The 72089-nt window shown below is 33.3% G+C and overlaps 5 protein-coding genes across 7 annotated transcripts in view; 4 read left to right on the forward strand and 1 right to left on the reverse strand.

Moving 5' to 3' along the window:
• LOC134237600 (G kinase-anchoring protein 1-like) overlaps nt 1-2316 on the forward strand; it is a 5943-nt gene extending 3627 nt beyond the window's left edge. The window contains exons 8-10 of the mRNA XM_062719728.1: nt 577-647; nt 789-866; nt 2084-2316. Of these exons, the coding sequence (XP_062575712.1) occupies nt 577-647; nt 789-866; nt 2084-2107 (173 nt within the window). The 3' untranslated portion in view covers nt 2108-2316. The remainder of the gene's footprint in view (nt 1-576; nt 648-788; nt 867-2083) is intronic.
• Nucleotides 2317-4310: 1994 nt separating this feature from the next.
• On the forward strand, nt 4311-17982 carry LOC134237576 (sodium/glucose cotransporter 4-like). Of its 2 annotated transcripts, none has more exons than XM_062719675.1 (15): nt 4311-4601; nt 5683-5754; nt 6009-6113; nt 8484-8543; nt 9110-9214; nt 9372-9477; nt 9757-9837; nt 10110-10315; nt 11109-11244; nt 11475-11582; nt 13837-13987; nt 15485-15653; nt 15787-16002; nt 17241-17364; nt 17663-17982. In XM_062719675.1, the coding sequence occupies exons 1-15, from the start codon at nt 4494-4496 to the stop codon at nt 17866-17868; spliced, it is 1953 nt and encodes a 650-aa protein (XP_062575659.1). In that variant the 5' UTR covers nt 4311-4493; the 3' UTR covers nt 17869-17982. The 2 variants fall into 2 exon arrangements, with proteins under 2 accessions (XP_062575659.1, XP_062575660.1); XM_062719676.1 differs by having other exon boundaries at nt 4546-4601; nt 6013-6113.
• A 656-nt stretch (nt 17983-18638) lies between these two features.
• LOC134237578 (ras-like protein family member 12) lies at nt 18639-38258 on the forward strand. Its single transcript, XM_062719678.1, has 6 exons — nt 18639-18859; nt 20009-20270; nt 34140-34196; nt 34412-34485; nt 37012-37199; nt 37587-38258. Exons 2-6 carry the CDS (start codon nt 20189-20191, stop codon nt 37903-37905), a joined length of 720 nt encoding a protein of 239 aa, XP_062575662.1. The 5' UTR covers nt 18639-18859; nt 20009-20188; the 3' UTR covers nt 37906-38258.
• A 125-nt stretch (nt 38259-38383) lies between these two features.
• LOC134237577 (uncharacterized) lies at nt 38384-41494 on the reverse strand. The gene is made up of 2 exons (XM_062719677.1): nt 41468-41494; nt 38384-39822 (listed from the first exon to the last, which is right to left on the reverse strand). Exon 2 carries the CDS (start codon nt 39793-39795, stop codon nt 38905-38907), a length of 891 nt encoding a protein of 296 aa, XP_062575661.1. The 5' UTR covers nt 39796-39822; nt 41468-41494; the 3' UTR covers nt 38384-38904.
• A 23615-nt stretch (nt 41495-65109) lies between these two features.
• Nucleotides 65110-72089, forward strand: part of LOC134237601 (zinc transporter ZIP2-like) — an 8472-nt gene continuing 1492 nt past the window's right edge. Inside the window, exons 1-3 of one of the 2 annotated variants that reach the window (XM_062719729.1) lie at nt 65110-65215; nt 70315-70382; nt 72024-72089. The exon at nt 72024-72089 is cut by the window's right edge and continues 1492 nt beyond it. The gene's annotated coding sequence lies outside the window, so the exon portion shown is untranslated. Of the gene's footprint in view, nt 65216-70314; nt 70383-71706; nt 71884-72023 lie in introns of those variants that run through there. The other variant, XM_062719730.1, reaches the window with a different exon arrangement.

A 72089-nucleotide genomic window follows, 5' to 3' on the forward strand; every position in this document is an offset into this window, starting at 1 on the left:
GTCAAATAAGGTGTATCGGGGCATAATTTGTAGGTAAATAATATGAAAAACTGTATTTTAAACTGTCATTTTCAATAAAAAATTAAGAAAACCAGACATGAATATGGGAGTTTTTTTCGTGTTCGGCAAAGGAAATGTATGCAGATTGCCTACAGTCTCTTAGAAAACGGTAATTAGTATGTTCATGGCCTCTTCTTTAAATCAATATCAAATTTAATATAGGTATCCGGTTTACTTTTCATATGATTTCAAATTGAATGACATGAAAATACCCTATTTTCTACATAATTCTGCTAAAGCCGTAAAGTACGGGAAAAAGAAAGTTGAAATTGATTATGACGTCATAATGGATCTAGCACCAAAAAAATAGTCTCAAGTTATTTACTAGATCTTGACCTTAAGGGATTAACTTGGAGGACTCAGCCCTTTTCCTAGTAAGAGCAGTCAAAGAAAAGGAAACTGATTTAAAGTTATTGATAATTTGTTGTGATTTTATGGGGAATAATGGCCTTGAAATCTTCGTGATCTTTGTATTAACCTTAGTAGAATGTAAGATGTATTATTTGCTGCTTGCAGTGAAAGACAAAGCTGAGGTTCTGATGCAGGTCGACCAACTTACTCAGGTCAAGGACGAACTTACAGACCAGGTATTTATAGAATCACAATTAATTAAAACCCATTAAGGAGTTGTATGTATTTCTTGTGAGCAAATACACCCCAAAAAATGTAAATAAAATATTTATAGATGTATATGTTCTTTGAAGACTTTTATTTTGCTCATTTATTAGGTAGCAGAACTAACAGCAGAACTAGAAAAAGAAAGGTCAAAAGTTCACAGTCTAAAGTCAGAACTGGATAAGATCAAGGTATTTCTTTTTTAATTCAATGCAATTATTATATCACCCCTGACAGTTGAATCTTGTTAACATTCCATTTAGTATTTTTGAATGTTGCTGAAACAATTATTAGGGCCCCGCAAGGATTTGCGGGTGCCCTATAGTAATCAATTCTTCCGTCCACAAATTTTCTGTTTTTTCCTAATAACTTTTTTTATTGTAGTCCAATTAAGTTCAAATTTGGTATGGTAGTTCAGTAGGCAAAAAGACACATTTTGATGCTAAGTTTGTTTTTCTATGTCCTCTGGTTTGGAGCTGGGTGGTGGGGTAGATTCCTTAACTTTATATAAGAATGAATTGGCAAAGAGAGATAAATGTTTTTACTTTATTTTTGTTGAAATACCCTACTTTATTTATTTATTTATTTATTTTTTTATTATTATTTTTTTTTTTTTGGCTTCATGAAAATTCAAGAATATTTTTAATTTTTAAGGCAGTAGGATAAAAACCTCATTCTATCATTATTGAAAAAGTTTTTATTATAAATTAAGAATAAAATGATGAGAGAGAAGTACAATTAATCCCTTGGGATTTAGTCTGCTGCAGAAAATTAGAAGGCTTATCTTTATCTGTCACTTCAAGATTAATGAAAACCTTTGTCTGCAACTGCTGTTTGTTTTGAAGTTAAGGTCATGCCTTCATGATATATATTTGCATTCATTGTATATAACACAAGCTCCATTATTGTTTAGATATACATTCAGTGTTGAGTTGTTCTTTACTGCCTTATGTAAAATAAATACAAGGATATTATTTACAGGGTTTTGGATATTCAGGAATTATCTTGAAATTTTAAGATTACAGTTGCTGTTTCTTATTCGTCATATATTTTTTAATCATTCCATAAGCTGCACCCTTATAATTCTACCCCATGGCGGGGCCCTTGCTGACTGGTCAGTTTTCTAGTTTAAATAAATTTCTTAGTTATGATAATAAGCAAGCGTAGTTGTGCATACAACTTTCAAAATGGACACTGCTGCCATGGAAATGGAGGAGGATCAGTTCTGGGTGATTTACACACTGGTTTATATGATCATGTGTCCAAATGAAACATTAAACTTGGGATTTTTACTGATGAAAAGAATCCAAGTACAGTGTAATACTTGAATGATGTAAACCAAAAATGACCAGTAAGATGTTAAACAAAATATTAATAAATACATGTAATTTAAATTTTATCTTTGTAGGGAGGAAAACATGCCACAAAATAAGTGATACAGGCTTCATGTATCATTTGACTTAATGTCTCAGTGACTTAAAGGACATGTGGCATGGTGAAGGGTCATTTTAAATCATTTTGTGTCAAAGGATATCAGACAAAGTCTTCGTAATGGAAAAAATGTGTTGTGAGATGTATCATGAACAATGTTATGTTACTTTTATATTTTTCATTAAAATCAATTTTTCTTATTTAATATTTTGAGTTTTGTTTTGTTTTTTCCCTCGGTGTCTTAATTTGGTAAATTGGACGCAGTCGGACAGCTTGTAAGGTCATTTGTAACATTTCACCAAGTAATCTAATATAATAGTGATTACATGTGTGGGTCCATGTGTATACATTAATTAAACTTTGAGGGAAATAAATTCTTTGCAATGACTCAGTTTGGGCTATGATGATTTGGCTGTCAATCATGAAATGAAATCTACAGCACCTGGGGCCACCAAAGGCACAGATTTCCCTGTGAAATGTATTCTAAGCATGCATATCCAGTCAGAGTTGCTTTCTTTTTATTCCAAATTCTGAGGTCAGTTTGATTTTAAATTGCTTTTATACATTTTAAAATGCATAACATGATCTTGCTCTCCATGTGAGTGGTATCTTTCTCTTCATGCTTGTAATTGTGTAAATTGATTTCTTCATAGGTGAATGTTTAATGTGAACAAACTCACCATATCATTTAGATACTATGTGTGTGATCATATAATTTTTCACACCTTTTCTAAATGTATGTTGAATTTTCTCTTTTGTGTAATTTCATTCAATGTGTATTGTGATGTCGCTCTGTTTATTTTTTGATACAATTTTATGTAATGACAGTCATTTCTAGTTAATATATTTTCTAGGTTGCTATCCTTGCTGTAAGGAAGTTATTTCGGTTAAAGAGAAAAGGGGGGGGGGCAAAATTTTTCATAAGAAAAATATAAAAACGCACCAGACGGAAACAACTATAAATAATAAAAAAAAAATAAATCAGTTTATAATGTAACTGTCTTTTGCTGTCGTCAAGCATTCTGCACCAGGTTTACTCCTAGAAGAATTTAATATAGGATCAGTTTAAACTATAAATCGAAACAGGTGCGCTTTTATCTTTACTCAATGCAAAAGGTGATATTCCTGGTGTTTTACGAGGAAGAAAAAGCCCTTTTCCCATTTGAATCGATCTTTAGAGAATGCCATAGCCTTACCTTAAAATCATTTATTTTTATACGATTTAAGTCGTAAATTAAGGGTATCTTTGTGCGTCCTTTAATTTCCTAAGATTTTTTTTTAAAAAAGACGTGTATTTATGTATTGCAGAGATAACCGTTGTGCACTTGTAAAATGTTTCTTACCTTTTGGGAATTAAAAGAATTATTTAAACTCTAACGATTATAACAGTCTTTAATTTCACGTAACTTAACGTTATTCCCCTGTTCTCCCTTATCGCCCTAAAAAGTTTCATATTTTCGACTTTATCAGCTCAGCCAAAACTATGCAAATTAAATAAATGATATCCAATTCAATTATTTTATAGTGCAGAATAAAATCGGGGAGATATTTAAAGGATTTCAATAAGAAAAGGATTTTTTTAAACAAAATCTTAAAATCGCAAATACTTTCATTAGAGTTTACTAAATGGCATGACTTATGTGGTTCACAATCGGAAAAAAAATAAAATATTTACTTTTGTTGATTTATAAACTATAGTACTTATTTCATAAATTCATAAAATAAGATTCGAATAAAGTACATTTGTAATATACTCATCATCTGAAGTGACGACTGGGCATGTTTTCGTCCCATTTCTTTTATAAACAGCTAAATAAATTAGAGGTCAACTTTTTTCAATGCCAACTGTGTGTTGGGGGGGGGGGGACAACCGGCCTTTCAATGCACATTTCCAATAGTAAAAGTAATGTTGGGAAAAAAAAGTGGGGGCCAGTTCCCCCTGGCCCCCTGCCCCCCTCCCCTGTTGCTACGTGCCTGCCCAGTGCAAATCTTTCATCGGTTTAATTTTCGAGAGGAAAAAAGCCCTGAAAAACTTTTCATTATGAAAGTCTCCATCCAAAGTTGACTTAGTTCGAGGGGTGCACCTTTCATCAGTTTAATTTTCGAGAAAAAAAACCCCAGAAAACCTTTTCGTTTATGAAAGTCCCCATCACAAATTGACCTAGTTCGAGGGTTTAATTTTAATTATGGCTAGACACGTTTAAAACTGGCAGAATAAATAATGCTGATATATATTCCTGCGAGTTTCTCAGGTAAATGTACGTGCCCTCAGATGTATCAACGGTAATTCTTTATTATGTATTATCAGTTTACAAGACGGGGGTACATAGTGACCTGATTGGAACTGTTGTCTTCCATTTATTGGACATTTTTTGTATGTACCGTGAATGATGGCGGTGAATGGGACCTCGGCTTTCAAACACACGGGGGTGGGGGCGGTGGACATTACGGTGATCGTGATTTACCTGGGCTTCTGTCTGGCAACAGGGATCTGGGTAAGTCTCTCTCTCTTAAGGTATCAATTATTCACATAATGCATCGTGTACATATCTATCATTTTAAATTTTTAGCTCACCTGAACGAAGTTGGGGGAGGGGGGTATGGACGGTAATTCCGTCGGCGTCGGCGTCCCAGGTTAAAGCTTTTAGAGCAGTTTTCTTCTAAGTACTTCTATGCCCTTTATTCATCAGAGATGCATGGAAGTTGCTGCGAATTCAACATAAGAATAGTCAGTTTAATGTTTCTGGGGCTGGTTTAAGTTTTTGAAGCAGGTTTATTTTTGGACAAGATTAAATATCTTCGACAATGTTAATTTTTGGGGGTAGGTTCATTTGAATTAACTATACATGTGCAGTGTAAGCCCTATGATGCCAAACTTACATGTAGGGTACATCTAAGAATGTACACTACCAGTCTTGCTTTGGATGCTGGAATTACGCTACATTTTCTGGATGAATGACAAGGTTCAAGTTTTTGGAGCAGGTTTTTAAAAGTAACTGTTTGCACTACATGGACCAAACTTGCTTGGATGATGCATCAAGGGATGCACACTACCAGAGTTGCTAGCTTCAGATGCTGGGTTTGTCCTATGTTATCAGCTGAGTGATCAGGTTAACAAAGATTTTGGGCATAGATCCATATTAATTTCTACGAAATTGTAGGATCCATCTGAACAAAAGTTGCCTGGATGATGCATCTAGAGATGAACACTCGCGAACTTGCTTCAGATGTTGGATTTGACTTAAAATATTTCTAGATGAGCAATAATTTAAAGTTTTTAGCTGAGTCCATTACCAATCAACTGCAAGCCCTATCAGGCCAAAATTGCATGCCTTGGATGTTCCATTTGGAGATGCACATTACAATGTAATTGATTATTAGTGAAGTATATGAGACTTTGGTTGAGGTGAGCTCTGATTACCTATATTTTAAGGGGTGTATAGTATTGGGAGAGAAATTGTGTTCATATTATGTGCTCCAAATTATTTTATATATAATGTAACAAAGATTCAATTTTAAAAATGACTAAGGCAATGTAGCCCTGACCAGTACCAGTCTGATATTGTTCTATTCCAGGCGACATGGAGGACAAACAGAGGCAGCATTAGCGGCTACTTTTTGGCGGGAAGGGAAATGTTATGGTTTGCTGTAAGAATTTTATATCTGTTACATAAGAGGATTATAGAAATGTTAAAATCATGTATTTTAACAAGCATTTAATAAGAATTTATACAATGAATTGTGGCTAATGAAGGATTCTATGAAAAAAATGCCTGTTAATTTAAATAATGATATTGTATTCTAATCCTGGCATATATGTCAAATGTTTAACAGTAATTTACTCCTACATAACAAATTAATTTGTGAAATTAAAACTATCCCTTTTAACTTTTCTTTTTAAGATAGGGGCCTCCCTTTTTTCCAGTAACATAGGAAGTGGTAGTTTCGTGGGTCTGGCTGGTACAGGCGCGGCGTCAGGGATCGCTGTAGCTAGCTATGAACTTAATGTAAGTCAGATTATGATAGCTAAGGATTCTGAAAAAAAGGTTTTGACATCAGAAATTTATCTTTTGGTCATACGTGTGACTACAAGGCATTTAGTGTTAATACTTTAATTTAGCATCTTGCACGTGCATCTTTTTTTATATAGTTCACTATAGATTCATCATTAAATCATTATTCAATGAACATATTTATTTCAATTTTATCTTGTTTGATTGTCGCGGGTTAATTCATCAAATTGATTTATCTTTGATCGATTTACTAAATATTTTAACCGCTAAATTGGTATTTATTGAAAAATAATTTATCCAAAAATTACAAATCGATAAATTAAAACACGGTAAAAATGTCAAAGGCATTAAAAATAGGCTATCTTTAAAAAGAAGGATTTGTTGACATAAGTTAACTGCAATAGGTAGATAAAAAGAGTTATACGTTTAGGGTGTTTACCCTCATTCATGCATATTTTACTTCCGAGACTTAAGGTGCACAACAACATGAAAATTCAGTTTGCTTTGTCATCAATACCTGCTTGCTGAATTACTTATCCTCTCTGTGCTTTGGGGGACGCGCAGGACCTTTTCAATCTTTGTTGCTAATATGCAAATTAGTTTAAAAAATTAACCGTAGTGAATATCTACACATGTGTTATATAGTGAGAAATATTCATGTATATAAAAAAAAATCCATTAAAACCTAGTTGGGTTCAGGAATTGTAAAAGAGATATGATTCACCTCTTTAAACATAAATTTACATGTACGTACTGTAACGAAGTTTCTTTTTGCAACTTTCAGCTCACCTCAACAAAGTTGGGGAAACTCTTGTAATAGTCTCGGCATCAGTGTCCCAGGTTAAAGTTTTTCGAAGCAAAGTTCTTATCAAATTAATTACTTTTATGCCCTATATTAATCAGAGATGCATGGTAGATGCTTTTAGTATGTTTCGTTTTACCAGTCAATTGCACGGTGTCAGAGGCTATTATTCCAGCTAAGGAATGATCAGGTTAAGGTTTTTTTTATGCAGGTTAACATTTTTGGATTAAGTAAAAGTTTTTGAAGTATGTCTTATTTCGAATAACTACATGTTAAGCCTTATATTGACCATTTGCATGTATGATACGCGTAAGGATGCACAATACCAGGCTTGCTTTGAATGCTGGATCTGACAGATATTTTCTAGATGAGTGAACAGCTTAACGTTTTATTACAGGTCTCATTTCAAGTAACTATGAGTACATAATATACTATGTTGACCAAACTTGCATGTATGATGCGTGTAAGGATGCACGCTACCAGAATTGGTTAGGACGCTGGATCTGAAGATATTTTCTGAATGGGTGGTCATGTTAAAATTTATGGAGCAGGTTCATTCTAAATCAACCTTACTTGCTCTAACTGAAGTGATACAACTGGACTGAATTTGATGCTGAATTTGACCTTCATTTTCTAGATAAGCAACCTGGTCAAAGTTTTCGAAAATTTTCCCTCTAAAGTAACTAATATAAACATATATAAACCCTTTGATAATCAACTTTGCAGTGTAGATACATTTAGGATGCACACTACCAGAGATAATTTGGATGCTTGATTAAACTTACATGTTCTAGATGAATGAAAATGTTAAAGTTTATCGAGCAAGTTCAATACAAAGAAACTACAAGGCCTTTTTAAGCAAAACTTACCTGAATAATGCTTCAAAGAATGTTCACTTCCAAAATTGCTTCAGATGCTGGATTTGCCCTAGCTAAAATTTACAGAGTGAACCGAAAACCATTAACCAGCGAAGTTGGATGAATAACAGGGTTAAAGGCTTTAGAGCAGGTCCTTTACCGAGAAACTATAAGGCATTTCTGGGCCATACTTGCATAGAGGGATGATGCATCAAGGAACGGGCGTTCTCAATTAAACTTACATCAGATGCTGGATTTGACTTACATACTTATTTAAAGTTTTTAGACAAGTCCATTCCTAAGTAAATGAACACAATATAAGATCGAAATTGCATAGAAGTTGCGTCTATAGTTTTGCACCAGATTATTAGTTTAGTATGGATATTTGCATTTAACTAAAGACTACATTCGCTCAAGCTTAAGAGAGCTTTATACCTATTTATTTAAATAGAATTTTATGGTACAAAAGTCGTAGAATTTTCAACAATTTTCGCCTAAGTAAAATCCTTGTTAATTTTCCTTAAACAATACGGTTACATTGTTTAGACTCTTTTGTTATCTTAAAGTTGAACAAATTGCATAATGAATGTCAAATATGCAAATTTTGGAAACTCTTTAATTCGAATGTTCAGCATATGATAATTGATACTTAGGGTTTATTTTTGTTGTTGATGGTAGAACATTTTACTTAACTTTTTTTGACAGGGATTGTTTTGCCTTCTGATGCTGGGATGGCTTTTTGTTCCTGTTTATATCGCTAGCGGGGTAAGTTTAAAAAATTAAGTTTTTAATCTAAAAAAATCAAATTTGAAGAACATGTATGTATTTGTCTTCTTTTAATTTTCAAGGGATTGATATAAAATAAGCATAAGAAAAACAGAATAAGTTCACGTACATGTATACCGTTCATTATTTTTTGTTCAGGAATGCATGATTTTCGATTTCAATTTCACTGCCTGATCATTATTTTAAGCTCATCTGAGTTATGTTTATCAGCTCAAGCAGAGGTTTACTCAGTTTCTTTTTTTTACAAATATAATTAATGACATTTTCCCTGCTGAACAAACAACTGATAAAGATAATTTAAACAAAAATTTAAAAAAAATTAACAGAGAAACCGGAAATCAAAGCTTATAAGCTTTTTTAGAAAATGATAATATCTTCATAAACAAAATCCAAGTTGTTCTTTTCTCTCAATTTAACTTTTAATGTAAATTTAAGATAAAAAACTCAAGTTACTTAAAAAAAAAATTGTATAGATACTATAATTTCCAAATGAAAAGTTACAGCCAGAAATGGTTTACTTGTAATTTTCACATCATTATTTACAGGTGTACACGTTACCCGAGTACCTGAAGAAGAGGTTCGGGGGACAACGTTTACAGATCTACATGTCTGTACTGGCACTACTTATCTACATCTTCACCAAAATATCTGTAGGTCTAACATGAGTTGATTTGGATCTCCTACCCTTATAAAAAATTTCTAAAGCTTTTTTCCAAGATTTTGAAATAAAATTTTTGTCTATATTTTTAAATAACACATCGCCACTGTATTTTCTGTTTTTGATACAACTGTATTTTTTATTGTCAGGTTGACATGTATGCTGGGACCATTTTCATTCAGCAGGCGATCGGTCTTGACCGTTACGTAGGGGTGGTCATTTTACTGGCTATATCGGCCGTCTACACCATATCTGGTACCGAAGAAAGACATATATACACTTTAAAAACTTTTCATACAATAACTGTAAAAGCAGAGATATTCGAAAGGAATGTTTTTAGAATTCATAAATGAATAAAATCCAAACGACAATGTAATGTTAAACTTCTTGTGAAATAGCAAAGTTTAGCCATAACGGAAACATCTTAGATTTTATATTTAAGAAAAAAATTTCAATTTTCTCCCTTAACGTCGCTTAACTTTTGATAATATGTAGTAATTTGCTAGAAATACTTAAGCCAATAATTTCTTTCAGGTGGACTGAAAGCTGTAATTTATACAGACACATTACAAACTATTATTATGGTAGCTGGTGCTATTGTCCTTATGATTCTTAGTAAGTATATAAAGTCAAAAATCTCGTTATCTCTAACTTTCCGATGAAAAATAAAAACTTCGAAATATCCAAAGATTCGAGATACTAATGCTGTAAAACGTAGAGTAAAATATGGTGAAACTTTACTCATTCAAATAACATTTCCAGCAGGATATTCAGTATATCAATGCTCGAAATACTTATATGTTCAACTGTAGTATCAAATAAACAGGTGCTCGATTTTGTATATTTGAATTCTAAATCTAATCAGAAAAATGTTAATGTGTCTGTAGGTTTTATTGAGATTGGTGGGATAGAGAAGGTGTACACAATGTACCCCCAGTCCATACCCTCACCCCTCATTAACGGCTCGGACTGTGGGACACCCCCATCTGACGCCTTCCATCTTTTCCGGGACGCCGTCACGGGATCCATTCCGTGGCCAGGAAACGTCCTAGGGATCACCATCCTCAGTTGCTGGTACTTCTGTTCTGACCAGGTATTGTATACATTTTAATATCCCCTACTGTAGATCAACTGATGCACTGACTTGCTATTTGTCATTTGTACTGTAACAGTTTAACCCCCCTCCTCTCCCATCTTCTCCGACTTTGAAGATCAAGTAATGCATTGACTGGCTCTTTTGTCTGCTACTACAATATTTCTTTAGCCTTTGAAATGATTATGCAAATTTCATGATTCATAGGATGGTATTTTTGACCAGGAGATGACAAATAACCTTCTCTAAAGAAATGAAGGTTAAAGTTTTGTTTGCCCAGTATTTGAATTCAAAAACCAACAACAGGAGCCAATAATTAGCACACAGGCTTCTTAGCCCAAGAATCTTTAATAAAAAGGTCAAGATCAGAGAAACGAAAGGTGAAATTACGAGTATTATTTCCACTTATCGATAACCAATTAGACGTAAACTATTTTATGAAATGAAAAAAAGAGAAAATCCTATCCAAGAAAATGTAGTTTTTGTACAAAAAACAATTAACTAATATTCTGTCCAAAGTCAAAATCATTTGCATCAGGTATATGAAGGAAAAAAAATTATTTGATGTTATACTCTTGTAATGGTGATCGAAGAATTGGAGGAAACTTATGTTTTAACTTGGAGTGTGTCAAATTCTATTTCATGTAGAAAAGTAACAAGTATGTTTTAATTTTGCGCCTGCTCAATTAATTAACTTTTATTTAAATCACAATTTTACTTCGAACTTTCGGTGATGAAAAATAAGTGTGTTTTTATACTTACTTTTTATTTGAACTTTATCTACCTTTTTCAGGTACTTGTCCAACGTTCTTTGGCCGCAAAGAACATGCATCACGTAAAAGGTGGGTCCATTCTTGCCGCGTACCTGAAGATTTTGCCCCTGTTTACCACAATATTTCCCGGAATGATCAGCAGGATTCTTTACACAGGTACCGTTTGGATTGCCTGTAACAATAAGTCAAAGGTTTGGGTAAAATAACGCTACTTGAAAGATATCTTAGTTCGGTCCTTGTGACATTATGCACTAACTGTACATTCATTAATTATAAGTTCTCTTACCTTCATGTTTTACCATTGGTTATTTGCAATTTGAAATACCAATTTGAAATGTTAAAAAAAGAAAGAAAAAATATTCCATTTACATTTTTTTGAATTATAGATCAGGTGGCATGTGTAGACCCAGAAGTTTGTAAGGCTGTTTGTGATAACGAGGCAGGGTGTACGAATATTGCGTATCCCAAACTCGTGGTGGAACTTATGCCCGAAGGTAAAACGATAAGCCAAAATTCAAAAGAAAGAAACTGAATGTAAATTTTTACCGTTTGCTGGTTTTAAGTTGCTTTTGAAAAAAAAAACCACTAAAATTGAGACGCTACCATTTGCTGTTGGAGGGATGCAAAATTTTTACCCATACTCAGGGCTCTGCGCCATTGAGCAGTGAGGAATCTTTTTCAAGCCAATGTCTACGGTACTTAAGTTAGTAATATTTCATCTGAAGGACCAGTCCTGCAGTTGGATGTGACCCCCGCAACTAAAGGATCAATTTCTTCTGAATCAAGGCAGGTCTTACAGCAACTCTATGTTTCCCTTCCCTATAAACCAAGGTCCATTGTCACATTAGGTGCTTGAACGAAAAAGATCCTCCACTGCTTAAAGCCTCGAAGAGCCGAGTACAGGTCTAATTTTGCATCCCTGAACTGGCAAGTGGTGGCGTCTCAAAATGAGTTCAAAATTCTCGAAGGACATTAAGCGAAACAAATAAAACTGAAAAATATATAACTGACAAAAGGTCAGAATGTACCAATGTACACTTGGCATTTGATTATGATGATACCGGGTATATACGTTTTCTGTGTATTTCTCTGTCCATACTTTGTTTTCATTGGAAATGACATTGCCAGAATAAATAGATACATGTTATTTACTGGTATATAAAGATCGGTGAGTCATTAGGTAATTATACAAATACCATGTCTTTTACTAAAGATCATCATAATTAAGCAATGTAAACAAATCAATTGTTATGATAGAGAAATATACTCAAATTAATAGGTCTAGGTACAAATTAATGTTTTAATAACACCGATTCAGCTGTAATAAGTAAAAAGCCATTACACTCCAAGTTAAGTGATGTTGATGTTTATACTTAAGGGTTTAGCTGGAATTATCTCTAATGATTTTTATACTGGAGAGAAACAATTCATATTTTTATACATAAGCTGTGTCCAATCTGATTAAAATCAGATCGTTGTTATGCTCCGAATCAGAATCTCGGAGTGATCAAAGATCTTATTTTAATCAGGTTGAAGCTTTGATGGAAGTCAAGTCCCTTTATATATTCTTTTATATTATTCAAAAGAATTATCTGCAGACAAATGGATAAATGAAATGCTTGTAGATTAGCATTTTTCAAATAAAGACATATCTCCATAATAGTGAAAAATTCTCGGGAGGGACGTAAAATAACATACAATCAAAAATTTCAGTAGGATGTTGGTAAATGAAATTTTCAGATGTAATAACATTTAACAAAAATAATTGATATACATTTAAAATTTTCTTATGAATGTTTCCTAAAACGTATACACTATTCAAACTCAAGGTTCCAGAAAACAATGCAAATCTGGAGCAGTGCAAACAAACATGGTCCTATTAAATATCAGGGGAGAGATCAGGTACCATGGAGGAGTAAGCATTCCCTGTCGATCAGTCAACATGCTGGTTGCTCCATGTCATGATAGGAAAAACGAAAAAAAAACACCATATTTGTGTAAATGATGGCCTAACAATTATTTTGAAAAACGCCAGTCTGCATTCAATTTAATGACAGATTGTATTTGCTGATAAGGTCATTGTGTTAACCATTATGATAGTATTTGCGAAATGATGACTTTAAAGGAGACTAGTAATTCTTGTTTTATCAATTTGTTTGTCAATAGCTAATCTCGTTTTAGAAATTCTCATTCATAGAATATGCGTTTGCGTTTTAAATTACCCGGAAGACATAAACCCCATCTGCAAATGGTAAGGGTATATTGCTTCATAATCATTGGATAAGGGTATATTGCCCAAAAGAAGGAGAAATGGTGATAAAAAATTAAAGTTACCACGTTCATCAAAATTTTTGTTGCCAGGTTTACTATTAATGTCTTGGTCTAGTAAAATATCCAGATGTGAAACATGCATGTGTCACACTCTGTGGTATCACCCATTTCAGGTTCATTTGGATATATCAATCCATATAGGAATGGAAGTAACTATTGTTAATTAGTTGATTTTTCTAAATGTCAAGTTGAAGGCCATAGCAAGTGTTTTCTTCTTCTCATGTATAAGTTTTGGAATAAAGTATACATGTATTTCATATGAATACAAAAATAGGTACGCTAAAAGCGACCCGCAATTCAATAATTTATTGATTGTACAAAAAATAATTTTTTCTTTCATCAAAAGTTATTATCATTTCTTTTTGAATTCATTTGAAAAATCCAAACAAATGACGTTTTTAGGAATATATTTTTTAGGTTTGAAAGGTCTGATGCTGGCAGCAATGATGGCGGCCCTTATGAGTTCGCTGACGTCAGTATTTAACAGTGCCAGCACGCTCTTCACCATGGATATCTGGAAGCGCCTGCGCCCTGGCTCCACGGAGGGAGAACTGCTGGTAGTGGGCAGGTATATAAACCACGCCCACATTACGTCATTCATTTTCAGGAAAAACCTTTAATGTTCACATAATTATTAACAGTTTTATATTATGTAAATACAATTGCTTGCAGAAGTAATTTTGTTTTCATGAAACATGTGTGGGAGTAAAGGGATTGGTGCAATATACTTTACTTTAACTTAGATACCAATTTTATTCAAGGTTATATATTAATCATAAGTGAATAAAAAAAATGAAGACTGATAAAACTATCTTTGAAATGATTATTAAATGATACTTATCTTGAGCTTCTTTATTAACCAATTCAAACATAAATCGTAGGTGAAGAGGATATTTAATTACTAACCTTGATGCGTTCAAATCCTGCTACTTCTTGAGCCTCCTTCAATCTGAATGGTTTCTAGAGTCTGGTAATAGAGTCTTCATTTTCTGTAGATGAAGTTTTATTACTAGTATTATGAATTATGTCGAAGAGTATGTCAGAAATATTCTTAATCTAAAAAATAGGTCTTTGGCATTTAATTTAAAGGGATAAAAGTGTAATAAGGTGAATAGTGAAATCAACTGAGTGGAGGGCGGATCACTTAAGAATGAAATATAAATACTTACAATATAAAAAAAATATTACTTTTTTCATCGCAGGTCTTTTCGTATTCAAAAAGTACAGATTTACAACTTTATAAAACCACTCTACACGTTGAATTAAAAACAAAGTTATTTGACATTATATACTATTAAATGATGTTCTTTAATTCTTCATTGGAAATGGAATATTTACTTGTATATTTTTTTTTGAATTTATAATATTAAATTTTTCTACATACCTTGATTTGATATTGCACCAGAGAACTTGAAATAAAAGATATCATAGAGCCCAGTAAATTCTTCATACTAAAATAGTTTTCTAGAGAAAAACAAAAACAAACAAGGAACTAAACTTTATGATAAAATTTACAGACTCGACTTTTCTACTTCAATTTCCCTTATTTATGTAGCAATATCGATGTATTATTATTTTTTGCATAAGATATTAAGCCCTAACAGTTGATTCTATGTACAAGACTTTGTTTTACACAAGATTAAAAACCGAGACGGACTTCAGACAAATAAGTTAATGTAACAAGGGTATCTAAGTTCTCCTCAAACTTCAATATAATATTGTCAAAAATTTTGTTTTTAAAATACAACCTATCGTTATATTGAAGCTGATTGAGGATTATTTCAAATTAAATCTGATCATATGGCATACTTTTTATTGGATGAAGACAGTAGTTAGATGATACATCGTTAACCTTTGTGAATATTGATATACTTGTAGTAGTTTACAATAATGGCATTACAGTTGGTATGGTGCCATAAACAGTCAACATACGACTGAACGATAGGTGTCTTTGCAGATCATGTTGAAATTTTGGAGAGAGGAATTGCTCCAAATTGTTTTCTTCTTTTGAATTTTATAATCAAAGTCAAAGAAACATTATCTCTGAATGACCTTTATTTTTTAGAGTGTTTATCTTAATCCTCGTGGTTATCAGTGTAGCATGGATCCCGATTTTATCGGCATCTCAAGGTGGACAACTCTTTAATTACATTCAAGCTGTCACCGGCTATCTAGCTCCGCCCATCCTGTCACTTTTTCTGTTGGCGATATTCTGGAAGAGGACCAATGAACCTGTGAGTGGTCATAATTGCATTTATTGTACTGTACAGATTGAACACTAGGTTTCAAAATTAAATCAAAAGAAAAAGTCCAAATCATTGAGCGTTTATCAATAATTGTAAGCGCCTTTGTGTTTTATACACATAGGGAGCATTTTGGGGACTGCTTATCGGTTTGCTGGTGGGTGTGATCAGAATGGGGCTGGATTTTGGATATGGCAGTCCAAAATGTGGAGAAGAGGAATTCAGACCTGCCATCATCTCCAAAGTCCACTTCCTGCACTTCACAATCATTCTCTTCTTCCTCAGCCTCTTTGCCATGATAATAATCACACTCCTTACAGATCCTATTCCTGATAAACACGTGAGTATCGACTACATAAGGGAATAATCACACTCCTTACCGATCCTATTCCATATATACATGTGAGTATCAACTAGTATAGGGGAATAATCACAATCCTAACCAATCCTATTCCAGATAAACACGTGAGTATCAACTACGTAACGGAATTGTCACAATCATAACCGATCCTATTCCAGATAAACACGTGAGTATCAACTAGTATGGGGGAATTATCACACTCCTTACTGATCCTATTCCAGATAAAAACGTGAGTATCAACTAGTGTAGGGGAATAATCACACTTCTTACCGATCCTATTCCGGACAAACACGTGCGTATCAACAACATAAGGGAATAATCACAATCCTAACCGATCCTATTCCAGATAAACACGTGAGTATCAACTACGTAAGGGAGTTATCACAATCCTAACCAATCCTATTCCAGATAAACACGTGAGTATCAACAAGTATGGGGGAATTATCACACTCCTTACTGATCCTATTCCAGATAAACACGTGAGTATCAACTAGTGTAGGGGAATAATCACACTTCTTACCGATCCTATTCCGGACAAACACGTACGTATCAACAACATAAGGGAATAATCACAATCCTAACCGATCCTATTCCAGATAAACACGTGAGTATCAACTAGTATAGGGGAAAATCACAAATCCTAACTGATCCTATTCCAGATAAACACGTGAGTATAAATAAAAACGGGAGAATACTAGTAACCACACTTCTTACCCAAGAAGAATTCTGATGAATTATTGATCTTCTCTCTCAACCATCCTTTCTCACTATGAAGTTTCTTTGCTACAAATTCAAACACTTTACAAATTGTCATTTTTGTGATCCTTTAAAAGCTTAAATCTCCAATCTCAATTTCTTGTGCATTTTTTCTACAAAAGAATAGTATTCTGATAACATGTCTTTCAAACGTTGTGTAAATTCATTATTGCCCGAAAATCTCATGGTAGACGTACAAATCACTTTCTAAGTTATCTTTGATTATATGAAATGCACAATCACAATGTAAACACACTTCCTATATGCTGATATGCCTTTCGTCCGAATGTCTGTTATGACGTGGGTCTGTCCCTCATTTGAATTGCTTTCACCGTACCCGAAAATACACTCGTTTACGGAGATAAACCTTGATAATCATGTATGACTATATTTCTTAAATTTGCAAAGATTCGTCATACGCAAAAGATATAGGTAGTATCTAATTCGAATTTTCTCTGCAGTTGATCCGCTTGACATGGTGGTCACGTCATAGCTTCCAGGAGAGAGAACCGTTTAAAGAGGAGTTGGAGTTCAATAACTTGTCAACGACACTTCAGAACGAGAATATAGCATCAAAGAAAGAAGGTAGGTTTCAAAATAATAACAGAATTAAAATATAGACAAAACAAGCAAATTCAAAAAATTATGGTGCAACGATTTCCATGTCTAAGTGTTTTTGCACACGTGAAATATGAATGTTCTATCTCTTCTCATTCAAAAGTTTTGACCAAGGTTAAAGTTTTTGTGTAAGACGGATATATCCCTCCGCTTTTGCGAAAGCGTTGGACAATAAGCCAAAAGTTTCTGATCCGGAAAGATTTTTTCCAGGTTGATAAAGGTTAAGGTATGTTATATTCTTGTATGCTCTTTGTTTTTTGATCAGTTAAAATGACAAAGTGGCGCCATGCCTTGTATATAATTTGTGGATATAAACCTCCCAAACCAGTGACAGCTACTGAGGCGGAATTAGCCGAGCACAAACGACTTTTAACGAGTATTACAGAGAAGAAAAAGTGGAAGTGGTTTGTGAACATAAATGCTCTCATCCTTATGACGATAGGTATTTTTCTCTGGGGATTCTTCCATTAACGTTTAGGAAGAGTACTACAGCAATTTTATTATCATAATGACTACTATTTTATTTTTATATAAGTACACTTTTACATGTAAATCTGATTTCATTAAAAACACTGAAAAATGAAATTTCTGCATTATTTTTTTAAAGATGACAAAAGAATTTTAAAAATTATAATATTTTAACAGTAAAACACTTTTATTACCAATAAGTGTTAACTGAATGCACAATTATTAAAAAAAAACGTATATTTTAAACAAAAACTTGAGAAAAAGAAATATCGACTGCACGTTAAACATGTCAGATGGTTATTTTATTTCAAGAAATTAAATCCCTGTGAACCCTTATTTTCCCCACAGACCACGAAACTTTGATATCACGAAAATGTTTGATTAAAAGCAAACTGACCATTTTTTTTGAGGGGGGGATATAATGTAAAGATATTTAAAAAAAAAAAAAGAATTAAATACACATCGTATAGTTAATATATACTAAAGAATGAATATATTGTATATAGAATTTAGACAACACAACCAAAACCATGATAAGCTTTAAAATTTCTCGAAGCATAGCAAGAGAATGTTAATAAGCTGTATTTTTCTTTTGGTTCAGTATTTTAATCAAGTGATTTCTGGCGTATATTGTGACCATTTGTATAAAATTCAGAAACCCGAGAAAACCTATTTTACACGTGTTTTTGATAGATCCCGGGAAGAGAAAGACAGCAAATGCGCAGTTTAAAGCTATACTTCCTGGAAAGTGGCAGGGCAGACGTCTGCGATTTCAACACAATGTAAACAATCTCGATGTATCGAGCAAAGTACGCTAATTACTGCAATTCTCCTAGAAAAAAAGCAAATCTAATTCACGAAGAGGCACTTGTGTTATGAATACTTTTTTTCTTTTTGTTAATCGCGACGTGAATCTCGCGGAGTATCGCACGTGACGTTTGCAGTTTGAGGCCGCACTGTTTTGGCTAGGATGTAAACAGAATCTGCAGAAGGGGTGAGTAGTTTGTCAAGAAGGACAGGTACTCCTTCGTTTTCAGACAGGTGCACTCCTGAATCTTCTTCTGTCATTGAGTATAGGATCTGCTTGTAGTTTTAATGATTTTTCTGAGAAGGTTTTTTTTCCTGTTTTTGTAATATGATATATGATGTATTTAGTTACGGACATGAAAAAATTAAGTTAAAACTTTAATTAATTTATTCAACAACATAAAAAAAATGAAAACGTATGTACCGGTAGTTTTTTTTGATGATTTTTAGGCCTATAAATGCATATAACTTTTTTTGCAATCTTTTTATTTTTAAATTTCTTTGTTATTAAAAAGTCAGTTATAAATATTTAAAAATATATATAACTATGTACGAGTTTTCATTATCATGCAATATAAATGATGTTTTCATTCTTGTTGAAAATTGAGATCCTATCGTAATCAAAGGAATGTTTAATGTATCGAATTTTAAAACCCTGGAAACAGGTGCTCTACGATTTCCCGATACACCTCGGTAATATTTTATCTGCATTCATCCACCATGCAATTTTCAGAGATACATTTCATTCGAAAATATGCATTAACTTTTAATTTTCAATAAATAATTAAATAAATAAATAAAATAATAATATTGCATACTTTGCATAAAGTTTTTTTTTCAATTTGTATTACAAAATTCTTATTATTGGGTTAATGAATTAAAAATGATAATCAGCAAAGAAAAAAGAGTGACTGTATTGTTACATTGGCAGAAACTCGATGAGTTATCTACGTGCATTTAATTTACGCGTGAATTTCCATCTCTTGCTCTACAAGACATTTTCATTCAGAGAAACCTCAAAACTTTTTTTAATTAAGAATATTACAAAATGCGAAGAACGTAATTTATTTCTTTAAACGAAACCCTTTGATCATATCTGCATTGATTGCAGAGTAGGTGGAGAATTAATCATTGAAAAAAAAATAAATAAGTTTTTCTAGAAATTTATATTCTTTTATGTTTCATGAATCGTGTAATCTTATTTTCTGTCGCAAGGAAATGTAATCTGTATTTATGTAGAATATTATCTGAATTTACGTAATAATTGACCGCAATTAACACGATACTACACGGCAGCCAGCACGTTAACCCGGTAGATATGCATTTTTACTTTCAGATGCCAAATACCTGCTGACCATACGGTACAATGACTCTAAGCATCTGTGCTCCTTGTTCTCATTTGTGTTAGAGTCTGGAGATTCCAAGAAGATTTATTTTATGAACCCAGTGATCGATTCCGTAAAAATGGACCGGACGCATAAAGTGCTTCTTAGACAGTGTTGAAAATTAATTTAGAATGAGTGGAAGGCGGGTTGGGGGCAAGCCCGCCCCGGAGTATAATATTGTACTCTTAGGAGATCTTGGTGTTGGAAAATCAGGTAAGCTAAAATAAACAAAGAGCAGTCATTTTTATAGTTGTGGCAATTTTCCCTAAACGTTTGGAATTTGTTTACCATTTCGTAAAATTATGTTGAAAATAATTTACTTTCCAGAATGAGGCTCATAAAAGCACAAGTGATCTGCATTAGCAACTGTTTGATAGTTTTTTTCTCTACTGCTATCAAAGAGATTGCGCTATTTTGGTGAATTCTCATCAATGAAAAACCGAGCAGTCTGCTATCGCGCTCGGGGATCGTATCTGTTAAAAAAGTTATTTCTTGGATACGTCTTCCAAGAAAAAAAGCTATCCCATCTCCAAAGAAAAAGACTAGAAACTCAAAAATTTGATTGCTAAGTGAATTCTTTATATATGATACCGATTTTTTTTTATATTATGTATATTCTGCACACAGGTGTAATTGTATCGAGCTGATATGCTCAGTAATATTCTCCACTACACGGTGCGTTGTAGAAATGATAAGAATTGTTTTACTGGCGGAGGAGCAATTAGCTCGGTGCTGGTACCGATTTACCACCTGTGTAAGGTAATGGGTGTCTCTGTGGTCGATTGTGGGGGTAATGTTTAGCAGTAAGTACGGTTTCCTGGGAGTCAGTAATAGCTGTCATTGCTACGTACGATAACAGGGAAACGTATTTTGTTCAAAGTTGTCTGGTACAATTCTTACCTATGTGTGGTGCTCATTCATAGCCTTTATAGATATGTAGACTTACAATTTACCACCATCGTTCGTTGTTTGTTTTTTTTATCTTGAATACTGTTCGTAATCTCCATATTCTTCATTCAATCTCGAAGTCCATTTCAGTCTAATTAAAATTAGATGTTAGATCCGCTAACACACTCGTGCTAGTAGCGAGTGTGCTAGGGGATCTAACATCTAATTTTAATTAGATTGAGTCCATTTACACACAGTATTTAAGCTTAAAATCCAGGCAATACAAATCGGAGCAGTGCAAAAAAGACCTGTAAAACCATCAGAGATGGGATCAGGTGCCATTGAGAACTAAGCATCTCCTGTCGACTGGTCACATCATTATATGCTCCTTGTATTTATTTCGATTAAAAGGAAAATCCGTAGAAATTTTAGTGTGTAAATAATGACCTAACATTCAATATGAAAAAAATATTAAATCAATGTTCCAGTGTGTGCTCTTGGATTCATTTATTCTTTTTTATTTACATGTTCTATTATTTAATGCCCTTCTTTGCCTCTTTTAATTCATGGTTATCTTCTGGATCAGGAAAAACCCTAGCTGAATCAAAATATATATCTTTTCGTGTTTCCTCTCAATTATTTAAAACAATCAAAATGTTCTACCCAGTATATGTAAATGTCTGAATTTGATTTATAAGTATAGTTTTAGACATGGTTGTTAGTTTCAAAATGTTTCACTTATCATTTTTCTTTATCATAAAAGTAATTTCGAAGAGCACTTTGAATCTTGGTAGTTTTGCAAAGTCATTTTTTTTTAAATCTGGAAATTAGAATTTCAAGAATATGTTCGTTATACGTGGATATAAAAGGAAGTAGAACAAAAAGATTTATCTTTCATAAAATATTTTTTTCATTGAAGAATGAAAAATGAAGAATTTAAATGTATATTCAGGTAAAAATGAATTGAAATTTCCAAGACTTAGCTGTAGTATAATCGGTAAAACGTTTAATTAAAGATTTTTCGCATGCTCAATGCTATATTATGATAACATTGGCAACAATGAAGATAATTAATCGCAAAAACATCTTTTTTTTTAAAGGAACTTATTAGTACCATGTTTATGTGAATATGCAAGTAACAATATGCATGTTCAGAAACAAGACAATGAATGCTTTTATGTAACCATGACCATGATATCATATTGAAAAAATAATATATGTATTACATGAAAAGTTTAAGTCTGAAGTTCAAATTTTTGCAGATTTAAACGTAAATGTTCAGTAGATATAAAACGTTTTACCGCGAATTTTTGTCATCAATATGCGTTAAATATGTCTCACATAAAAATTTCTAGTAAAGTTTTGCAGAATAGTAGGCATACTGCTAAAAGTATGTACATTGTATTATAACGCAATTGTTTAAATAAATGTGTTATTTACTCGCTCATTGTGCATGTTGTGTTTCAATAATGTTTAACATAAGTTGAACATAAAAATATTTTGCTATTTTAAACTTTCATGTTATTTTCTATAATTGAAGTTATTTTTACGCATAAATAGTCTGAAATTGACCATATTATTAAAAAAAACCGCTATGATAGTAGGACGGGGAAGAATCTTAAAGCATGACATCTAACTTTATGTATACTTGTAAACATTATAATTTTTCTCTATTTGAAATCACAAAATTTAATTATGATAAATTATTTACAAACAAATCTTTCTTTTTGTGTAGTAGTGAAGAAAAGTTTTTTTATTTTATTAAAATCACCCCCATTTTGCTGAAAAAGAAACAACCATCAACATATTTGCTGTTATCTATATAGTCATTCTTTCTACAAGTTTTGTTTCGAAACTCACAATTTTACAGTGTGTTACAAATGCATGGTTTGTATGGAACCAAATACATCCCAGACAAGAAAACAAACCTGTCTTCAGTGTTTATCTTTCTGCCAAATCTTGTAATTTAACAGTCAATAAATAAATGATTTATTAACAAAATAATTATTTCTGTCATAATTATTGTAAGCGTCAATGATTATTGCATTCGCACTTTCGCAACCTTGTAATTGCATAATTGTGTAAAAGATACAACTAGGCCATAAGCCACAACAATATACAATTGATACCACTTCAATTATTTCCATAACACTGACTGAGGTTTTATTATAACAAAGTGTAATTATTACAGAGAAGAACACGCTTTATTTGTTGCTAATTCTCCTTGAAATATATATCTTCTTTGATTAAAGCACCGTTTTCTCTGTCTGACGTTTTGAGATTTTTTATGGTTCTTTCAGGTTCCTTCTATTTGCTGTGATTTGTTCTTTCCATAAATCATTGATATTTGGGGAGAAAAACTTCTAGTTCCAGTTTATAACACGGGCATCATTTCTTTCCGGGGGTTAACAATATGCTTCTAACTGATTTTAGAAGGATTATATCAGATTCCTTCGGCTTATAACCATAGAACTTTTTTTAAAACTTTGAAACCGTCCGATGAAAGATGCGAGGCATCTGATGAGGGATGCGAAGCATGTCTCACATAAAAGCCTTATCTTACGAATATTACTTCTTTTAACCAACAATTAAAAGGGGTGTATTCCTGAAAATGTGTATTTCAGTGAGCGTATGGCTTATGTAATTTTTCTCTTGCTTACACTATCACTGTCTGTTTCGTGGTTCTTCAAAGATAATACTGGGCGCGTTAGATGAACCTTAAGTAATAATTCCGTTGATACTTCCCTGTGATGTGGGGTATTAATATACAACATTCCCTGAACGTTATCCGCGTCCAGATTGAATAACTCTGAAAGGCTTGATAACAAATCTCTCTTCCTAGTTATATTGCGTCTATTAATTGCGTTAATGATGGAGATCGTCTTGTACCAGGGGTTTCTACCGGTGGGAGATATCTAAAACAGAGGAAATCCAGGTGCAAAATGGTTATGTTGTTAAAAATAATCATTTATATCTAGATCATTGGCAGTATTAAAACACATTAATTTTAGCTTAGTTTACTAATTTAAAGTTAAAATAAAAAGTCAGGGTGCCGTTTGTTATCATAATTCTGTATAATTTATATCATATATATTTTTAGACAGTTAAGATTTATATGGTCTTTAAAAAGTATGTGGTTGACCTTGAAACAATTTTAAGGTATAACCGAAGCGTTACTTGATTATAATTTAATGACAGACTAGATATGTTGTAACATCTAAACAATAAAATATGTTCAAACCAAACAAAGAATTTAGGAAGACGGTCTAACTTGCATAGAACAACTGTTGCCAATGATTCTCTATAGCTAGCATCTAGTGTATCTATAAGTAATCGATAATTTAATACAGCAAGTATTAATTAAAATAGAGTTAGAATAGTAATAATCATTAGTAATATACCAGTAAATATAATTTGATTGATAGAAAAAAGAAGTCTGAGTAAATCGGTTTATCTGGTGAGAATTGCATATGTACAGCAATGGAAATACCAACTTAAATTTATCAATATTGACTTAAAAAGGACTGACTTGCAAGCACGAAAACAATTTAAAAAGTGAAACCAACAATATGTTAAATAGAAAAACAACCTTTTACGAACATAATTGTGCTTTTTGTAAAAATGTCCTTTTCCATTTTCAAATGAAGGTTAATTTCTTTTACAATTCTATGAAAATATTTCATATTAAATACCTGTATATTTTTTCTATTTAGTATTTTTAACAAAAAATACAATAATAATAAAAAAATTTAAAAAATGATTTAAAAAAAACCCCTCACTAATATTTCTTTGAATGCGACTTGAATAATACAGGAATTTTGTGGTATATGTATGTTTTCAACATCAGATTCCCTCATTATTTTTTAAGTGCTCTCTCTCTCTCTCTCTCTCTCTGTACTTGAATATACAATCATATATTTAAAAAAAACCTTCAGATTATATATAGTCACTTTTAAACTGTACTGAACAGATTTTTCGTCGTTTTGAATAATAAAAAAAAATCTTTACTTCAAGGAAAAGAAACTGTTTAATTCCTCCACAAACACAGAGATGAATTTCACTGATATTCTGTGATAAGTTTTCTGGAAGGCATTAATATTGGAGTAATAGTACAGGTATGTCTTATCTCATTGCGAAACTGATGTGCCTAGGAAATACTAAACTTTCAAAAGATAGAAAGAATTTCAAATAATCTGCATCATTTATGTAATTCAGGATAGATTTCTACGAAATTTCAAAACTTTTCCAAACATGATTGAGATGAAATTCTTTCAAACTCTTGAGTTTATCTCACGAGGACACAAAAAATACACTTATCCTATTATCAACACTGCAGTTACATCGAGAACATTGATAAGGGTTATATTTCATTTCTTTTGTTTTTCCTTTAAAAATAAAAATCCAAATCATATATAAAGGTTTATTTTAACCAATGTCTACCGTTTCAGAAAAATGCTCAACAAATGCTTGATGCATGTTTTCCATTATGCTTCGGCATGTACTATATATATACACTTTTCAAGATTGGATAATTATTGTAATAAAATATTCATCCTCTATCAGAATGTTTTTTTAAATAAAAATTATGCACTAAATTCAAAAAAAAATTCCAATCACACCTTGCGTACCGTTATTAGAAGACAATTTTTTGTATTCATGTGAAGAATTTAAAATCTTAAATATGAGAGGGAAAAAAAACTTGCTGTGGCCTTCAACTCGATATTACTCGATATTAGAAATATCGACGACGAAATAACTTTACCAATAGTTATTTCCTTCATATATCGACAAGATATACATATACTAGTACATGTATCCCAATGAGCTTGAAATAAAAGATACCACAGAGTCTTGACACATTTATTTCATATCTGGATATATTTTATAGTGTAAAACCTAACAACAAAGCTTTATGATAAGCGTGATTTCAACTGTTTAATCCCCAACTTCCTTTGCTTCTCAAGAAATATGCCCTTATCACCTGCATTTGCTGTTTCTGTCTCTCATTTGATTTGATACGCAAGGGCATCCTCCACGTACGAAAATTTCTAAGACGAGGAAAGCTATTGACTGACAAGTTGATAAAACAAGAATAGTCTCGTTTAAAATCATCCTTTTGCAAGTTGTATGCTTGATACAATGTCATTGTCAGCAAATCCAATCTATCATAAAAACAAATGCAGACTGACGTTTATCATACTTGTTATTTCCACAACAAATTGTCTACGAATTATATACACAATAATTTAACAATTTCCCCGATTCTGAGAAAAAAAACCGGCAGGGTGGGTGTGTCCGGTCGGCAGAAAATGCTCCTACTAAGCCTTTGACATTACTCCTCTTTAAAATATTAACAGCATTGAATAAGAAACTTTAGGAGTACTATACAACGACATATTCGAGAAGTGGTGTAAATCAGAAGCGGATACTTTAAAAATAAAAAATCCATTGAATTTTTGGAAAATATTATATCGCAAAATATAACCAGAATCAGAAACATGAATCGCGCGACTTTGCAACCATTCACCAAGATACACAAAAGTCTGTAGCTTTCTTGACTTCTGACAATAAAAGTGGAAGTCGTAGATTTAATTATACCTTGTCTTAAGTCATTTGCAATTCATTTGTTAAAACATTTTGATTATAAACAAAATACTCTGAAGTTGATTTTTAAAAGATGCTTGAGTTTCTGATTGACAATGTCTGTATCTATATGGTTGTAAGAGACCAAACATTCCAACAATCGATCAGAATTCGCATGAGTTCCAATTGCGCCACACTGTTATTAGAAGACATATTTTTATATTTATATAATTTAATTTTACTTGTAACACGTCATTTGATTGGATAAAAGATTTTATTCATTTTGTATAACATAACTTGCCTACGTCACAATGAGTTACGTCAAAAAACGTATTACTCCGCTTGCCGTTACTTTTAAAATTTAATCAATGTGAAGCCTAATTCTGGGGGAAAATGCCTCATTGTCTGCACTGAAATTAAATTATAAGGAATGAAGCTTATTTCAACTTACATTATACAATATAACAAAACTTGGGGCAGTTTACGCTTTTTTATAAACCGCTTCGCGGTTTATAAAGCGTAAACTGCCCCAGGTTATGTTATATCGTATAATATAAGTTGAAATAAGCTTCATTCCTTAAATGAAGCAGAATTTATCCAATATCTTAAACACGAGGAGAAAAAACATTTCAACTAGACATGTAAATATATCGAAAACGTATTATCAGTTAACAATAATTACTTCCATTTATATGTCGATATGATATATCCCAGTGAGCTTGAAATAAAAGATACCACAGAGTCTGACACATCTGTTTCATATCTGAATATTTATGAAAAAAGGCGTTAATGGTAAACAAAGCTTTATGATGGCTTCAACTTTTCAATCGTCAACTTCCCTTATTTATCAGGTAATATACCTTTAGCCCCTTCACGGTAACTGCGGTACTACACTTTTGCAGGGCAAAATAATAATGTTTGGCGAAGTTTTTGTTGATAGATAATTAAATGACGTATCTTTAACAATTACTTTTAGTAAAAGTTTTACGTCATATTTCACCAAACAATATCATTTTGCCCTGCAAAAGAGCAGTACCGCAATTACCGTGAAACGGTCTATTCTCACTTGCATACTGAGTTACCACATTTATCTCTCAGTTGATTCGATACACAAGAGCATGCATGCTTTATGTATGAACGGTTTCCAAAATGAAAAAGTTACTGACAAACAAGTTGATAAAGCAAGAATATAAACAATCTTGTTTAATGTCGTCATTTCGCATGTTCCATGGTCGATACAATGCTTCAGTACTAATACTCATTAGATTCAATTTATCAATAAGGCATTTGCTGATGCACGTTTTCATACTAATTGTACAGCCATCATTTACCCACCGAATTGTCTACAGATTTTTGGGTTTTTCCCCGATCATGACAAGGAGCACACAGCAAGGGTGCTCACTCCTTCAGGATACCTGATCCCACTTCTAATGTTTTACAGATCCATGTTTGCTTTGCTCCGGATCTGTATTGTTTGAATGGACTTTTGTGCTTGCATTCTGTTTGTCGTTTCCATATTTCATTTTACAGACAAGAGAATTCCACTTAAAAATCAAAAAATTAATTTTGAATTCGATTTAACAAATTGTTGAACTTTGTGTAAAAATTTGTAAAGGGGACCCATGGAAACTCCAGAGATGGGATCCGATACCAAGGAGGTGTAAGTTTCCCCTAAATTTAAAAAAAAAACAGTCGTTTAAATTGGCTCTAAATGGGCTTCATAAGCTTAAATTCTTAATTATAATAAGAATTTATTGATACATGTAGCTACACATTTACAGACAGGTCAGTAAAAATCTTCACACAGACCCCTTGGCATCACAAATATTGGTACACAGCTTGTAGGGCGGTGTGTAGGTGCTTTCACTTTTTATGGATTGAAATCTTAAGTTCAAAAATCTAGAGTTTATTAGTTTTTATCATATTTTTTACCTTTATTTTGCTAAAAAAATTTAAATATAGTATGTTCGGTGTTATTAGATATTTAAATATTCAGTGAGACGTCACATTCACTGATGAAAAATCACCCATGGTTCATCATATATCAGTTTGTGTGGAAATGAAATTGTGTATATAATTTGTAAATGAATCAATTTTTAGCTCACCTCAACGAAGTTGGGGGGAGCTTATGTGATACCCTCGGCGTCGGTGTCGGCGTCGGCGTCCCAGGTTAAGGTTAAGTTTTTTGGACCAGTTTTCTTTTTAATTACTTCTGAGTCCTATATTGATTAGACATGCATGGAATATGGTTCTAGTGTGTTTCATTGTACCAGACAGAGTTTCAGATGCTGCAATTTCAGCAAAGGAATGACCAGGTTAATGTTTTTGGAGCAGGTTAACATTTTTGGTGCAGTTTTTGGTGTAGGTTTCATTTCCAAGTAACTATAAGCCCTATGTTGACCAAACTTGCATGGATGATACATCTAAGGATGCATACTACCGGGCTTGCTTCGGATGCTGAATCTGACCTACATTTTCCGGTTGAGTGAACAGGTTAAAGTTTTTGGTGCAGGTTTCATTTCCAAGTAACTATAAGCCCTATATTGACCAAACTTGCATGGATGATACATCTAAGGATGCATACTACCGGGCTTGCTTCGGATGCTGAATCTGACCTTCATTTTCCGGTTGGGTGAACAAGTTAAAGTTTTTGGTGCAGGTTTCATTTCCAAGTAACTATAAGCCCTATATTGACCAAACTTGCATGGATGATACATCTAAGGATGCATACTACCGGGCTTGCTACGGATGCTGAATCTGACCTACATTTTCCAGTTGAGCTAACAGGTTAATGTTTTTGGTGCAGGTTTCATTTGCATGTAACTGTAAGCCCTATGTTGACCAAACTTGCATGGATGATACATCTAAGGATGCACACTACCAGGCTTGCTTCGGATGCCGAATCTGACCTGCATTTTCCGGTTGAGTGAACAGGTAAAAGTTTTTGGTGCAGGTTTCATTTCCAGGAACTATGAGTTCTTTAATGACCAATCTTGCATGGATGATACATCTAAGGATGCATATTTCCAGGCTTGCTTCGGATGCTGAATCTAACCTACTCTTTGTGGATGAGTGAAAATGTTAGTTTTTGATGCATGTTTTATTTCCAATAAATTATGAGCCCTATAATGAGCAAACTTGCATGGATGATACATCTAAGGATGCACACTAATGGACTTGCTTCGGATGCTGAATTCGACATACATTTTTCAGATAATAGACAAGGTAAAAGTTATGGTTGCAGGTCTATTTCCAAAAACTATAAGGCTTATATAACATTGTATAAACCAAACTTGCACAAATGCTGCATCAAGAGATGAAAACTCTCAAATTTGCTTCAGTTGCTGGATTTTCATTATATTTTCATGAAGAAGAACTAGTTTAAATTTTTTATGTAGGTCTATTTCAAAGTATCAGATCAAAATTGCTTAAATTTTTCATTTTTGGAATGTATACTTTTTGTTGGTTAATTGTGTGACTTTGCCTTACTTAAAGACAACATTCGTTGAGGTGAGCTCTGTAATCTCTGATTACCTATGTTTTCAAGAACCATGGAGAGCAAATTTTATAATATTTCATTTCAAATTACTTCATAGCATCTTAGTGAAATGCATGAAAATTAAGATAAAGGTTTAGATAAATATTATCAATCTAATCTTTCTACATCTACTTGAATTATAGTTAATGCGTAAAAAGATTCTCTATTTCATCCACTGATCAACATCTATAGGCATATATCTTAGAAAACTCGTATTCTGTCACTATAAAATTTAAAGGGCACCTTTAGTCAAAAATTATTGTTCAATTAAAATATATATTCGGTTATTTAAAATCCAGTCCTGAAAAAATCACGTTTGTAAGATGTGTGGTTTAGCTGAAATTAATTAAAATGTCAAATGCTCAGTGAAAGTAATATAGCTCGGCAGTTTCCGCTGTTATCGGCTGCATGACGAAATGAATGTGAACAGATGCAGAGACAGCTTCAATGTTGTTACACTACATGGCATGTAAATAAACATGTCCTGTGATACTCACAGTGAAACAAAAAGGGGTAGAAGATGTGTAGCGGGTGGATGTTAAGTACACATTTAGATGGAGTGTCCCTGCACTATTTTCCATTTGAAAAAAGGAACCACATCTTGTACCAAAGTGGACTGCCTTTGTTAGACTTAAGAGAAAATGGCCTGAGGGCCCTCAAAAAAATATTCCAGCCTTTGTGAATTACATTTCGATGACTCTTGTTATCCATTTGAGTATCGATTCAAAAAATCACAAGGAATTCCAGTGAAGAACAAAGATCTAAATCCTGGGTCAGTACCAACAAAACATCACCCTAGTGTTTTAGGAAAACGTGATTTGAGCTCTATTGAGGAGGGTGAGGAGAAATCCAATGAGAGAGAGAAAAAAGAAAGGAAACGGATAAGAGGGGCATTTGTAAAACGAGAAAATTTTAGAGTAAGTAGATTTTACATTTTACACCTTAAACAAAGATGTTATTAGTAAATATTTTTAGAAGGTCTGGAAAATGTTTATACTGGTAATTCATAACAAAATATTTGAAGATGATACATGTATCTTATTGTAGATCATTACAGAGAAAACAGAAGTTCAGAATAAATCTATGCAAGAAGCTGAAGCTAGAAAATCAGAAGAAGATGTTGTTTATTATATATATAGCAATAAAATGCTTTACTACATTATATTTGTTCCAGACTAATCCTCTCTGCCTTGCATTTTAATGAAAATGGCAGAAAACCCCAAGACGAAACACAGGAGGGAAAAGCTAGGTACAAAATAACCTTTCCTAAATTTAAGAAAGGTGGATATACTGTGAGAGAAGTAAAATCACAAAGTACTTACGGTAAGACAACTTTAATTACATAATATTGATGCCATGTAAGAATTGTATAAAACAAATTATCACATTATTAATATTTTCATCTCCATTTTTCTTTTATAGAATATGCAGAAACAATAATGGACACAACCTTTAAAATTAGTGAAAAGGTAAAAATGAATAGTGAGATATGTGCCAAGATGACTGTAGTTCCTCCTCCGCCATTGTGCCATGAGTATTCTCATCCCGTGAAAGAAGCAGCAGTATTGGAAAAATCTAGTAGATTCAATCAGCAAAATTAAACCCTGTGTGAGTTTCTCCAGGTTGAAGCGGGAATGTTTCTCTGATTTTTGAGACTGCACAAGATGGTATGACTACTCTGACCTTCTTGCCTAAATAGCCCCAACACCAACGTACAAACTGCCTGTAAGCTGTGTATCTATGTCGTCTGAAATTCAATAAATACATGTAAATATATCAAAATGAGATGCCATTTTGTATTAGTAATAATTTAACTAATTATGAATCTGAAAAGAAATGGGTAATAGAATTGACTTACTTTGTTGATTCTTCCAAGTTCCCTCCATATTGTTGTCGATATTGATAGTATGCAGTTCTCAGTACATGAATATCAAGACAAACTGTTCTAAACCCAGGATGATGTGTTATGCAATTAAGTGATGTGTCGGTTCTTTAAATCTCTTCCTTTACTTGTTGTATCTCTTGACAGCACCTGTTTTCGGTATTTGATGCCATGATTGTGCAGCATTGACATGAACACCTACTTGGGAATTAGAAAAGAAAAAAATTGTATAAAAAAATATTTGTTTGAAATTTTCTTTGTCAAAATATTTTTGACCTTAATGAAACAATTGCAACTTTGATATGTATAATTGAATTAAAAGAAAATTAAACTATTCTTCACCAGTCTGTGTTATGTGTTCTGTCTTCCTCATCAGCTTCTGAATTGTCAGATGCATCTTCATCAGAAGTTGCATAAGGCTCATATTGGTATGGGAGAATACCAAAGCCAGCATTTTCTGTCCCAATAGTATCAGAATCTGTCTCTTCATGGTCAGAAGAATCTTCACTAAGATCTTCTTTATTGTCTAATTCCTCCTCAACATCCAAATCAAACCAAATGTCATTTTCTTCTAATATTTCAATTTCATCTGTTTGTGAAGCCATGATGCTAATTGTAAAGTAAAAGGCTCTCGCGGTCACATTCGTGACGTTTCACATTCCACAACTGATAAGAGAACTTTTGCAGCTTTCACGCTCGTGTGTTTCCGTGAGCAGGCAGAAAATGTCAAATTTTAATTGTTTTATCGGCTAAACCGCTGCAGATAAAGAGGTGCAGATTTTTCATGTGTCCATAGATAAATTACTTTTAATGATTAGTAAAAAGAAAATATTTGACTAAAGGTGCCCTTTAAGATATCAGTATAGAACAGCTAATGAAGTCACGATTAGCCTTTTTTAGTGTAGATTTAAGCTTGTTCAAATCATGACCAACGGGAGTACGGCAGGTCCATAATAAAAGATTTTAATAACATTTTACATATTAGATATATCTACTAGACAGTATAACAAAGACATCTATTAAAATACAATTTTCAGACCATGATTACTTGATATAAATATGGAAACATTCTCAGGTACACGTAGTTCACATTCAAGTTGATTCAACTATGTTCAAATCATGACGCCCCTAACAAAAAAATAGTTGACTGTAGTTAACTAAAGTAAATCAAGGGGACAAAGTGATCACAATAGTAAATCAAAGTTTTCAAAGTGTTCACTGTAGTGTCAAAGTGATCATTTTAGTAAATCAAAGTTTTCAAAGTGATCACTATAGTAAATCAAAGTCAGTTTTCATAGTGATCACTTTAGCAAATCAAAGTGTCAAGGTTATAACTATAGTAAATCAAAGTGTCAAAGTTATCACTTAAGTAAATCAAAGTTTTCATAGTGTCAAAGTTATCACTATAGTTAACTAAAGTATTTTTTGTTAGGGCCCCTCCCCTTCCTTGCCTCCCAGGGTACATGTAGGGTTCGGCCCACGTATATATTTAAACTTTTCTTTACAACTAATCTTTGCATTTCTCTTACCAAAGTGTTCAAAGCGATATGTATTTTTCTTGAAACGCTTTATCTTTCCGTAAAAATTGACTAATAGAAGGTCTCTCCTCAAACGGAATCTGTTGTGAAACACGTTCATACATACTTGGTTTTTATATTTAAGTTGTATTGCATAATATTATATTACGATACGATCTTTTGAACTAAGACATTGCTTTCAAGCAGTTTGCATATTTTTAGATGTTGTGTTTTTATATTTTCATTAACACAACATCAGGTGATTAGATTTTCTTGACAGGAAGAACAACCAAGTTAATAAATGTCAGAGTTATCTGTAAAAATTTATCTTCATCTATACATTGTGTGCATCTAAAGTAAAAACTTTTATCTGCAAGACTTCTGTGGCACTTATCCCGTTGTTATAGATTTTTTAAATCTGATATTATCGGTATTTTATTTTTTAAATTTTTGTATGCAGCTGCATCCAGTGCAAATCTTGATTTCTTTCTCACGAAATGAACTCTTAGCCTTTGATGTCGGTTATGGTACTGGGTATCTCGATCTCATTTTTTTTTTTTGCTATTTTTTATTCAAAATGTATTCTGTTAAGTTATGTATACATACATTCAATTAATCAAGATTATGTAGTGTACAGTTAATGTCTTATTCATTTGGTAATTTTGTATTTGTAGCCCTGACAGTCAAATATATGACAAGAAGATTTATCATGGAGTACGATCCATGTATAGGTAGGTTAATTTAGTCCAATTCAGAATTTAATTCTTTGGTCTTTTTAATAAATACATGTAGTTTGCTATATTTTTACAAAATCTTTTACGATATTTTAAATAACTGACTCTTTGCTCTTTATTTATTTAATTTAATTTTTTTAAAAGAATAATTTGGGGGTTTTTTTCTCTGAATAAATGATGAATTTTTTTTTAAAATATCATTTTCATCACAGAGGACACATATACAAAATTAGAAGACATCGAGGGACAGGAACTCACAATACACGTGATGGACACGTGCGATAAGGTAACTGTATGAATATCTCCAACACATTAAATTCATTTATTCCGTGAAAAAAAAGAAGTATCGTTAGCTCATAAGATGATACACCCGCCTCCCATATGATTATAATGGCAAAGTCCATGTTTTTCGACTAGAAATAAGTGTCCAATCAAAAAGTAAAAAAGGCGGTCACAATGGCACTATGTAATAAAAAATTTGAAATTTATGATACCCCGGCTTGAAAAGCAGGAGGGTATATAGTGATCGGGATATCCGTCCGTCTGTACGCCCGTCCGTCTGTCTGTTTAGTCTGTCCGTTACGATTTGGGGTACCCTTCTCTTATCCTCAACTCCTCTTACAGGGACGTAGCAACAGGGGGGCCAGGGGGGCCTGCCCCCCTTTTTTCCCAACATTACCTTTACTATTGAAAATGTCCATTGAAAGATTGGTTGCCCCCCCCCCCCCCACTTCTTACCAACAGTATAGTGATATCAAGAAAATGTAGTATTGTAAGCAAAAAATTGTGAAGTGAAAGGAAGTTGGGCTTGAAAAACGTTGACCACCGCCACTCTATTTCATTAGTGGTTGATAGAGCATTTAAAAACCAAACACAGGTTGTAACCATGCACTTTTTAAATAATGTTCACTATTGAAATAATTATTTCAAAAGTGAGTGAGAGTACATTTCGAAATTCAACACAGGTTGCAACCACCATTGAAATACCCGGTATAACGTTCGCTATTGAAACAATGATTTCAATAATAGTGCTTGAGATAATGATCTTCTACTAATAGTGCTTGAAATAATGATTCTGATAGTGAGTTAAATAAAGATTTCAATAGGGATTGAAATGATTATTTTGACAGTTGCTGACAATGATTTCATTACCAAAACAATATTCCAAGCTTTATTGAAATAACCCCGCAACTGAAAAAATAATATCATTAATTGTAAATACGTTTTCCAACATAACAATTAATTTTTGTTAATTAACATAGATGTCTTCATTCTTCTTTTTTAATGTATTGTCCTCTACAATAATTTGAATTCAATTAAAATTTGTAATTGTCAATTTGTCATATACAAATCTTAATTGAAAAATTCAAATTTTTGTAGAGGACAGTATGTATCCTCATTTCTTCAATTTTCTGTATGTAGAATCTTTTTATTTTCCCTAAAAAAAAACCAGCAAAGATGAACCTTATACTAGTATAAAAAATAACTTAAAAGTACTAGATCAGTTAAATCACAAATATCCGTGTATTAATAGTATTTCAAGACAAAAATTAAAACATAAAATTACATAACATATTTTAAACTCAATAAATTAATTCCTGATTAAATGTAAGTTGGAAAAATTAATGATTTTTTTTTCAATAGTGGGGTTATTTCGATATGGCTTGCAATGTTGTTTTGGTATTGAAATCATTGTCAGCAACTATTGAAATCTTTATTTCAATTGTGAACATGATTTCAATAGTAGTTGCAACCTATGTTGGGTTTTGTAGTGCATTCAAACCTCTATTGAAATAATTGTCTCAATAGTTAACATTATTTCAATAGTGGTTGCAACCTGTTTTGAATTTTGAAATGTACTTTCAACCCTTATTGATTAATTATTTCAATAGTAGTCGTTATTTCAATAGTGTTTGCAACAAGTGAACCTCCTATTTTACTTTTTGATCGGACACATATTTCGGGTTTCCCAACGCAACACATTGATATAGCTATTCTTTCTATAATATTGAGTGGTACCCATCTCTTATTCACAACTTCTCTTTTACCACTAAATAAAATTTAATGATACTTTCACAAATTCTTGATTACAAAATGCCAATGTGCATCCCTTATTTAACTTTCTGATCTGACACTTTTTTCGCGTCTCCCAGAGCAAAACATGGACTTTGCCATTCTAATCATATGAATATGGGAGACGGGGGTATCATTTAGTGAGCTCAGTGCTCTCCCAGTACCTCTAAGTTTTAGTGGTTTAGGAGGAGTTGCGAATTAGAGATGAGTACCCATCAATATTATAGAGAGAATGGCAGTGCCCATGTTTTGTTATGAGAAACACGAAAAATGTGATAGATCAAAAAGTAAAATAGGAGGTCACATTGGCACTATGTTACAAAGATTCTGTGAAAGTCTCATTTAATTGCATTCGTTGGTATAAGAAGGGTTGCGGATAAGAGATAGTTTATAGATAGAATGTCAGTATCCATGTTTGGACTGTGGGAAACCCGAAAAATGTGCCTGATCAAAAAGTAAAAGAGGAGGTGCACAACAGCACTTTATAACAAAGATTCTATGAAAGTCTCATTAATTTCATCCATTGGTATAAGAGGGATTGCGGATAAGAGATGGGTACATCAAAGCGTAACGGATGGACGGACAGAAAGACGGATTAACACCCCCATCACTTGCCTTTGAAGCGGGTTTTATATTTTTAAAAAACTGTTTCCTGTAGCTCTTTCATTTCCTAATTTGTCTGTTTCCTTTTGTACTATGACGTTGAATACCTGTCAGCATATCTTATATTCTCCTTTAGGAGGATAGCGACCCCCAAAGATATCTACGTTGGGCCGACGCTTTCATGGTAGTATATAGTATCACAAACAGAGAAAGTTTCCAGACAGTCCGGAAATACTTAGAAACGATCACACAATTCCTTAAGACAGCTAATAAAGAACTTCCGGTTGCCATCGTTGGAAATAAGATCGATTTAGAGAGATACAGGTAGAGAAACTATTTATGCTTTCATGAATATTGTTTTATAATTATTGAAAGTATGAAAAGTTTTTTAAAAGATAATTTTTTACCTTAAGGAAGCTCTAAACATTTACAAAACATACTTTTGGACTCGGTGAAAAATATTTCATATAAAAGAATGCATTTTTTTTAAATCTTACATCTGAGGGCAGATCACTTTACCTGCACAAAACTACCCTAGAAGTAGAACTCTTCAGTGTGTAGTGTTTAGAGCTTTCTTAAAAAAGATGATTAATACAACATGATAAAGTAAAAAGTACTCCGGAAATGACTAAATAAAAGAACGATTTTTTCATCGTCATTGAATTATTATTTTTTTCTTCAAAATATCATTTGATTTTATATATCTTTCAGACAAATAAGTAAAGAAGAGGGCGCTAGTTTAGCAGCAGAGTATGAGTGTTTGTTTTTTGAGACAACAGCAGCGGAGGAATTTGAATATGTGGAGGACATATTCCATGGTCTCGTTCATGAGATTCAGCGAGAACGAGGCGAGAAGCATATTCACTTTCAGCCTCTCTTCATCACAGAAGAAAAGTTTCAGTGTGCCCAAAGAGGGGGTCGTCCTAAATCCCCCAGGTCCCCCGCGGACCGGAAGGACGATAAACCCGGAAGCAAGAAAAACAGTTCTAGTTTCAAGCTATTTAACAAAAGCTTTAAAATTTTCAATTAATTAAAACTCAGTCGCTTGTAGATAAAATTACAATGTAATTATTAATTTGATGGACAATTTGAAGTGTGTTTCAGGGGTGAAAATTTTACATTTTTGTTGTTGAGTAAGAAGCTAAAGATTAGTACAAATGTTCACATTTTTATGCCGTAAAACATTTCTAAACTTATCTTTTGTATGCATAATGCTTCAATGTTTGTCGACATCAAAATTCTTTTATGTATCTTGAGGCATTTAATTCATTTTCATAACTTTTTCATGAAAATTATTTTACTATAATTGTTGACATGTAATAAATCATCGTGAAGACGTTGATATGTTTCATATTCTAGTTGTTTAAGAATAAAAGTTTTTCAGAAATAAACATCTTTTAAAATGGTTGCCAATTCAATCAAAATGAATAGATTGGATAGAACATTTAACACTGCTTTTTTGTATGTTACATCGCAGTACCAAATAAGTTAAGTTTTTCCTTGTCATAAGGCATAATTTCTAATTTATAATACAGAACACATTCATGGTCAAATGCAAAAAAAAAAGAAAAGCATTTGAAAACAATCTTAGCATAAACATACATGCATTAATTATTAAATCTTTTATTCCCTTCAAAAAACGATATATCTCAAGAGTGTAGAGTATAACAATGTCTAGCTAAACAATTTCCAGTAATCAATTACGACAGGTGATAATTTTTGTTCAAAGCCATTGATTCTATGATGCAGATACGCTCTGAACCGACAACTGTTTGATTAAAATGAGCATTTCACAATGAACTGTCAACTGCATATAATTTATTTCTTCTGTCATAATGATCAATGTAACGAACAACAAAAAAAATTATAAAAAATTTGAACAAATTGTAACATAAATATGTATTTGTAATAAACATGTACATGTATTATCGATGATGTTACTCTAGATATAAATGATGTATTTGAAATCTAAGCCTAAACTTAACAATTACCTACTAAAATTCATGTATCTGTGATTGAAATATGTTGATCATGAGGTTCCCATTTCTCCTGGAAGTCCATGGCCCACTTTACTCATTAGAATTCTCCAATGCCTCATATAATCCTCTGGGTGCATCTTTAAGTGAGCAGCATGGACCGATTTCTTCCATGAGACTGACGTCACGTCAAAGTCAGAAAAGTCTTTCTTCCATTTTGACATCATCTTCTCCAGATAGGAAGGATCACACATAGGGTCGTTTTCAGAATATATCAACAAAGTCGGAACTGTCACCGGACAATGCCAAAAGTGGTCAACCATATCATCGTAAATGTCCGTTGTGTGTTTCTTTGTTAGTTTATAGAAAGAGTCCATCGTCATCTGTAAAGGTTTTCTTAGGGGACGAGGGAGAGAGAATGCCTCGCCTATTCCGGTAGACATATGGTCATAACTTCCGGCTACTATACTGTCAAAAATCTGAGCACGGATGTTATCCCGAAAAAATCCAAAATCTTTTCGATTACTAGTAGCTTGCATTGAACACGTGGTAAAATTGTAAGCACCAACAGAAAAGGCATGAATAATATATTTATCTTCTTCAGGATTTCTCTTGTGTTTCAAGAAAGTTAAAAGTTCCTGGGATAATTTAGCTGACTGTGACGGCCATAGAAAATGTTTCAATTGTCCATGAATGGTCAAGACATTTAACCCTAGTTCATGGTATAACATGCAATATTTGTCCACAGCTTTGGAGTTGGGATATAACCATTCGAAGAACAAGACAAGATCACGTGACTTCCTTTCAGATGACTGAACTGTGCGCAAAACAAGATGTTTACTGAGACGATTTTGAACAACTTTTGGGGTTTCTTTGTTGACAAATGAATGCTGTAGTCGACAAAAAAGTGTGGATTGTGGCACATGTAATCTCCGAAAAAGCATGATGCATTTATTTAAAGGCTCTGTTATCTGTAGAAGAAATATTAAAAAATATTATGTAGAGTGAGGTTACAAACAATGTGGTATTGCCTAGACTTTTCAGGTCCGATTGTGCGTCCTTAAAAACCATGCATATAATTTTTTATGTGTGCACTGACATGGAGTTTAATAGTACATATAAACGACCACTGACATTTGGTTTGGTGATACTCAATGTTTATGAAGTAAGTTTATCTTAAAATAAGCATGAGTTATATCAGGGTCATCTTTCGGGTATATTATTCTCAGTATCGGTATATCTTTGACTACAAGTTCATTTATGACTGTAAAAGTGAAAGAGTTGAGTAACTTTCATCAGTGTTAACATGGTTAAAAAAAACCGTGCATCTGATAGAGCAAAGGACTTTTAAAAATATCTTTCAGTCGTTTGTACATTCATATTGTAGTTTAGTTTTATAACAAGAGCTTTGTAATCATTAAATGAGTTATCTTTCCTGTGCCTATAAATCGTTTTTGACAGCTTTTACTCAGGGGTTTTCCTGGCTTATTTTTGGGTCCTTTTACCGGACCCATTCCCAATCAAAAATTCAGCCATATTTTCCCAATTCTGAATCTTTTTTTTCCCAATTTTGTATCCTTAAAAAAATTTAAGAGAGTTCAGAAAGAAGTAAAATATTTGTTTCCCTGCAAGACATCTGAAAATCTCAAAAGGTGTATAATCGGATCATCGAGCTATAAATATAAGTGATGCAACACATTTGGTAAATCACCTACGATGTTAAATGACTAGTTATTAAATCACATATTTCATTTAAGTCACATAAATCCTACTGATCATTTAAAGATTGTACATAGTTATCATGAAAGTTGTATTGAGCTTATTCCAAAGTTACTGTGGACTTCCTTGCATTATCTAAAAATAGGAAGGGTTTGACTAATTTGCCTAAACGCACAAAATCTGTCATCCTACTTTTCTATCCTCCTTCTCATTAATATAAGCCTATTCAAACATATTATGTTTTTATTTCTTTGGTATAATTAGTGTTACTACACACTAAAATCAATATAGATAACAATTAACTTCATAAAGATTATTTCAAAGTATTTTTAAAGTTATTTTTTACTCCAATCATGAATGCAAAGTACAACAAAACAATGTTTTCCTGCATTTTTTTTTTATTATTCAACAAGAAAAAAATTATATTATTCTCAGTTGTGAATGGAATAATTTATATAAAAACTAAAAAAAATTCTTAATTTTTTTTCCTTATTTCACCCATGATCAATAAAACTTAAAAATATTATATTTTCTTAAATTTTTCATTTTCCAATTAAAATTATAATACCCGTTTAAACATTTTTTTTTACATGAATACACGTGTATATAGCAATAAAACTATTTTCTGCATTTTTTTCTTATTATCCAATAACAGCTGAATAATGTGCAGCTCTTTATATCTGTCTACAATTGTTCACTCTGTTGTAAAACAAGACACTTTTGGTCCCATCATTTTCATTTATATAGGAAAATAACAAAATTGGTCCTTCTTAATATTTTCCCAATTTGAACGCATTTCGCGTCAATTTTCCCAATTCTACGGACCCCGGACCCTGTTGAAAAATGGTAGGAAAACCCCTGTTACTGAACATAGCACTTGACACATTGGTAACTTACCTTAATTCGGAGATAATTCGGAAGGACGAAAAAAACGAAAGTAGGATTGGACAAGTGGTTCATCAAAAATTCGACTTGCAGGAACAATACCTTTCGAACTCTTCTGGCAAGCTTGAAATATTTACATTACCAGCTTATGTCATGTAAAATTCGTAAGATATGTAGCGTCTTATCTGCAGAAAATATTATCATTGAATTAACAATAAGATTTTCATCACATTCGCAAGTACTAAAAGAACGAGGGCGCTTTTGATTGGCATTCGGCAGGAATCTGGGCGTAATTGAAAAGTGAAAATTTTATCGACATGTCACATGGAATTTTAACATTTTTTTTTATTTATCGGGTTCCTGCGCAACAGGAAAGGAAAATATTTTCCCGAAATTGAGCTTTGATTTGCTAAAAAAATAACTTGACAATTGGCAAGATCAGACATTTGGTACAAAATGGTACATTTTTAAACACATTTTTCTAAAATTTTTCTATCTCTGGGTCTTCTCTCCATGATTTTGAAACGTTATTTGTGTGTATTTTGATTCAAAGAAACGAATACAATTTTTTAAAAAATGGAGAGAAGACCCAGAGACCACGAAAAATGAACTTTTCTCCAAAAAATCCAAATGCGTGAATGTGGTACTTCTTTGTCCTTTTAAAATCCTCTGTATATGTGTAGCGGTGATGGCTCAGTAAGTAGAGCTACCTGATCAGTGCACTCGAAGTGAAAAGCTTTTGTTTCGAGTCTGGCTTCGGGCGTTAATTTTTTTTCATGCAAACAACCATTTATTTTGTCAGTTTCGTTTTATGTACTGATGTATCAAAATTTTGAATTAGGTGAATTTTGGTTCAGTTTGGTTCTCGAGTGAAATCAATTCTAATCTTTTATTCTATAATGTACATGTACACGTATCATGCATCTATGCATTAAATATTTTAGGTGTTTATTCTTTGTGGAACATGACTATGATATAGTACCCCCTAGGAAAAACGGGCATAAATGTTACAATTTCACAAGGTCTTTCAAACTAAATGAAAAAAAAACCTATGGAAGTGTTTATAAAATGTGACCAGCTATGTTCAGCCAACCAAATCATGGACATTTAAACCATAAATGTTTCGTACAAATGATTCCTGCAGATCACACGCCAAATGCGCCCATCTTCTTTATTTGGTGTCCTTCATCCTTAAAATTTTTTAAACACACTATTTGAAGAAAGCTTAAGCAAGACCATACATAGATTATTCCACTGCAGAATGCATGCTAGTTTTTGTGATTATCATTGATGCCCATGCAGAACAGGCTCTTATTAAGCCACCACATTGTTGGGAGATTATTCTGATTCGACCTGTCGGTTCCTTAAGCTGAGTTAAATTTGTAAACAAAGGAATAAATGCTGTAAACATAAGTAATATTCTTAATCATAGCAATGTCCAGTCTTGTGTTCCACCATATCAAAATTTAAAGTCCGCATTTCTCATAGATATTAACAAAGTTGAAATATACTCTACGTATGAACAATTTCTAAAACGAGGTACACTATTGACAAACAAGTTGCTGAAACAAGAGTATCAGCAGTCTCATCTAAATTCATCATTTCGTTAGTTCTATAGTCGATACAATAACCTTGTCAGCAAATACAATTTATTATTGAGTCAAATGCTGACTGACGTTTTTCATACTAATTGATAGGCCATTATTTACACCATGAATTGACGGATTTTCCCGTTATTTCCCAACAATGACGAGTTGCTCGCTTTGGGTGTGGCCTGTCGGCAGAGGATGTTCACTCCTCCATGGCACATGATCCTACTTCTGATGCTTTCGAGGTTCGTGTTTACTCTGCTCCTATTTTGTATTGTGTACTGGACTTTTCAGCTTGAATTCTGTTCGTTAAATTGTCTCCATATATTTCATTACAAAAGATTTTTCTCCTCAAAACCGGCAAAAGTAACAAGCTTCTACAGGTATCCTGTTCTTCATTTTTAACAATATTGTAAAAGAACCCCATCTGAAAATTTTCAAATAATTAAGTTCTTTCATTTAAATAAATATAATTGTTCATGTATATAGTATCACGATTTTACTAGAACAAGCTAATTCAGAGAATCTGCCCCCCCACACACACACACACACTTACGGGAAAAAAGAAGAGCATGTCCGCATCTAGGAAGGGGGACGAAGGGGGCATTTTAAGAAGGGCAGGAGGGAGCATAGTGAGTTATGGCATAATATTTAATTGCTCATTGACAAAAGCTTTTTGATATATAGTCTAAAAAAGAAAGTTTTACATACAGAATGTATGGGTTAAATTGAATTCAACACCTTGACCTTTTAACCTTTGACATCAACATAAATAGATATTTTATTTAGGCCATAGTGATTTGTGGTATAAAATCTCATTGCAAAAATAAAAGTTCAAAGACTTCTCCAGATATCGCGCTGAAACGAAAGAGGTAAAATTTTAATTGAGTTTAGTTTGAATTTATGACCTTAATCTTTGACCCTTTGATATTAAAAAAACAATCGGGGTCTTCTTTGGGCCGTAGGGAGTTGTATAAAATTTCATTGCTTAAGTTAAAAGACTTCTCGAGATATCGCGTGGAAATGAAAATGTGAAAAAGCCACAGGTCAAGGTCATTAGCTTATAAATCATTTATGTTTTAAAACGTTTGTTTCCATGCTATATCCCTAGAAGCCTTTGAGCATTTGCAGATCTTTTATTTTTCCGATTAAAAAATTGTTGTTCATGATTTGTGTATATCGAATGTTCTATACAGTGTTGGGTATCATAACTATGATCCTGCGACAATTATTAATTTCCTTACAGATGTAATTACGACCATGGTTTTTAAGATACATTTTTCAAACATGTAACAAAAAATCTCGTATTTTCATTCCTTTTTCTGAATAACTTAAAACACAGTACGTCCCTGATCGAACACTAAAAACAAGAAAGGTTTTTGTCGTCAAAAAGAGCCACAAGAGACAAATTCAGACGACGGGTTTGATTGAATGTCACGGCAGCCATTGTCTTGTGTTAAGTAAGTCCCCGAGACCGGAAACAGTGAAATATCGGAAACCCCTGCACATCACCGCGATCACAACAGATAATGGCGGCCGGGATGTTTTTCTATAATTGTGATTGTCCTCGATTGTGAAGAACAGATCCTCCCAGGAAATGTAAAACACTCACCAATAGCGGTACAAATGAAATAACTTTAAGTCCATTAATGCTTTTGCTTCTGAAATGTTCCATTGAGAATTGGTAACGAGTCATCTTGAATTTCATTATGTTTAATTCCATTCGGTTTGATCACGTTTAATTTATCAAAAAACTATTTGTCTTGAAATAAATATGCTTTGCATTACCTTTGGTGAGCTTTGCGCCTCAACCCAAGACCAAAGTAATTTAATTTCTACCGCACGATTAGTGCAGCACTCTTGCAAGATTTTTATTTTAATATCTAAGGTTTTGTATAACCATGTCTTCATTATTTTACTGCAGGTGTCCAAAACTTTTAGTAAAAAATCATGTCTAGCGAGGATAAAATAATGATCACAGGATATACATAAAAAATGATGTAAAAATAAGACAGCTGTTAATTTCATAAAAGCTTCCCAAATAATTTCTAGTTCTTTGCACAAATGTTCTGTATATACATAGCAATGAATGGGTTGTATTTTAATAAAACAATATTATATTGTGGCTTTCCTGTTCAACTTCCAAGACTCATTTGGAAGAATTAAAGACAATTGAAAGAGTCAATGCGCATTTGCAGAAGCATGCTTGAAAGTTACATCACAGTCAAAAACAGCATTTAAGCATAAAAATTTAGAATTGAAAATTGTTATCGTGAAGGTTTGTATTTAATTGATGACTAAATTAGAGGTATTGTTTCCATTTTCATCTTTAATGCTTAACAATATATGTTTGTTAAAGGTATTGTCACGTTACTTTTTGGGGTGTACGTGAACTTATTTGATCGTAGGGGAATACTCGCTCGGGGTGATGATTAAATTTATTCCTTATCTGGACTGCTGTACACGTGGGCCAACTTCCTGACTCGGATTGCCCTCTACGGTGGCTGTAAAAATCCAAAGAATAAAAAAATAATATACTTTTTATTACTGATGTTTATTATTTGAAATCGTCGATGAAAGTGTGAAGTGAGTATTAATAATTTTTATAAACAAACAGTCACCAGTTACAAATACAATTCAAAATATTATAAAATATCCTGGTGACTGTACAGAGGGTTAAACAATTTAGGAAATATTCATAACACCAAATTTTCTATTTTGATAAAAAAAAATTGTGGGAAGACAGTATACTCACGTATGGTAATTCCTAGAAAAGGTGAAACATTTCTCAAATGCAAGTCAAAATTCAAGGTCAAGACTAATGGATAAAAAAATGTTGCCACCCAAAGAGAAAACTTTTTAATGACTATGTGTGTGAAATATAAACACCTTAGCACCAACCATTCAAAAGTGTTGACCAAGATTAAAGTTTAATAAAAGTAGGTCAAACGGCAAGGTCAAAAGGTCATGATTTGTAGGTATTCACAAGAAGTTTGATCTTGTCATGCACAAGAAATACAAGAATGAAATATGAAATCTTTAGTTCTGTTTCACAGTTATGACGAAGGTTAAAGTTTTTATAAATTGGTCAAACCCTAAGGTCAAGTCAAAAGGTGAGTTAGGTTAATGCCCAAAGAATTGGTTTTGCAAAAGTAGGTTAAACTCTAAGGTATTGTCAAGAAGTTAAATATGTTGGTACCCAAAGAAATCTCTTTCACAGGAATGCACTTGTAAAATATGAAAGTCATGGCTCCAACCAATTATATAAATGCTATGGGCAAACAAACCGAAGGACGGCCGGACAGGGCAAAAACTATATTCCCCAGAATCTTCTATTACCAAAACAACCAATAAATTAATCGATGAGCCAGTGCTTGAAGATGTATGGCGTTTGGTGAACAATTGCTTCTGTTGTCTAGATCCTGTTAAAATATAGGACTAAACTTAAAAAAAAAATTATTTATTTATTGTGTTGAGAGGACGCAAAAACAAAGGGACAAATTAAAAGCACTTGTTTGAATTCTTTGAAACAGATGCTCTTTTCAGAAGAGTTGTAAAAAAACTCAAACTCTTACCGTAATTAAACTTTCAGGAGGAATGAGCAAAGTAATTATTATAAATACTTTATTGTTGTCGCATTTTTTATCTCTGGTAAATGTGAAGAAGTCATTCTAATTGTTTTAAGCATGTTAATATAAACTCGACAAGTGATAGATTTTTTAGCCCTTTGCTTTCATACACAAGAAAAAAAATATTACACGTATTAACAAAAGAATCGTTGATTGTTACATGTGTAATGTAATACTATAACTAAGTTATTTTCATCTAAATAAAAACATTTTTTGTGTCGAAATCCCTTTTTAATTTTTCTTTTGCACCTATCATGTTTTCCCTCTTGAAGTTCAATACGCATAATTAAAGGTCTATAAAAGAGACAAAAATATGCTTGAAATTACAAACTACCATGGGTGTGCAACAAGCGTCACATCGACAACCGAATTATCAGCATCAACATCCAAAGACTACTGGAGAAAATGGACAGGAACTTAGAGGCATTCTAACACCGGCGATTACATTACTTCAGAAGTCCGTCTTGTATTTAATACCGCAGACCTGAAACTGTGCAGGTTTTTATGCCTAAAGCTTTGAAATCTTCTCACACTGGAATGCCAACCCGGAATAATTAAGGAGATCAAAGGATTAATCAAATGGCCAGGTATCCGTCTAAAGGATGAATCGAACTAAAATATTGAAAACCGTTTTGATCTGGATTTCTATTCTTTGTGCTCTAATTGATGTCATAAAATCTCATGAAACACCAATCGATATATCATTTACTTTAATTGAAAACCCAATGAGGTTTGCGATTCTCATCAGTTTGTCAATATACCATTATCTATAGAAGTTGATTTTTTCTTTGGAATCTTTGCCTTATCAAAGATAGTCAGAGACTTTGAAGACAAATAACTTGTCTTTACCATACATTGGCTTACACGCTCGATTTCTGATCGGATTCTACAAAGATCTTTTTTGCCATTTACAGAAGACAGAAAACGGACATTATCCGAACAGACTGATTAACTTCCGGTTTCCATAGAAACGTACTTTTATCCCTCTTGTCTTTTTTTATTTGTCTTATTTGACAAATACGTGCAGAATCTTAATAGCTGATATTGGAAAAAATGATGTTAAATTATAATAAAATATAATCAGACTTATTAAATTCTTTAATTGCGTCTAGATATCAATTAAAAAGCCTTCTACATAACATGGAGAATTGTAAATTAATCTGACATATATTTAAAAAAATTAAAAAGAAATAATAACTTGATTTTTCTTAATTGTCATTTGTGTGATTAGTCTCTCTTTTTTAAATTTTAGCCATTTAACTCCGCATTTCAATACCGGTATGATCCACCTTCATGTGTTCATGTTTACTTTTCATAGTACGGTCAAGTACATTTTCTCCACCAAATAACAAATTCTTTGAGGGAAAAATCACAAAATGGTAACGTTGACTATGTCTCGAAAGAAATTACAATCCCCCTTTTGATAATCCCTGCGCCAAAATTTGTAACAGACAATTGTTTACATGATCGGAGAGCAAATATTTTTTCCCAACAATTTAGGAAGTCGGCCCTTAAGAATGAGACCAACAGGCATGCTTATCAAAATTTCTCACGATGTGTCTTGAGATATTTCTTGGGACATATTTTAAGATACATCTTGGGATGTTCCACACATATAGTCTATAATGCAGTATTTCATAACACCAAGCAGATTAGACTCTATCCTAGTTATGTTCCCCAAACGAAGTTGGGGAACATATTGTTTTTACTCTGTTTCTTATTATCATTATTCTTAGGGTCTTCCGTCTTCAGCGGAAGACCCTTCTATTATTCTTCGGTTTCTTTTTCCCCTTTATTATTGTTATTCTTTTTTTTTCTTACAAAATTTGTGCAGGCGATTTCTCAGAGATGACTCGTTTGATTTTACCCAAATTTTCAGGGTTGATGCGTTTATAAATGAAGTTAATTCGGGTGGCTTTTTTCAGGGATATGTACTTCCGGTCTAGAGTTATCGCCCTTTTATCAAAATTCAGAGGACCTTCTTGTCTGTTATTGATCTCAAAAACAGCTTGAGCTAGAGCGTTGAAATTTTCGGTGATAATAGAGGACATGTTGCCATGTTGCACCTGGGTCAGGATATTTTCTGGAAGTGTCTAGTATGGAAGCTCGTTAGGGGTCAAAATTTAGGACACGAATCATGACTGATTTTTTAAGACATTTTGCATCATATCTTTTAAAGTATAATCATTTTGTTAAAACATACTGAACAAAATTTGTGCAGAATTACAAGATCTTTAAAATGATATCAATCACATTAGGGCCAAAAAGGGTCTTAAAGTCTTCTTTCGATAACTCTTTAACGGTCAATATTTTGTTTTACATTACTGAAGCAAAAATGTTTATCTCAAAATTTTACAACTGTATATTATAATTTTAATGTCGTATAAGACATGATTAGGGGCCAAAAGGGGCCAGAATGCTAAATCTTTGACCCTTTATACCTCGAAAGTGAGAAATATTTTGACAAGTAATATTGAACAAAAGATGTTGATAATCATGTTCTGAACAGTATGCAACCTTTCATTTTTCGCTAAAAGTCCCCATTAGGGAGTTGAAGGGTTGGCCCCTAAATATTTCTTTTGCAAATAACTCGAAAACGAAAAGGAATCTCTGAATAGTTATTGAACAAAAAGTGTTCAAAATCCTAAGACCTTCAAGATGAAATCTAGAAAAAGGGGCTGGGCACTCAAATTAGGGGCCAAAAGGGGCTTAAAGTCTTTTTTCGATAACTCTTTAACAGTCAATATTATGTTATACATTACTGAAGCAAAAATGTTAACCTCAACCATCTACAACTGTATATTATGATTTTAATGTCGTATGATACATGATTAGGGGCCAAAAGGGGCCAGAATGCTAAATCTTTGACGCTTTATATCTCGAAAGTGAGAAATATTTTGACAAGTAATATTGAACAAAAGATGTTCAAAATCATGTTGTGAACAATATGCAACCTTTCATTTTTCGCTAAAAGTCCCCATTAGGGAGTTGAAGGGTTGGCCCCTAAATATTTCTTTTGCAAATAACTCGAAAACGAAAAAGAATCTCTGAATAGTTATTGAACAAAAAGTGTTCAAAATCCTAAGAGCTTCAAGATGAAATCAAGAAAAAAGGGGCTGGGAACTCAAATTAGGGGCCAAAAGGGGCTTAAAGTCTTTTTTCGATAACTCTTTAACAGTCAATATTTTGTAATACATTACTGAAGCAAAAATGTTTATCTCAACAATCTACCACTGTATATTATGATTTTAATGTCGTATATTACATGATAAGGGGCCAAAAGGGGCCAGAATGCTAAATCTTTGACGCTTTATATCTCGAAAGTGAGAAATATTTTGATAAGTAATATTGAACAAAAGATGTTCAGAATAAAGTTCTAAACAATATGCAATCTTTAATTTTTCGCTAAACCTCCCCATTAGGGAGTTGAAGGGTTGGCCCCTAAATATTTCTTTTGCAAATAACTCGAAAACGAAAAAGAATCTCTGAATAGTTGTTGAACAAAAAGTGTTCAAAATCATAAGAGCTTTAAGATAAGATCAAGAAAAAGGGGCTGGGCACTCAAATTAGGGGCCAAGAGGGGCTAAAATCTTCAATCTCTAACTCTTTATCAGTCAATATTTTGTAATACATCACTGAAGCAAAAATGTTTACCTGAACCATCTACAACTGCATATTATGATTTTATGTCGTATGGTACATAATTAGGGGCCACAAGGGGCCAGAATGCTCAATCTTTGACGAATTATATATCTCGAAAATGGAAAATATTTTGATAAGTAACATTGAACAAAAGATGTTCAAAATAATGTTCTGAACAATATGCAACCTTTCATTTTTAGCTTAACGTCCCCATTAGGGAGTTGACCCCTAAATATTTCTCATGCAAATAACTCGAAAACGAAAACGAATCTCTGAAGAATTGTTGAACAAAAAATGATCAAAATCCTGAGAGCTTTAAGGTGATATGAAGAAAAAAGGGCTGATCCCTAATATTAGGGGCCGCAAGGGGCCAAAAATCGAATTTTAAAGGCCTTAATGTTCAATGTCTTTTTACAGATTATGGAGGCAAAATAGTTCTTCACAATCTTTATCATTATTTTAGAATGAAAATCTTAATCAAAATCTCATCTCATCTCATCAAGAATTGGACGGAAGACCCACTCGTTGCTTGCAACGAGATCGTATCTAGTTATTCTTATTTTTCTTCCTGGGAAAATTTTGTCCGCGAGTGATCTTGTAAACTACACATCCGACTTAGGTGAAACCTTTTTAGGGTAAGTAGGCATGTTATGTAGATTTGCGGAATCAAGGTCATTTTGCGCGCACGTGCTTGCAAGAGCGCGCACGTGCAAAACTTAAAATGACCAATATAAAATGGATATAACCGTAACTTTTCTATTTTGTGACGAAATATTTTGAAACTTATAATGTAAGGATAAATTAGTAGTAAGCACAAGATGACATGGTCAAAATAGCAAGATCGCACGCGCATGCACGTGCGCTTCGCTCTGATTGGCTGAAACTAAAGTCTCAATATCTTTTTTGTTTTTTGATAAAATCATTTGAAATTTTGAACATAGTCATATATTAGGGAGATCTACAGCCTGTATTATAAGATTTATCATGAAAGCATGTGCATGCACATGTGCTTGCAAGAGCTCGCACGTGCAACACGAGAAATGTCCAATATAATTGATACAGACGTAACTATTTAAATTATTGATGAAATGCTTTGAAACTCATATTATAAGTATATATTAGAAGCATAAACAAAATGACATGGTCAAAAAAGTAAGATCTCACGCGCATGCACGTGCGCTTCGCTCTGATTGGCTGAAACTAAAGTCTCAATATCTTTCTTGTTTTTTGACGAAATCCTTTGAAATTTTAAACATAGGCATGTATTAGGATATCCTACAATAAGATTTATAGCAATTATCATGAAAACGCGTGCATGCACATGCGCTGCAATCTGATTGGCTTATGCTTTAAATAGCTATAACTCCCTTGGTTTTCAACCAAACAGGATGGGATTTGGAACATAGATAGATATAATGGACTTCTACAAGATGGTATAGTCATCATGCACACGCATACACGTGCGTGTACGTGCACTGCAATCTGATTGGCTGAAACTTTAAACAGCTATAACTCCCTTGGTTTTCAATCAAACGGGGTGGGAATTAGAACATAGATAGATGTAGTGGACACAGGCCATCATGCTCATGTATGCACGTGCTTCTACGTGAAATGAGTAAAATCAAAAATACAATTTAATGAGCGTATTTTTTTTTATACTTTTGGATTAAATACTTTAATATTTAGTATATTGAAATATATAGATTGTATAGACAAGATGATATAGTCTTTACGCACATGCATTCACATGCGCACGCGTGGAATTCTAAAATTTGAATGAACTTGGTACTTTCTGGGTAAATGTTGTTAAAGCCTCAAATGCATAGAGTTTGTCTTATTTAATGAAGCTTACAGGGAATGTGGCACCAAAAGGAAGTTGGGGAGCGTTTGGGGAACATCTGTAACGGTCCCCGTTACAATTAGCACTAGTTACAATGTACAATGTATGCATGGACACATTAGAGACTTAATTAAACCTAATACGAGTACATCTACAATTTGATAAGAGATAACGCACATCTTTTTCTAAGAAAGAGCAATTTTTTTTATTTATTTACTATTACTAGTTTGTATTGGACAATGAACTGTTCTTTTCTCCGTATACAGTGTATTCCATTGTATATCTCGATATTAAGTAATTTTGAATAAAGATTTAATTGGAAATAAAACGTCACTATTGTGATATAATTCTTTAACATCATATGATATTCATCCTCCACAAATACAAACCGAGGAGAATATTAGGAATTAGACGCCTAGTATTATGTAATTAAGCAGGTATTTTCAGAACATCATTTCCTGTCCTTATTTGTCTCCAGATAATCATCTCTTGCTTGATACGTGTGCTTCAATATTGTAGTAAAAATTAAATAAAACTATTTAATAAAATAGGAGGTGCACAATGACACTATGTAACAAAGAATCTGTGAAAGTTTTATTAAATTTCATTCAGTGGTATAAGATGAGTTGCAGATAAGAGATGGGTACCCCAAAACGTAACAGACGGACGGACACAGACGGACATCCCAATTACTCTATACCCTCCCGCTTTTTTGGTGTCATGAAAAGACCTTAAAGTTAATGACCTGCTTGCCCGAAAACCAATTTCCGGATGTGCGCGTGCACTGTGTGCAGTTTTTGCCCGGATATGACGTTGATGATTATCGCTGGTACATTAAAAAATCAAACAATATACAGCGATTAACTATCATATGGTAAAGTAGTCACCTAGTGCCTTGGAGTTCATATACACACACCCTCCGCTTGCTCCAGTTACGTGGAACAATCTTAAATGTCTTGTGGTAGCTAAGATATGTGGTGACTTATCCAAATCTGGAAAATCTATTTCATGGAGGGAAAGTGGACAAGTCACATGACATGATTCCTTTGGGGAGTAGTGGGTCCAATGTCACTTTAGTCATTTTCCCATTAGAATTAGAAACCTTACTAAAATCCGGACCCAACCCCTTCAAGATTAGCATACTGTAACACAGCGCAGTACTTTTTAGTTCACCTGAGCCGAAGGCTCAAGTGAGCTTTTCTGACCGTGGTGTGTAGTCGTCGTTGACATTTAACTTTTCACATTTTCGACTTCTTCTCAAGAACCACTGGGCCAATTTCAACCAAACTTGGCACAAAGTATCCTTAAGTAAAGGGAGTTCAAGTTTATTCAATTGAAGGGCCACGCCCTTATTCAAGGGGAGATAATTCAGAAATAGTGAAAATTTGATGGTATGTTTTAAAAATCTTCTTCTCATGAACCACTGTGCCAGAAAAGATGAAACTTATAGGGAAGCATCCTCAGGTAGTGTAGATTCAAGTTTGTTCAAATCATGACTCCCGGGGGTAGGGAGGTGCCACAATGACCGATCAAAATTTTACATAGAAATATATAGGAAAATTCGTTAAAAATCTTCTTCTCAAGAATTGCAAAGGCATGAATGATCATATCTTTATTGAAGCATCCTCAGGTAGTTGAGATTCAACTTTGTTCAAATTATGACCCCTGGGGGTAGGGCGGGGCCACAATGGCCGATCAAAGTTTTACATAGAAGTACAGCAAAACTCATTTAGTACGAACACGGATATAGCGAATTCACGGATATAGCGATTTTATTTTGGATCCCCAGCTATTTAAAGGACTTGGTTCACTTGTCGCAAAATTCGGCCCCGTGTTAAAATTAATAATATTCCTCTAAGTTCTTCTAAAGAGTGTATATTTTTAATGAAATTATCAATATATACCTGTACAGAGCTTTATTTATGTTTTATATAGCTGTAAAGGTAGCATTGTTTACGTTAACGTTGCGATATTTTGACGTTGATTTATGCGACGTCATGAACAAGAATGGGATATAATATTTCAAGATATATCCAGCTAGCATGCATTTTTCATTATGTAGGTTCATTAAATTACTCTCACAAACGTAAAATTCAATTTATTGTTCTACATGTGATAGCATACCATAATTACTACTTTATTTTCCATAATTAATAGCAAATCTTTGATTCAGTTGGTATGTCTGTATTCGATTTTTTAAATCCTATTTATTAGATAAAAATTTTGTTTATTGGAGGGTTTTTATGTGTTCGTGGACTGATGCCATGAGATTCATACGCTGAAATATTTTAAAGAATTTTAAAACAAAAAAGTACAATAAGTGTTAAAAAAAGTATCACCTTGATACTTTAGACATTTTACTATTTCATCGTTAGTGTAATGACCTCATTCTGCGTGTCGCCCTTTTATTAATGACGTCATTGTTTCTCGGCGTCTTTTCCCCCTTTGCCTCAATGCACTTTTCTTGACGAGATATCATCGTGTTTTTAAATAGTGAATATATACATTTGTGGTATCTCTCCATTATATAAACATACAGAGAGAAAAATCTTCAATTCTGTATGAAGTTTGTCAAAGGTCAGAGGTCAATACGTGACCTAATCACACGGCGCAATAATATCTACCGGTATATAAATTATAAAATGACCTGCTGTACTTGCTTTTCATGTATAAAAATGAATAAAATAAGCAAGAAAAATGATAATTATTTAAGAAATAAATAACAAGTTTATAAACTTCAATGGGAATTGAAGTGGGTCGGTCACGTGATCAAATCCTGTGAAGGCCGAAGGCCTTCTCAGAAGATTTGATCACGTGACCGACCCACTTCAATTCCCATTGAAGTTTATAAACTTGTTATTTATTACTTATATATATATTTGAGACAGACAATTGAATATTTTCGGATTAAGTTATTGCACTAACCGTCCGTCGTAGATTTTGAAAAATGACGCAAGGTGGAAATCGGCTTGAATGGCGGTTACGCTTCGATTTCACCAGGCTAAGGATTTTATTTCTTAGGGAATATTGTGTGAAAGGCTACTTCTGATCGGTAATAGTGAACAAATTGTTGTCTGAGAATATTTTTATTCGTGAAAACTTATAATCAATGCTGAAACACAAGCAACACGTCCGATTCGAAGATCGCTGATAGATCTAAAAAGTTGGAGGAATTTTGGTCGCCAGAAAGGGATGGATGGATCCGATGGATGGAAACACTTGACCGAGCCTGTTAATTTGCAATCAGTTGGATTTGATCAAAAGCATTCAATCTACGATTTCAATGAATAAAGGCATATTTTTGATGAAAACACGGAGACACTGGCGACAGCTTATTGCTACGACAACTCCGAAGTGTTTGTCAGCTGTCTGTGGCGTGATTGCAATGCTTTGATATTTTCCAACAGATTTACACATTTATCGTGAGTAGAATTTAATGAAAATATTATAGTTTTTCATGGAATTTTAACCAAAGGTCTACTTACAAAATTAGGATAAACCACAGGGGCATCTTATCCACTCTGTTCTCTACTTCACATATAAAAAACGTGTATTTTTATATGTGAAGTAGAGAACAGAGTGGATAAGATGCCCCTGTGGATAAACGTTAGAGACTGTGCAGCTGACAAAAGTGTCATAAAAGTTGTAAACAAACCTAGTTTTCATGTGTATATTCTCAATGTACACTGGTTAAATCGATAGCCTAAAAATGTATGAAATACTCGTTTACATTGTAAATAAAATAATAATTATTTTACTTGCTTATTTTGTTCATTTCTATACATGAAAAGCAAGTAGAGCAAGTCATTTTGTACAGGAAGAGATCATTGCGCCGTGTGATTAGGTCACGTATTGACCTCTGACCTCGGACAAACTTCATACAGAATTGAAGATATTTGTTCTCTGTATGTTTATATAATGGAGAGATACCACAAATGTATATATTTTATTTTAAATGTAAACAAGTATTTCATACAGTTTTTGGGCTATCGATTCAACCTGTGTACATAGAGAAAACTAGGAGCCTAGCGTTTGTTTACATTTTTCTTCACTTTTGTCAGATGCACAGTCTCTAACGTTCATCCTTATTTTTTGGATAGACAAATGGTTAAATTTTCATGATAAACTTTTATTTTATCTTTAAATTTTACTCACGATAAATGTGTAAATCTGTTGGAAAATATCTTTGCAATCCATGAACATTTGCCAAACACGCGTTTTCGTAGTTCAATGTAAAGCTGTCGCCAGTGTCTCCGTGTTTATCAGTGTTTTACGATAAGAATGCCTTTAGTTACTGAAACCGTGGAGTGTTTTTGATCAAACTGCAAATTAACTGGCTCGGACAAGTGTCTCAATCCATCGGATCCATCCATCCCTTTCCAGCGACCGAAATTCCTCCAACTTTTTATCATCAAACTTCGGACGTGTTTCTTGTGTCTTTTCAGCATCGATTATCATTTTTCACGAATAAAATATTCCCAGACAACAATCTGTTCACTATTACTGATCACAAGTAGCCTTTCACAAAATATTCCCTTCGAAATAGATTCCTTAGCCTAATGAATTCGAAGCGTAACCGCCATGCAAGCCGATTTACACCTTGCGTCATTTTTCAAAATCTACGACGGATTTCGAAAACGGTTAGTGCAATAATTTAAATTCGAAAATATTCAATTGTCTGTCTCAAATGTATATATAAGTAATAAATAACAAGTTTATAGACTTCAATGGGAATTGAATTGGGTCGGTACGTGATCAAATCTTCTGAGAAGGCCTTCGGCCTTCACAGGATTTGATCAATGGACCGACCCACTTCAATTCCCATTGAAGTTTTTAAACTTGTTATTTATTTCTTAATTGAAACTAATTTTGCTTCTATGACTTTAAAATTTCATGAACAGCTTACTTCAAAACACAAATTTGAAGGTGGAACTACGCTTAATAAGAAAGATTTCGCTCTGCAGCGTCGTTGAATTTCAATTTCTAACGTTAAAAAACGTAAACCTAATCTGGACTAATTTTGTCTCTCTTTCTTTTCGGCGGCCAGGCCTGGGGGCCATAAAACTTAGACGAGCTCACTTTTGATCTCAGTCTCACTTTTCCACTATTAATTCCTTTGGAAAAAGTGAGACTGAGATCAAAAGTGAGCTCGTCTAAGTTTGATGGCCCCCAGGCCTGGTCTACATGCATGTGATTATTTAACAAAAAACACCACCATCCCATTTCCATCGTTATTTTTTCCAGTAAGATTTTATTACTCTCTGCCAATTAGTTTACGAGATCTCATAGAACTGAGAAATTGTGAATTTTACGACACACCAGGAAATGAAATTGATTATTAGATGACAAATGCTAACATTTAAAAATGTGTTTCCCATGCCATTATAAAAATAAGTCGTAAATTAAGATTGTATCGCTTGGTTATACCAATGCTTATCGAAACAATTTTTATAAGATTTATAAGCCCCCCTTTTTTTGCTTGTGAACTTTTACAGGTAAGTAAAAAATTATCTCTGCCCCCCCCCCCTCCCGCTAAAAACGGTGCTATACGTCACTGGTTTTAGACTTGTTACATGTAACCTTTACATTTTCCCAATGTCAAGGTTCTGTGTTATCGTTTCTTTTCACAACATTGTATACGAGAGGTGCAATTTCACAAAAAAATTGACGATGTGTATAGATGTATTAGTTGGTACGTAGATGACCTAAAAAATTGTACTTTAATGTAACCCTGTATTAAACAAGGAGCGAAACGTACATCATAGTGTACTATAGAAGATTTCACAAAACAATGTCGATTCGCGGAAAAAGTAGAGAGGGCTTATTTCATCTTGTACAGTGTGAGACAGCAACTTCCATGGAGCAGATTTTAAAAAAAAATTAAATTCAAAACAATCCTGAAAAACCCCTTTCCTTCTTATATATTTACATTTCCAATAAATTTCCCCTATGATTCTTTACAAAATAAAATGCAGTATATTTTCTCATGAACTACATTAGGTATGTATCACCAATGAGCATGAATATCTCCATTGTTACGTCATAATACCGCTCTTGACGCCAAAAAGTCACAAATATAGTGCACACTGTTTTGTTTTAAAAATGACAGTTGAAAGGCGTAAATTTATGGCGAGCCATCAGAAAAATAATGTAAATATAAGAAATGAATTTAATTTTTTGAAGATTCATGAGGTATATGAACTACAACGCTTCACGCCGGCATATTTATCATGAAGCGCTAACGCGCTTCATGAAATATGCCGGCGTGAAGCGTCGTAGTTCATAACCTCATGAATCTTCAAAAATTAAATTCATTTCTTAAATAACTTATCTACACTGTATTTAAGAAGGTATTCTTGAACGTTACATACCCCCTCCTCTTCCACCACGTCATCATTTTTTGGTATTTTGATATATCAGTTTTGCGCTTGAAAACCAAAAGAATGAATGAGGATGAAACCCCCCCCCCCCTTGAAGGACAAATCACTCTATCTTTTTTTTTGAAGGCCGGGAAGGGGTCATAGAAGACAATAAAATTGGTATACATTTTACAAGTTTTGTGTTGGGAAAATCTATACAATAATATGAGTTGTGAGAACAATTTGTAGCATTTTAGTCACTTTGTTATCAATATAAGAGACACTGATATTCAAGCAAAATAACTGTACATTCAGTTTATTGTTAATTAATTAAGCGTATATATTCAGTATAACAAAAAGAAAAGAGAGAGAGAGAAATAAAAAGTTGAGATGGGAAGAGTCTTTAAAGTCGCGGAACTCATATGTTGAAAAGTTTATTGCCTAAAGTTCATAGGCGTCGGAACCGGGGGGGGGGGGGGGGACTGGTGAATTTTGTCAATGATTGGTAATTTTCCATAAATTATAAAGAAATTTCACTTTAAAATAATGTTTGTTTAATTTTAATTAGAGTTTTTCTAGAATGCTCATTTCACCGTACATCGGACACAAATTAACTATGTATCGGACGCTTTCTGATCAATCCTCAATCCTTGGCTGACTCCGCTACGCTGTTATGTGAGAGGTACGAGCAATCCGAGGAACTCCGAGTAGGTAATGGCTATCATTTTCATACAGAACCCAACTGACAGCTGTTTTTTGCGGAAATAGAAAATAAAAACTCTAAATTTGCAGTTAAAATACAAATTAGAGATATATATAAAACGTCTAGAATTTGACTCAATTCATTTCTACAAACCAAAGTATTTTAACCTGTGAAGAAATAGCGCGAATTACCACATTACAAGCACTTTCAAAGGAAAAGTAAGGCATCTTGCATCTTTCCATATTTGTACAATGACACCGTCAATTAAATGTAAGTGAAGGTTTAATTTTAAAATAAAAAAAACAACTGAAGTATATTCATATCAATAATTTAAAAGCACTGTGATAAAGGTACCACATTTTTCCAGTTCAAATAGCACTAGCATCACATTTTTGTATTGTGTTGTGATCATTGACATTCTTCTGGACACTTGTATTATGTATGATCATTGTCACTGAGAGCAATGATATTATGTAACTTGATCATTTATATAACTATAAAAAAAAATTATATTGTTAAAAAAAATAAAAGAATGTTTAAATTGTACATTTGTGTATGTTGAAATGCCCCTCGGGGCCCTTGATTGGTAAATAAAATATCTTGTATCTTGTATCTTGTACGATGCATGGTAAATAGGGTGCACGATGTTCGACGATGTTTCAGGACTAGCGACAAGACGGTCGGGACTTGGGTAAAGACGATTTCTCATATGGATACATGTATAACGAATTACGGATATAACGAAGTAATTTCACAGGTCCCAGTGACTTCGTTATAATCGAGTTTTACTATATATAGGAAAATTCTATAAAAATTTTCTTTGGAATAGCAAAGGCATGAATGACCATATTTTTATGGCAGCATCCTCAGGTAGCGGACATTCAAGTTTGTTCAAATCATGACCCTTGGGGGTAGGGCAGGGCCACAACATGGAATCCAAGTTTTACATAGAAACATATAGAAAAAATCTTTAAAAAATCTTCTTTTCAAGAATATCAAAGGCATGATTAGTCCTATTCATATGGAAGCATTCTCAGGTAGTGTTGATTCAATTTTATTCAAGTCATGACCCCTGGGGGCAGATGGGGCCACAATGTAAGTTCAAATGTAAATGGCAATAAAACCACAGGTAGTCAACATCATTAGTTAGTGTAGATTCAAGTTTGTTCAAATCATACCCTTTCCATTTTAAGGATTGGTTGGGGCCACTATTTGGTTTAACTTTTCAACAATAAACTGATTTATGCTTTTCTCCTAGCCACATTGCTCAGGTGAGCGATGTGGCCCATGGGCCTCTTGTTTTAGGATTGGATTTGGTTAGGTACCAAGTCTACGACAAATCTGAAAAAATCTGTAGCCATGATAACGCCTGATATGTCTCTGGTTCTTGATATATTCAATTAGCTATTTCATGGCACTGAGACATATCTATACATTAGTCTAATGTATCCCAGCTTCCATCATCAGACTAGAATGGTTAATATTGGTGACCGTTACTACGCATGTTAAGACCCCATTATCATCAGCCATCTCTGTTGTCTTGTCTCAAGGTGAACAAATTTTCTTTTCCTTGAAGAAACCACTTTTTTCTGACATCTCTCATCGAATGTTTTTACTTATATATATTATCTTCTACATGTATATATTGCATCGAAACATTTGTATTCCTATTAAGCGGTCACTTTCCTAATTAACTGGTGGTGCTCAATTACATTTTTTTTCCAGAAGAAACTGTAGTTGAAGAGGTTCCAATGATTATTTATAATTTTGATGTTCACCTCTATAATTATCAGTACTTAGTAATAACTCAGATAAGAAGTTAGTCTGATTTATTGCAATTGTGGTCAGAAATAAAAAGAATGTTGACCAGTAACGACAAAGTGATCTGAAATTGATATGATGATCACTACTTTCCAAGGTCATGATGGTATTCAGCAGATCATATGATTTTTTTTGTCTTTCGGGTCATCATAGACTGCATACTACGATGATACGATTATGATCATCAATGGTAATTAAGGAATCAGTGTCTAGTTTGTTGGGTATTCCAGGACATTTATGTCAGTTGGAAACGTAACGCGTCAGATACACCCGTCGTGTAATTTGCATAACAGATGAAGCCTGCTACGCAGAGAAAATTCACGTTTCTAACTGTATTTATGTCTCTGACGTACCTAAATAAACACTAATACACTGATTCCTTACACATGTATTAACACTAATACATAAAATAAAAATGTAAATATGAATTTAAAAATGGAACTCAAATAAATAATCCCTGACAATTTGTATAGTCCACGCCCATGGACACCAGACACGATGCGTAGTAGGTACTTGACCTTTCACTTGTCGAATTTACATTCATTTGAAAAATATTGAGAAATTAATCTCAGGACCAATTGGTCCTGTCCACAAGTACCTGTGCAACAGGTATGCATGCTTATCAAAATTTCTTACGATGTGTCTTGGGATATTTCTTGGGACAAATTTAAAGATAGGTCTCAGGATGTAAAACGCAAGTCGTAAGATTTTCTCCTAATTATCAAATGTCATACATGCTCAGCATTTTTAATTCTCTCTCTCTCTCTCTCTCTCTCTCTCTCTCTCTCTCTCTCTCTCTCTCTCCTTTTTTAAATACAAATGCTACATATATAGTTAGTATTTACAATTCAAAGACACCTACAAGTAAGTATTATAATGTTTCACATATATAATCTTTATTAAATTATTTCATAATCCCATAACAATTTTAGCAGATTAGACCATACCCAAGCTATGTATGGACATATTAGAAGCTTTAACTAAACTTGATACATCTACAATTTAGTTAAAGATAAACACATCTTTTCTCAAAAACTAAAAAAAAAAGAGCAATTTTTTTAAATTTATATACTAGTAATTCATATTGTTTAATGAACTATCCTTTTCTCCATATACAGTGTATTTCCTTGTATATCTCGATATTAAGTAATTTAGAATAAAGATTTAAATAGAAATAAAACGTCACTATTGTGACATTATCCTTAAACATCATATAATATTCATCCTCCACAAATACAAACCGAGGAGAATATTAGAAATTAGATGCCTAATATTATGTAATTAAGCAGGTATTTTCAGAACATCATTTCCTTTCCTTGTTTGTCTCCAAATAATCATCTCTTGCTTGATATTTTTGCTTCAATATTGTAGTTAAAATTAAGTAAAACTATTTCATTAAATAAGAGGTGCACAATGGCTCTATGTACATGTAACAAATAATCTGTGAAAGTTTTATTAAATTTCATTCAGTGGTATAAGGGGAGTTGCGGATAAGAGATGGGTACCCCAAAACATAAAAATTAAATAAAACTAATTTTAATAAAATAGGAGGTGCACAATGACACTATTAACAAAGAATCTGTGAAAGTTTTATTAAATTTCATTCAGTGGTATAAGAGGAGTTGCGGATAAAAGATGGGTACCCCAAAACATAACAGACGGACAGACATACAGACGGACATCCCAATTACTCTATACCCTCCCGCTTTTTTTGGTGTCATGAAAAGACCTTAAAATGAATTGCTTGCCCGATAACCAATTTCCGGTTGTGCGCGTGCACTGTATGCAGTTTTTGCCCGGATATGACGTTGATGATAATCGCTGGTACATGTAGTTTTAGTGCAAAAGAAGCCGTCTGATTCTCATTAAAAAATCAAACAATATACAGCAATTAACTATCATATGGCAAAGTAGTCGCCTAGTGCCTTGGAGTTCATATAGACACAGCTTCCGCTTGCTCCAGTTACGTGGAACAATCTTAAATGTCTTGTGGTAGCTAAGATATGTGGTGACTTATCCAAATTTGGAAAATCTATTTCATGGAGGGGAGGGCCGGGGACAAGTCACATGACGTGGTTCCTTTGAGGAGTGGTGGGTCCAATGCCACTTTAGTCACTTTCCCATTAGAATTAAAAACCTTAATAAAATCCGGACCCAACCCCTTCAAGATATTAGCATACTGCAACACAGCGTGGTACTTTTTTTAAGGATTGGATTTGGTTAAGTACAAAGTCTACGGCAAATCTGAAAAAATCTGTAGCCATGATAACGCCTGATATGTCTCTGGTTCTTCGATATATTCAATTAGCTATTTCATGGCACTGAGACATATCTATACATTAGTCTAATGTATCCAAGCTTCCATCAGACTGTAATGTTTAATATTGGTGACCGTTACTACGCATGTTAAGACCCCATTATCATCAGCCATCTCTGTTGTCTTGTCTCAAGGTGAACAGATTTTCTTTTCCTTGAAGGAGCCACTTTTTTCTGACATCTCTCATCAGATGTTTTTACTTATACATTATCTTCTACATGTACATTGCATCGAAACATTTGTGTTCCTTTTACATATATATGAAACCAGTTCACTTTCCTAATTCAATGGTGCTCAATAATTACATATATAAATTATTTTTTTTCAAGAAACTAGTTAAGGAGGTTCCAATGATCATATACAGTATAATTTTGATGCTCAGCTCTATGATTATCAGTAGAAATAATAAGAAGTTAGTCTCATTTGTTGCAATTGTGGTCAGAAATAAATACAATGTTGACCAGTTATGACATAGTGATCCTGAAGTTGTTTGTTTGATTGTTGTTTAACGTATATATGATATGATATGGTGATCACTACTTTCCTTGGTGTTCAGTAGATCACAAGATTTTTTTGTCTTTCTTGTCATCATAGATTGAATGTTACGATGATATGATTAATATGATCATCAATTATAATTAAGGAATCAGTGTCTAGTTTGTTGGGTATGCCAGGACATAAATGTCAGTTGGAAACGTACGCGTGGGATAAGTTGCATAACGGTTTAAACTTGTTGCCCTGCGTGGCTCAGTGTTTAGAGCGTCTGCTCCAGAGTCGCGAAGTAAGAGGTTCATCCTTACGTCACGGGTTCGAATCCCACTGTTGGACGTGGAGACCGGTCCTTCGGATGAGACCATATAAACCGAGGTCCCGTGTCGAAGTAGCTGCTGGCACGAAAAAGATCCCTCCCTGCTCAATGGCCCTGAGTTCCGAGTATAGGACAAAATTTGCAGCTCTCCACCGGCAAGTGGTGGCGTCTCCATATGAGTGACAAATTCTTGAGAGGGACGTTAAACAACAATCAAACAAACAAGCCGAAAATGTTTCAGGTATTTTGTTTCACGTTTCAGGTATTTTATGTCTCTGACGTACCCAACTAAACACTGATCCTTAATTAAAAGAATACAGTTGAAATACACGATCGACCATTCCATGACATCCTGACACATTGCATATAAGGCATACAACCTTTATCTTGTCGAATTTACATCCATTTGTAAATATCGAAAAATTAATACAATCAATTGACTCTCGAGGAGTCATCAAAGAGAGGACACTTATAGAAACGAAAATATCATTGATCAACACTATTATATTCTCTACAATTATTATTTAAAATAATTACAGTGAAGCTAGAGCACCTTCGCAATTGACTAAACTGATTCGCAGTTTTAATATTTGATAAAGCGTAATAAAAAATGTTTGCAGCAACTCTTGTGGATAGAGGGAGCTTGGAAAAGGGGATCTCAGGACCACCCACTTTGACAAAAAGGCCCAAATTATTCAGAATTTTTAAAACCTCAACCTTATTGTCATCGAGATCCTATAATACCAGAACAGATAAATTATAACGATATTATATTATAGAATTTTCTTCGTCTGATATATAACGTTAAGCAAGTCCTATTTATAAAAGACTCAATTTCGCGAAATCACATTGCTATTCATAAGAGGGACTTAACTGACAAAAATCACCAATATTTGGAAAATAAGAATCTTGATAGACTCTAACTGCAATGATTGTATTTTACAAATAAGATTCTTCCTCCAGAGTTATGCAGCTAGTACTGTCGATTCAGGGTCGTCAGTTTATCACAGTTAGGGATGCAGGTGCTCCGATGGACTGCTTATTGAAAACAGGTAAGTTATAGAGGATTGATGAGAGATAAATGATAGAATAGATTAGGAATATTACGGGGCAGGTATCCTTTAGATCAATAATTGATTAAGCGTGGCCAGCTGTAGCTATAGACCTCGTTGTCGCTAAAAATACCGAACATGGTCTGGAATCACCGAAGACAGCATCAGGACCAGACGATGTAAAGGTAGACTAACTTTATCTGTAGCAATATGTTTTCTTTATTTTCATAGGTGATAGATCATTAGTTTATATCATAAGCCAATATTGTGCCTTCAGGCTTCAAATGATTTTTTTTTTTACCGAAATAGGCATTGTGCAGCTTTATAATTGGTATAATTGTGGTTCAAGTTTTTGAAAGTTGTGTGGTTTTCATGATTTGGTATTTGAAAACGACAAAAGTAAGATTCTGCAAATTCGTTAGAAATATTTTGTCGACAATTATTCGCTTTTCTTGTAGTAAAGATGTTCGTGTTTTGCATTAAGCCCATGCCTTTGTACAGATATTTATAAAGATTCATTAAGTATTCATTTATTTCCATTGTAAAGTTTTAAATATTTCATGGTAAATGATTGTTAAAATTCTTTGCGAGTTGATACATTTTATAAATTTTTGATGATATTTTCACCATGTGCACATCATCTAAAAGATAAAAGTGCTGTATCACCTTTTGAGGAAATTTTACTGCACTTTCAAACAATTAATCGATGCTTCTTTGATAAAGTTTAATTGTCCGACACGCATGGTTGAGCGGGCTTTCCGAGGCGGTGTCCCTATTTCCTACTTTTGCTCATTAGGTTCTTGGAGACAGCGGTAAATGTCCGTAATTAGTGGCTCTACAACAGAAATACAATAGTTTCCTAGCGTGAAAGGATGTGATATATCAAACAAAGTATTTTTCCTCCAGTTTCTGGGCATATTTTTCTATAAATCAATTTTCTGTGTCTTGCGACATTTCTCGGACAAAGTAAAGTTTTGTAGACCATCCACGTGCTTCCAAATGTACGCCCCTTAATTGAAAAAAATATGTAATATTTGATTGATAGTCTTTCAATCATTTGATTCAATTATACATGTATATACCGGTAATATTTTTTTTATATCTAGCAATCAAATATTGTTCAAATATCTAGTAAGCGACAAACGTTTGTTAGATGTTATTCCAACTCAATTCTTCACAAACAGTTGGTGAAACACTTTAACACAAAGGTTAATTTTTAAAAGAAAAGTATCATCTATCATCATGCAGGTAATAATGATTTTGGCTCCTCAGATTGACCCATTGGTAAAGGGATGTCTGGTGGAGAGACCACTTTCTCCTATTGATCTAAAAAAACAACAGAAAACTCTTGAGTGATGCTTTAATGGGGTTTGCTTATTTCTTGACTGTTATTTATGGAGTAATTTGTAAATGTAATATTGAGATAGAATTGATAGAGATCAGAATGCCACTCTAATTCAGTCTATCAGCGCGGGCCATGGATCAATTGAAAAAAAGATATATATATCGATCCCGACCGAAAACAAGACGCGTTGCATAATAGAGGGTCATTTTAGTATCTGGAGCGATGCTGTCTCCTTATATATAGGTCCAATGCCTGAAAGTGTTGGCAAAATTAATTAACATTTATTTTATGTTTTCTTTTAAATTAGTTTCCCTGGTAGAATATATGACTGCCAATAAAATAGAAAATATACATGGGTTGTAGCTTCAACTTAGAGGATTTAGAGGAGTTCCGGACTCTCCTTTTGGGCCCCTACCCCGACCTCATACTGGTGACCCCCTCCCCCCCCCCTTTTTAAAGATTCATGGACCCGCCACTGATTGACGATAACTTTTAATGATGAATAGACGTGTGTATACAAATAAATTGGATCTAAATAATTTAAGTCATTAATAACAAAAATTTCAGACATCAATTAATTGTTTAGTTTCTTTTCTGATTAAGTGTTCTCAAAAATCAACAGCTGCTTACAAACGTTGACGAAGATCGATACTAAAAGAAACTTCAGGGGACGGTATTGATAATGATAAAACTTAACCTTAAACTAATGTAAAAAGGATTTCTCGATGATGAAATTTCAGACTTAGAAACTGCAAAACCATCTGCATTGATTAAACAACAAGCAAGGTTACAGGGATATAAAAAACAAAAGTGTACTTTTCGTAGAGAGAAAACAACAACAAACAAACGGACAAAGAAACTAACAAAAATATTGATATTGATTAAGCTAGAGACATTTAGTAAAAATGAGAGAACAGAAACAAAAATAATTGTAGTGATAATATTATTACTACAAATGTATTTAGTATTTGTAAAAATAAAACTTTATTGTTGTATTTTGAATATAGTCAGAGAATGTTTTCACATTTATTTATCATTTATTGAACTACGGGCCTAAAATAATTCAGTTACATCTGCAAATTTCTTTAAAACAAAAACATTCTTCTGTACACGCAATTACAAAAAAGTCAGTAGCTTGTGTTTCTCATTGAGATCTTCCAACAGTCTGTGGAATTCCCATGGGAGCTAATTGTGTCGCTTTATGATCAGACCTGATTCATCTTTTCACGTTGGAGTTTTTAAAAAAATAATTTTTGCTTTATAAGAATACATAACAAATTATTATAGGCCTACCCCTCGCTTGAAAAGCGGATTGGTATATAGTAATCGGGATGTCCTTCCGCTGTTCGTCCATCTGTCCGTCTGTTACGCTTTGGGATACCCATCTCTTATCCACAACTCCTCCTACACCACTGGATGAAATTTAATGCTCAAATATTTTTTTAAAAATCCAGAAATTAGACTGGTATTAAAATGGTAATAAAATGATCGGCATATAAAGCCTTCTTTTTGATAAAATAACAGTTTAATAGAAAACATTTACACAAATAAATACGATAATTTTGAAAGAATTTGTAAATAAAACAAAAGCTGGAATCCGTGACATTTCCTCCGAAGAGAAATTAAGGGAATGAACAACACATTACAATGGTATTTCTGGGTTCGAAAGGTGCCAGAAACATTGGCTACTTTAAATTGGAGAAGCCCTTTGCAATATACACTGTAAACACCCTTTTGCAAAGTGCAAATAATTATCTCGTACCCTTGCATGCTTTCCTTAATGCCGTATTATTTCCTTTTTTCATAGAAAAATATCATAAAGCATAATGTTAATGTTGTTTTCGCTGTCTAAATTTTCGTATCCACCTCTTAGGGTCTCCCTTGAAAGCATGCTTCTGCCCAACTTGCCATTTTTCGTGAAATTTTGTTAATTAATTTAATAGAAATAAAAATGCAAGTCGGGGCAAAATCAATGGGAAATTGACGGTAAATTACGTTTTATGTCATTTTTCCCCACACACATATAGATATCGGTTTTATAAGAACCTTACCTTGATATGAAAGCTTTTGTATATGATGCTTAATAATAATATTTTTATTGAACATTGATGAAATGACCAGTTTCGCTGGATGGTATAATTACAAATGGCCTCGTGGTTATGGTTACGCTTTAGCTTAATATATTTTTGAATACGTCTACACATGATACATTTAGCAATTACAAATGCCATATCAAAACAGAATAATGAGAGCACTTTGGTCAAAATATCTGGCCATCGATTTTAGACACTTTGGTTCAACACATGATAAACGGTCGACCTTTTAGTGGACATTAGATGCACTTGTACGTATTTTGTATAATAAAACAATATTTTTAAAACTGTACAATTTTGTAAGGATTAAGTGAAAAACTATTAGATATTAAAATCAAAGCTAAGTGATTTATTCTTTTAAAAAATCTTGGAGAATACACAAGCACATAGACTTCATTTATGGGAAAAATCTTCAAGAAGAGTTTTGAAACGAATTAGTGAAATATTTTTGTGCGTGGAGACAATATTGTAATTTAGGCTTAATTCTTGCTATCATTAAGAGGACACTGATTTTCCCTTTGGTAGGACATTCCAAATGACAAGTAATTTGTAATACGACACTAAATCGATCAACTTTCATTTTTGGCCCTAAAAAGTGAGCAAAATATGCAATGACAGATGGGCTTTTTTCTGTACAAAATTTACGACTTCTTTCGATGGTTTAAGTAGGTTGGCGTGTATTTCCCTTTTTCACCCAACATTGATCGCTAAAGCTCATCCTTTCCTATCGTATTAAAACGTAAAAAGGCCTCGCAAGGAAAGATATATTCAAAAAGACAGATTGCAGTTACTTTACTGTAGCAGATTTTTATCGGAAAAATTTCGCATCTATACCGTAAATTTCTCGCATCTATACCATAAATATTTCTTTCCTCATTTTTAGTTATTTGAGTAAGGAATTTTTATGTTCTAAAAGTATTTATTTATTTTTGAACACAAGTGCATAAGGCATATATTTGTTAACATACATATAGATATAGAACAGGATCAGCTGATTTTATTATTACAAGTAAATCTATAAGTAGACGGTCCGGCAAACCGGATGTCGTGGCGGCCATTAATGCGTATAAAAGCACTTTTAAAAGAAATGAATCTATAGACGATGTTTGTATCTGATATTTTAATGCATTCGTTCTGGAGAGTCCTCTTGATTAACTCCAGTCTAAAAGTGATAATCGAAGAAAAGCATTTTTCCATAAAAGCTTTCAAACAATAGCTCCCATACACCGCTGCACGGTCCCTCGTGGCCTCAACTATACTGTAAAGTATCTCCAGAAACTGTGTAAATACGTCAATTGTTTAAACTTTCTTGGGCTTCTCGGTATGTCTGCTAGAGGGAACTATTCCTTGGGGTTAATTAATCGGGGATCCTAAAGCAATTTATACTGCAGCCATAGATGGAGAAATGACGTGTGTCTGAATATTTACAGATTAAGTTGTTCCTGTGAGACGAATAGCACACGGACCGCTTCCAGTAAAAAACAAATCTCCCGTGTGTTCTTCAAAAAATATCTAGACTAGAGCCTATTGGCATAGGGGTCATATATTTTATTGATAGAGCTTAGTTGTTTGGTCTTGCAATACACTAAAACCTAATAATGGAGAATTAGACATGCCGTGATCGTATTAGGTTAATATAACACACCGTCTTTGTCTTCTAGGGACCATCAGATGCTGTGTTTTATCAAATGGTAAACTGGACTCACTCAGAAACTGAACCGTTTGAAAGGTAATTTATGACTTTTTTCTTGTAAATATCAAAAACATTTTTGGCATAAATTTAATATTGATTGAAATTAATAAATTTAATATTGAGTACAATTAATTGAAATGGTATATAGAAAGAAAATTAAGATTTTATTTTCAGAAAAATCTAAATATAATCTGTATGCACCTTGCAAGGAACGCTTTTTTTCTTTCATTAATCGGCAAATAGTCTTAAATAAGATCTCGCCCCCCCCCCAAAAAAAATCTTACTGATTTACAGTATAATAGTAATGCTACAACTATAATTATTATTACCCTGATAAGTAGAAAGAAATGGATTCAGGGTGTACGAACAATCAAAGCCATATAAATTATGCATGTAAGTACTGGGTACTAGTAAACGATGGTGCAGTGAATGGTCTTTACCTCCGATGCATCTATTATACATGAAATGTGGTCTTTCATGTGCATATGCATGTTCAGACAATTATTCTTCATTGATTGAAATTGATCGAAAGCCTGTATATACAACGTAAGCGACTTTGTGATTTCTTTTATATTGAGGTTTATTCAAAAACATAATGGTTCTTTCAAAAGTAGCCCTCATTTCTTTCTTTTTTTTATCATGAGCAGATGGCAAAATGGTCAAATGCAATATTTGTAATCCGACTTGAATATACATCGTATATAGATTTAATATAATTACTATTCGATACGAGAGTCAAAAATAATCAAGATGTATTTAATAGGTTCAGGTTAGATAAACAGGACTGTTTGTAAATGTTTTATACTCAGTATACATGTGTACCCCAGAGAAGCACAGTCAACAAAATATGCAGACATGCTGTCTGTCAGTCCATTTCGAGACTGGCGTTAGGGCAAAAAAATGTTCATTTTTGGAGGTAGAAATTATTTCTCATAAATATTTACTGAAAATGCACGCTTGTATGTTTTTGTATGATTGGTAAATACGCGAATTAATTGATAAGTGAAATACGGGTGATGATGGTAACAGCAGGACTTGTACAACGATTTTCCATCCCCCCTGCAGCATGTTGTTTTCTTTATGGTAACTTCCACTCAAACCTGGTTTATGAGCTCTTTCTTTATTTATGGCGCGAAGCAGCGTCTTGTAACGTATAGGAGAACCGATTCTTGGCATTTCGACATCTATTTGCTTTTAAATCACTCGGTCCACCATCTCTCTCCTCAATCAATTTTACAACACTGACTGGGCGTTTACAGAGCACGCCGCTAACCCATTATATATCAAGAAAATCAACAACCGTCTGTCGCTGAATGCAAACATTGCCATAACTTTAGATCATTATTGAAGGAACTTTTCAAACCCTTTTGGATTTCACAGTTATCCCCAGACCAATCACTCAGTGAAAGTGCCTCTTCTGTGTTCACTATTCTATTAAATACACCCGAGATTTACCGAAGATGATGAGGGCAAATTAGCTTAATGCCTCGCAAATCCAATCGAAAACGTATTTGTCAGACAGCATATGCTCAGATCGGTATTAATACAGATGGGTGAACGCATAAGGCGTTAGATGGCCGTTTATTACCCTGATCTATGACGTGTTCTTTATTCTTTTTTTTATTTTTCAGCTGAAGTCGTCCATCACTAAAAGTGGTCGAATTTATTTCGTTTCAGGCTGCGGAAAAGGCGACAACAGAAAGGCATATACCCAGGGGGAGGTTATTAGTACAACTGATTGCA

This window comes from Saccostrea cucullata, unplaced genomic scaffold (assembly GCF_032062105.1).
Source record: "Saccostrea cucullata isolate Sc308-1 unplaced genomic scaffold, CSIRO_AGI_Scuc_v1 ctg396, whole genome shotgun sequence".
Classification (NCBI taxonomy): domain Eukaryota; kingdom Metazoa; phylum Mollusca; class Bivalvia; order Ostreida; family Ostreidae; genus Saccostrea; species Saccostrea cuccullata.

Coding starts and splice junctions, on each gene's coding strand:
- LOC134237576 (XM_062719675.1), top strand. CDS start 4,494: ATGATGGCGGTGAATGGGACCTCGGCTTTCAAACACACGGGGGTGGGG. Junction 5,755..6,008: donor GGGAAATGTTATGGTTTGCT/GTAAGAATTTTA, acceptor TTTCTTTTTAAG/ATAGGGGCCTCCCTTTTTTC. Junction 15,654..15,786: donor GGAAGAGGACCAATGAACCT/GTGAGTGGTCAT, acceptor TTATACACATAG/GGAGCATTTTGGGGACTGCT.
- LOC134237578 (XM_062719678.1), top strand. CDS start 20,189: ATGAGTGGAAGGCGGGTTGGGGGCAAGCCCGCCCCGGAGTATAATATT. Junction 34,486..37,011: donor TGATGGACACGTGCGATAAG/GTAACTGTATGA, acceptor ATTCTCCTTTAG/GAGGATAGCGACCCCCAAAG. Junction 37,200..37,586: donor ATCGATTTAGAGAGATACAG/GTAGAGAAACTA, acceptor TATATCTTTCAG/ACAAATAAGTAAAGAAGAGG.
- LOC134237577 (XM_062719677.1), bottom strand. CDS start 39,795: ATGCTTTTTCGGAGATTACATGTGCCACAATCCACACTTTTTTGTCGA.